Raw genomic sequence first — 72,089 nt, forward strand, 5'->3', positions numbered from 1 at the left:
TAAGAGTTCTTCCTCTACCCAATTTCCTCATGTAACTTTACATATAAATAATCCTCTTTTCCCTCGTACCTTGATAAATAGTAGTTGAACCTACGCAAGATCTGGTTGGTCTCCCTCGCTGGGTTCCCCTCGGTCTTGAAGCATAAAGTAGAGGGAAAGAAGAGAGAGCAGAAGAAAAGAAATCAGAAAATTAGAGGTGTGCTTTTTAGGAGTGGCAGAGTGCTCTATTTATAAACATCAGGCTTCGCTGGAATGGCCCGTTCCAAATTTGGAACGGCCCGTTCTGGGGTGCATTTAATACTCACAACGGTCATATTTTAGAATGGCCCGTTCTCAACTCTGGAACGGCCCGTTCTCAATTTGGGAATGCCCCGTTCCAATTTAGGAACGCCCTGTTCTCATCTAAAATTTGTAGACAATTTTTGTATTTTGGAACGGCCCGTTCCAGTTTGGGAACGGGCCGTTCTAGGATACAAAATCACTCTCGTTTTAGTCGTTTGAAACGGCCCGTTCCGATTTGGGAACGGCCCGTTCTGGGCTACTAAATCAACCCTATTAGGCCTTTGGGCCCTCAAACAATCTGTGAAAATCGAGCTGTTACACTTATTAATAGTATATTAAATGAAATATGCATATTAACTAGTAATGGTTGAATTACTATTATAGTACATTTGATTTTTTATTCCTGTCATTCTCATCATAATTGATCCACCATGAAAGTTTTCCCTTAGCTCCATCAATTAATTATTCCCATTGTTAACCAAATCAGAATCATGATTCCTTATCACATTTATCAAATCTGCATGAAAGAGAGTTTCATTCATCACTCTCAAACACTACGTGAATTAGTTTTGGTGAGTTTTCTCAATATATATCAATTTCATTAGAAATACACCTTGTGTTTTGTTAATGTTCTGAAATGCGGAAGCCATAAAATGTTTATGGGTATGCAGTTTATTTTTTGACAAATAATTTTTATTTAAGTTAAGAAAGTAAAATTAATGAGTTATCTTACTCTAAAAGAAGTGAAGCGTATAATGACCACAGTAAATACAGAATAAAAATGTCTTAAAAATTATGGACGTGAAAACAATAAATTACTTCTATATATTATAGATTATTTTGTGGTCCAATGTTGAATGCTAAAAGCTCCAATGTTTGATGTAGTTCAAATAAGAGGTCAGGGGTCTCAAAATTTTCAATCTCAAACCCTAGACATCAATTGCCACACTCAAATTTATGACTTTGATTTCTATTTGAGGATCGTGTGTGGAAGGGGGAAGTTATTCCGCTCTCAAACAAGAAACAAATGTGATTTATGGTAAATTATGTATCTATTTTATATGAAAATTATGAATCTCCCTTTACTACTACCTTGGGCAATTTTTATGTCTATTAATGTCAATTTTGATTATATAAACATTAGATATTTCATGTATAAATTAGAAATATCTTTAGACTAAGAAGACAAGCAAAGTTGGTTTACCATAATGCAAAAAAACCAAACAAAGTGAGTAGCCTATTCCATTCAAAAATCGCGGACAATTACCGTTAGAGAGATGTTTAAGTTAGAGAGAGTAAGGAGAAAGAGGGATAAGGAGGGATGGACCGTCCTCCAAAATCATAGAAAAGGGCACAGCGGAAGGACTCGGAGGATGGAGCATTATGGCTTGTCTAATGATAAGGGAAGGAATTAGGAGCAACTCACTTCCTTTTTCTTTACAAATTTTCCAAGATCTTATGGTGCGAAGGAGATGTGGCATGAGTTCAGTCGTCATGGAAATATCAAGGAAGTGTTTATCCCGACGAAGGTGGACAAACGCGGTGAGAGGTTCAACTTTGCTCTATTTTCGGAAGTGAAAGATGCGAGGATTATGGCTCTAACCTTGGATAAGATTTTTATACAAGGGGAAAAATTATGGTAAATTGTCCTCGTTTTCAGAAGGGCGTATGGGAACAAAAAACAAGTAGATGTATCAAGGAGGCACAGAACAAAGGCAAATGAGAGGAAACTAATTGCTTTTCAGCAGAATAGGTGGGATCCAGGCGTTAAAAAGAATGTAGGACAAAATGGAGGCAGAATTAAAAATATATGTCTTGTTGTGGGTTGTTTCTTCAAAGCGTGCCCAAAAGTGAAGGAGGGTTTGGAGCTTTCTTTTGTGGGGCATGTAAAGCGTAAGGGGGATGCATATATAACACAAAAGAAACTTCATCTCAAAGGGATCTTTGGGATTAGAGCAACTCCGATGGGTGCTTTGCTGGTTTTACTCGAAACAAAAGATCCTAAATTAGTCACAAAGTACATTACTGATAAAGTTGAATGGGTAAATGAATGGTTTGAGGAAGTGTTTCAATGGTCATCTCGGATTTTAGACAATGAATGCCTCGTTTGGTTGAAAATTTATGGGGTGCCAGCGCATGGTTGGTCAGAGGATTTTTTCATAATGCTAGGTTCTATCTATAGAAAATTCTTGTATGTGGATGACCCAACCAAGGACAGGGTATGCCTAGATTTAGCTCGTATGGCAATTCGTACTAACATTCAGGACATCTTAAGCCACACAGTGAGAGTAGAAATAGATGGGGATATATATCAAATATGTATTGTAGAGGGGGGATGGAAGAGAGTATCAATTGTAGTTCACGTAGAAATTAAAAACCTTTATCATTGGTGGGGTGTGAATCAAGTTTTGGTGATACGGAAGAGATGGAGGTTGGTCACAGAAGGTTGTCGGAGAAGTCTTGTTCCGTTAACAAGGACGATAACTTTAGTGATGACGTCATGGGTGATTTGCATTCAAATTTTGAAAAAGGAGAAGTAGGTTTCAACTTGGATGAAGTTAAAGCTGTAGATAGGCCCAATAGAGGAAAGGGTAAAGTTATCAATGGCAGATGATAAACACACCTCCACTCTCGTATAAGCACACCTCCTTTTTTAAAAAATATATATAAAATGTCTAAATTACCCTTAAAAAAAAAAAAATTCCTAAATTTATACTCCCTTTCTCCACACCTCCGGTACCCCCGCACCCCCCTTCCCCGCACCTCACACCCCCCTTCCCCGCACTCCAAATTCACAGAAACCTCTTCCTTGATCAAATTCACAGCCACAACACCAATTTTGACACTCTCACTGGCCACAAATTGGACGTAGGGGAACAATAGGAATCCAAACGCCGTGATGATCGCCACGAAAATCACAACGTCGGCCACCACTGATCGGGATCGCCGGCACGGCGGAGCCTGGAGGGAATTGGGGGTTTTCCGGTGCCTCGATTTCGAGCCGCCATGGGTTGGTCAACGGAGGAGTTGCAGAGAGAGATTGAGCTATGGAAATAGACCATTTCAATCACAAACCCAGAAACCCCCAAATTGAATCAATCCCAGATCAGAAACCATGTATATAACAACAACGATTAAAAAAAAATGGGGGGTGCGAGAATTGAAATGGGTTTGGGTTCGAAGGAAAGGCCTTCGCATTCCTAATCCGGTAGGGGGCCGGGCGGCTTTGTTTGCCCCAGCTTGGCTAATCGCATCCCCGCGCAACGATATTCTGCGCCCCTTACCGTTCTCGCTCAGTCTTCAGAGACTAGCGGAATCCTTCTGTTACCGGATTTCGGGACCAGACAGCTTTATTACCGGCTCGGCAGATATCAATGCTCCTGATGTCTGGATTGCTTGCTAATGCCCGGAAGAGAGAAGAAAGATCGTATTTTAGAAAACTAAGACTAGAAATTCTGCATCCACTTTCCGGGAAAGCATTATGGTGGGGTGTGGGATGTGGGAAAGAAGGGTGCGGGGAAGGGGTGTAAATTTAGAAATTTAATTTTTTTAAAGGATAATTTAGACATTTTATATATATTTTTTAAAAAAGGGAGTGTGCTTATACGAAGGTGGAGGTGTGTTTATCATCTACCGTTATCAATTTATGGGGATGTGGCCTGAAACAATCATTGGGCCAAAATTTTTCGAAGGGTGACCCTGGGCCTTCTTGTCAACCCATAACCAAAAAGGTACACAACCATCAAGATGTCGTTGATTCTGGATTGCTAGGCTTGGTCTCGCAACAGTGTCATCATAACTCAAGGATGGAGGATGTTGGTTCTCCTCCGCGGTCGGGATCTAAAGAAATTAACGATAGTCATGGTCTCCAACCTCAAGACGAATGACCCCTACATGTTAAAGGGGAAGAAAACCTTAGGCGTTCTTTGGCTACTAGATCCCTTGACAGTGGTTATCCCATTCAAATGGTTTTCTCCTTGAAAAGCTTCTTTCGCTCGACAGGTGATTCCCAAAAGACACCTATATTTCGCCATATGATAACTCCGATCTGTGTCTCTGGTTCAGAAATTGGAGGTTACTAGAGAAAGAAAGGCAACCAAGTACATTGAGTTACTGGTGAAGATGGACGAACATGATGCTGAGGCAGTATGATGAGGTTCTACTTCAAGAATCCTCAATGAATGCCTTCAAGTCCTTCTCGGTTCCTTGGAAGAATAGCAAGGAATTGAATCTCCAAGAAGAGCCAATGTAACCTAGCTTGAATCTAGCTAAGTCCGAATAGAAGAATAGTAACCTAGCTCTACAAAGAGAGGAGCTCAAGGAGGGTAGAGATAGGTTGAGAGAGACTTTCAGAGGGAGAGATTTCAAATGAAGAAAACTCATTCAATTAATCCAAAAGTACCTACAAGTCTCGGCCACATTGAATATATAGGGAAAATTAGGTTTAAGTGATCCATGGGTTAGCCTAAGGTTAAGTGAAACCATGGTATGGTTAACTTAACTTTAGGCGCCTAAAATTTGAATTCAAGATTCAAATTTTGGAGCCAAACCCGGATCCTCCCCATGTGCACCTCATTTGGAATGTGATTTGCTTTTCATTTGAATTGCATTTTGGTCACACCATGTGCATGTGTGCACATGGCCGAAATGCATTTCAAATGCAAGGCTAATTACATTCTAATGACAATTCACATGCAACCTTAATTAACCCTAAATTCTAATGACATTTAAATGCAAATCCTATACTATGAGGCCGGAAATACAAGGCCCAAACAAAATACAAAGCACTAAGTTCCAATCCTATACTAACCCTAATCTAGTGAACTTGAGACAAAGCCCAACAAAATAAAATAGTGGGCTTTCCTTGGGCTTGGGCCCACTCTTCATGTATCATCCTTGCCATAGCCCTAGTAGTGGGGCCCTTAGCCCATGGGCCTCCTCCATCACAGTAGTTAAGAGGGGAAGTCATGCGAGGTCTCCATGAAGATTTCAAGTCCGAACATCCGAGGGGCACACAACCGTTTGAAGAGGCAATAGTTGAAAAACATTCTTCATAATAAAAATTTTGATTGTTTGCTTATTCAAGAAACCAAGTGTGAGATTATGCATCATTGGGAAATTTTTTAAATTTGGGGGGTGCGAATTGTAATTAGGTGACAAAAAATGTTGAGGGTCTGTCTAGGGGTTTATTAATTGTATAGAGGTGTGTTCTAGGTTCTCTTTTGTTTATATTTGAAGGGGGAGGTTTCTTAGGTGTAGCTCTCAAGTTAGAAAACTCTGATAATATTGTTTTTATTGTTAATATTTATTCTTCTTGTTGTTGGGAGAAAAAACTAAAATTGTGGGCGGACTTGGAGATGTCTAAGAAGGGTTTTAGTGGGGATTTATGGTTGGCTGGTGGTGACTTCAATGTTGTTCTCTAAGTAAAGGAAGTTAGGGGAAGCTCAAATTACCATAACAGGCTGGAGAGACATAGATTTGTAGAATTCTTGGATAGAATGGGTTTAATTGATATTATGGTTCTTGGAAAAAAAATTCTCTTGAATAAGCCTGGATAGGGCTTCAACTAGTCGAATTGACAGGTTTATCATGTCGGAGAGCTTCATTGATAATTTTAAGGTGGCGGCTCAATGGATTGGACAAAGAGACATTTCTAACCATGCACTTATTTACATTCATTGTGAGGAGTTGAATTGGGGCAACAAGCCATTTCAATTCTTTGATTACTGGATGTCTCATCCGGATTTTAAGCAGACCATACAATGGTGCTGGAATGATTCTCAATGTCCATCTAACTAGAGGTTATGTGCGCTTGGGGAGAAATTAAAAAAGTTGAAGGGTTGTCTTAAAACCTGGTCTAGAGAGGTTTTTTCTCTCCAACAAAATAGAATTGAGGATCAGGCCTCTAAACTGGATGAAATTGACTCTCTTATTATGGAAGGAAATGTAGAGATGGCGCTAGAACGCAATCCTATTCTTAAATATTTTTGGAAAATGGTATCTAGAAATGAAAATTCTATCATCCAGAAATTGAAGGTGAAGTGGGCCAAAGAGGGTTATTTTAATTCTTCCTTTTTTCATAATTTTCATAAATTAAGAATGAGGAGGAATCATATTCCAGCGATGTTGTATGACGACAGATGGTTACATAGTGTAAAGGAGGTTAAGAGGGCAATTAGAGATCATTTTAAAAGCTCCTTTAAAGAGGAACAACATATTAGGCCTTTTTTGGAAGGAATTTCTTTTCCTTCTCTCTCGGTTAATGATCAAGAGGCCATCTCCTCACCTTTTACTATAGAGGAGATTACAGAGGCTGTGTGGAGTTGCACAGCAGGGAAAAGTCTGGGGCCGGATGGGTTTGGGTTTGGTTTTTTCAAACAGAATTGGGAGCTAGTGTAGGAGGACATATACCAAGTATTTATGGAGTTTTATTCAAATGTTGTTTTGCCTAAGACAGATTTTGCTTCTTTCTTAGCACTTATCCCTAAGGTGTTACATCCTATTTCTTTAACCGAATACAGACCCATTTCACTTATTACTAGTGTGCATAAGCTTATCTCAAAGGTTTAGGGTTTGTCATCTCAAGGGTACAAATAGCCTTCGTTCCTGGGAGACACCTCTTGGATGGGGTTCTAGTGGTCAATGAATTAATTGATTGGGTGAAGAGAAATAAAAAGAAATGTTTTTTTAAAAAGTTGATTTTCATGAAGCCTACATTTTGTAAATTAGGTTTTTTTAGATTACATATTAGATAAGTTGGGTTTTGGATTATTGTGGAGAAAATGGGTTAAGGCACTAGTTCAAATTAGTTCACTTTCTATGTTAACCAATGGGTCTCCAACAGAAGAATTTTATGTGGAGAAGGGTCTAAAATAAGGGGACCCTTTTACCCCTTTCTCATTCCTTTTAGTGGCGAAGGGCTTGGCAAGATTGATGAGGAAAGTTGAGGAGCAAAATTTGTTTAAGGGTGACACCGTTGCTGAGAATGTTAATTTTTCGTTATTGTAATATGTGGATGATGTTGTGGTGGTCAATGATATTTCTTTCCAGAATTTATGGACCTTAAAGGCGATTTTTAGGGGGTTCGAACTAGTCTTTGGCTTGAGGGTGAATTTTGATAAAAGTATTTTGTGTGGGGTTAATATGGATCCTAATTATATGCAAGCGGCTCAAATCTTCTTGCATTGTAAAACTGGTCCTCTTCCTTTTAAGTTCTTGGGCATTCCGATTGGGATTAACCCAAGAAAAAAAAAACGCTTGGGAAAGTATTATTAGAAAGTGTAAAGAGAGATTAGTTGGGTGGAAAGCTAGAAAGTTGTCTATTGCTGGAAGAGCTGTGATGATTAAATTTGTTCTTAACAACATACCAGTTATTATGTTTTCCTTCTATAAGGTTCCTCGTAAAGTTGTGAAGGAGTTGAATAAGATCTAGAGGAATTTTCTATGGCATGGGGGATTGGAATCTAACAAAATTAGTTGGATTAAATGGAGCAAGGTATGTCAGCCTAGATCTAAGGGTGATTTGGGGATTAAATGTTTAACTAATTTTAATGTTAGTCTTCTTTTGAAGTGGAAATGACATTTTTTTGGTAGATAAACATGCTTTATGGTATAATCTGCTGGAATATAGATATGGTAAGTTATAGTGTTAGCCTACATCAGTTTCAGCATCCTCTTCTCTTTGGTGGCGGGATATGATTTTGTTGGATAAAATTGGGGAAGGTTTCTTCTATCAGCACTTAAAGGTTGTGGTGGAGACTGGAAAAAATATTTCCTTTTGGTCCCATCCTTGGGCGAGTACCCATTCCTTGAAAAAGTTATTCCCTAGATTATTCTCTATTGCTGCAAATAAAAATTCAAGTATTGAATAGATGGGTGTTTTTTCTGAAACTAGGTGGAGATGGGTGTGGAAATGGTGTAGGCCTCTCTTTCAATGAGAGGAAGATTTGCTACAAAATATGTTTATGATTATCTCCGATTTCTATTCAAATGTGGGGGTAGAAGATGCCTGGAAATGAGGTCCTAGAAGTTTCTTCACTGTATCTGACGCCTACAATTTACTTATTTCTTTGGATCAACCCATTCTGGATGATGTGGTAGATCTTTTGATCAAGCTTTGGTCTTCCTTTGTGCCTCCTAGGATTATTTTCCTATCATGGCGCATGCTTCAAAATAGAATCCCCACGATAGATCAATTGATTGTTAGAGGTATGGTCTTTTCTGATCCACAACAATCGTGTCCATTTTGTTCTAATTCTTTGGAATCATCACAACACTTATTTTTGAAATGTGAATTTTTCATAAATGTTTGGCATAATGTTTTTATTTGGTCAGGGTTACATTTGGAGCTTCCATCCTCTTTGGGTCAAGTGTTTTTCCTCCTCAAGCGCGTGTTTTTAGGTAAATCAAAAAGAAAGTGGAGGGATATTGTTTGGCATGCAATAATTTGGGTTATTTGGACCAATAGAAATAAAATAGCTTTTAGAGACAAAACAGTGTTGCATTTTGATTTTCTTTATCAAATTAAAATTACTTCCTAGCATTGGTGAATGTATAGGAATAGTTGTAGGCCAAGTTTTTCTTTTGAATCTTAATGTATTGATCCATGGTTTTGTATTTTGGGGAGTTAGCCAGTGAATTGTTAGTGTATATCTTTTTAGATTTAGATAACTTTACTTTTGGTGGTCCATGTTCTATTTTATGTATAACTTTTGTATAACCTCTGTTTCTTAATTTTTATTAATATATGAGATGTGAGTAACATCGAGTAAAGCCTCAAAAACATATATGAATATATTGCGCTGTAAATAACGATCTTGAATTGTATGGCATAGATTCCAAGCTAATTTTGTCACTAAACTATTTGATAAAAAATGACATATATATAAATTCTAGTTAGCTATTAATATATATCTACCTAAAATTTTCATATTAGGAGGGGGGAAAATGTAAACGCAAAGTGTACGTTGTGTTAAACAAATTATCTAAATCATTTGAAATTAAATTTAAGCAGCTAATTTTTCTAAATCTGAAATCATCTAAGATTTTCAAATTAATTAGAGCTATATATTGTTAGTAATTAACATTCCTATTTTAAAGTCTTAAATAAGTTTTTTAGTTCGAATTTTATAAATAAAATAAAAAATGTGATTTAAGAAGAAAACTTAATTAAAAATAATCAACTAAAGTTTTTTTAAAAAATAATTATAATAAAGTTAATAAATATTTTATACCTTAATTTTAGGACCAAATCATGTTTTAGGTTAATTGTTTATCCTAGTGTCGAAATAAAACCAAAAGTAAAATGCAGTTTTTCTACCTTGTGTAAACATATAAATTCATCTATATATTTAATTACTACAATAAAATAATATTTGGTTTTGCTCCCGTTCGATATCCAATCAGATCTCACACATATATGTTTGGCAAGTTGGCAACAAGGTGGGTAATGACCAGTTTGACTCTATATATTCCATGGGAAACTTTTTCTCAACTTTATCTTCGACAGGATTTTAAATAAATCATACATTTTAGTCCATGCAATATATAAATATTAACAAATAAATTTTTTTAAAAGCTAAATTAATTTTACAGTATAAAGCATAATTTTAATTCATTATTTAATTATTATTATTATTATTATTATAACTAAATTATTTAATTATTATAATATCTAGTATTTTAAGTTTATGTAATACACACGATAATTTTATTTATTTTATAATAACTATATCATTTTGAAGATATATGTTATTTTATAATATAAAAAAATTACAATAAATAAATGTTTTTGAAAATATAAATTATATTTTATATTTAAAACAGATAATTCTTATTATGTTATAAATTTTATGATCACTAACAAATTAAACATAAAGATGAAAGTAATAGATTGGAGAAGGAAAAAAAGAAATTAGGAAATATCTAAAAAGAAACCCTTGTTTAAGATAAATATTTAATTTATATAGAGATTATTAATCTATATTTTAATAATTATTATAAAAATAAAAAGAATAAAACTCTGACATGTATATGGAGAGAAACACAAGTGAGAATATTTGGTTTGTTAGAATATGAAAATAAACAATAACAACCATTAGGTTAAATTAAAAATAATAGATTATTGAGATCAAAATCTAATAATACTTTTTATGAGATTACTAATATTATTATTATAATCATTGTTATCATCTTTATCATTATTATCGTTGTTTTTATTTGTCATCACTATTATTATAATTATAATTATCACTACAATAGTTGCTACCCTTGATCATCACGTGGTAATAATGACAATAGGAGAGTGAGGGGTCATGTGACACCCTTACTACCCCAACATGTATATTGTAATAAATCTTTCCATTACAGTAAAAGGGTTCACATGAGAAACTTCGAACAACCACATTAGCAGAAATATAAAACATAACACACAAGAGTTTTTTACAAATTGTTTTCAAAATAATATTACAGTACCAAATTCACACGAATATTTCGTCCTAAAAATCCTTTGCCCCGATGTCACAATATCAGAGCATTTCCCAAAATAAAACAGTTGGCATTCTAGATGCCACTTGTAGCCGGATCTTCTCCACCTAAAAATAACCACAATTCGTACGGTGAGAAAAGAAAGTATCTTTATGCAAAGTACATCCAAACACACCATATTAAAATCTCATCATATTTCTTTATTTAAATGTATTTACGATCATGTATCATAGTTTATCAATTCATCATAATCCACTTAGATTTTATAATTAACAAAATCATTTATACCTTTTCTCATTCACATCATTAAAACAATTATTTCACCATTCATAACTCATGTCAATCTCAACATCATTTCCACATCAATAATTCATGTCAATCTCAACAATTAACACTATGCCAAGACCTCGCCACATCTGACACAAGTGATACGGGTTAATTGCCTCACTCAACCCACACCAGACCAGGGTCATGCCCTCCCTGTAGCATCACTTACCCAGGGGCCATGCCATCCCTAATCATTTGGTGTGAGGAAACACAATCACATTACAATCAATACAATCTCTTGCAATTAACCCTATGCCAGGGCTGCCATAAGCGACATAAATGGTGGTGTTAACTGTCTTACTCATCCCACACCATGCTAGGGTCACGCCCTCCCTGTAGCACCACTTACCCAAGGGCCGTGCCGTCCCTAGTCATCGATGTGAGGCACCACAATCACAATCAAAATCACATTCATACATCCTTTCATCTTATAACTCAAATTCATATCACGTACGCAATTCCATATCACATAGATAACAGATAAGCTCAATAAAATAGGGTTTACATACCCCTCAAGCAATTCACATCAATATCATTAATTCTTAACAAGTAATATAACAATAACTTTCATTAATATAATAATCAATAGAATAATTAATATAAACAGTAAAACCCCTCATTATTCCAAAATCTAGCTCACCGCATTTTCCTTACAATTCATTCTTCTTCACAGATCATCATTCCTACACTTAGGCATATTTATAAACCTCAACACAGATAATTTTAATAGAACCAATAATCCTTCAAATCAAATAATTGTAAAATCAATCATAATCCTAAGGAATTCTTCCTCTACCCAATTCCCTCATGTACTATACATATAAATAATCCCCTTTTCCCCCGTACCTGGATAAATAGGAACTCAGGCAGAACCTCCTCCTCTTTTTCTTAAACCAGACCGGAACTAGAGTAGAACCTCCTCTATCTTCCTCCTCCTTTCTCTCCTTAGGCAGAACCTCCTCTACTGGATTCTTCTTCTTCTCTCTCCCCTTTTCCTTCCCCTCCTCTCTCTCTTTCTCCCTTTCTCTCTCTTCTTTCTCTCTCTAGGACCTCTTCTCCAAGTTATGAATTTCCAAATACCCTAGGGCCCTATTTATAGGCATTCTGATGCACCCGGAACGGCCCGTACTGAATTCGGAACGGCCCGTTCCGGAACCTTCGAATCTGTGCAAATTTTTGAACTGGAACGGCCCGTTCTAAAACCAGAACGGCCTGTTCCAAAACCCAGCAAAGCGACCCGTTCTCCTTCCGGAACGGCCCGTTCTGCAAGGAGAACGCCCCGTTCTTCAAGCAGAACGGCCCGTTCTCCTTTGGAGAACAGCCCGTTCCAGACCCGTTCCGAAACTTAAAATTTAGCCACTTTCTTTATTTCGGAACGGCCCGTTTCACTTTTGAAACGGCCCGTTCCGGGCACGAATTGGGCCTAAGGCCCAGCGAAAAAATGGGCTGTTACAATACTCCCCTCCTTTAAGAAATTTCGTCCCCGAAATTTTTTGTAAGGGTAGACTTCTCTCTTCTCACTTTCGAATCCTTATGCAATCTCACTACCTTACTGATATACAACTCTATCAATCTCATCAAAGGATTTCTAATGGTAAGACAAGTAAACTTGGCGAGTCTATCCACTAAAACACAAATAAAATCAATCTATAAAATCAATCTCTTAAACGTCTCTGACAAACCTACCACTAAGGTCTATCCACTCACATCTCAAATCCAAAATGGAGCATCCAAGTGTTACAAAATTCTTAAAGACTTCTAGTATGCTAATCACAAGTATACAATTGCTTTATTCCTCTTTTCATCTTTGGTCACTACACTTCCGCTGCGCTACTCTGATACATCGTAGTAGCTCTTAAATGAATGCTAAGAGTACTATTACGTCCTTTTTCTAAGATCTTCTTTCTTAATTCAAGGTTACTAAGCACCCGAATTTACTCTTTGCACTTCAAAACAATGTCGATTTCTATTTAAAAAATGGTTATCTATACTTCTACCAATCTTCTCCATTAGATTCCCTAATAAAAGATCTGACTCCTAGGCTTCTCTGATCTCACCCATTAATTCACTAGTCACTTTCAACGTAATCAATTCAATGCCCCTAAGGATAATCTCACACATCAAGCATAAGTCTCTAAATTCTTCAATCAAATCCAATCCTTAAATAATCAAAAAAATATTATATGAGTGATCATCATAATCAAAGCATCTGTCACAATATTGATATTACTTCTATGATCATCTCTAAAGATTAAGCACCTAAGCGTTAGTTCACTTCGTATGCATATGAAATCTCTAATTTCACCGCTCCATTTACACCCAAGTTACTCTTATTCATCACTTTATCCTATAGCCTCATATCTTGTTACCAAAATGAATCAAATAATTATGCTTCTCCAATTTCTTTCAACGATCCACTTGTTACTCAATTCCTATTTAATCTCACTACTAAAGGTAACTTTATAATCCTATCATAAGTCTCTAATTTGAGTCAAAAGGATTCATCTTTCTAATCATGAGGGAAGATAAATATAAAGATTTTCTACACAAAACTTCGGTCACCACAATAGCTTTATTCAATTAACAACTAAGTTTGAAATATTAATCCTCCAGAATTTAAACTATCTCCTTAGTCACGTAACTAACTCCTTCAGTCAACAAATAATTAAGGCTCTAACGATCAATAAATACCTCAAGCTTTGAATAGTGTCTCCAAAATCTTAGTATAAATATTAAAGCTGCTAACTCAAGGTTATGGATAAGAAAATTTCTCTCATGAATTTTCAATTGCCTAAAATTATACCCTATTATCTTTCCTTCTGGCCACAACACTTTTCCCGAACCTATCTATAGAAGCATAATTATATACCTCAAAAGTCTTACTAAAATTTATTAGTATTAAAACTAATTAATTTTTCCTTAAGAGTTTGAAAACCACCTTCTCATTTGTTATCCCATACAAAGGTAACTCTTTCCTAGTCAATCCAATCAATGTAATAGTAAGTCACACAGGGAAGTAAGCGACGAAATGATTTGGGTAGTTAAAATAAACATAGGTCCAGGAATTTCTGATATAGGTTAACGTTTCAAACTACTATTGAATTCATGGGTAGGCAAAAGATAACTTAGTGAAATGAAACATCTTAGTAGCTAGAGGAAAAGAAAGCAAAATCGATTCCTGTAGTAGAGGCGAGTGAAATGAGAGCAGCCTAAACACTCTCTTAAGCACAACTTCTACCTTAGGTAGCTCTATATTATACCTTCGCAAGAAATTACATGGCCTAAAATTTCTCACCTCATACAATCCAAATTCATATTTAGACAATCTAGTCTAAATCTATATTGAATATATCTTTACACTTAATTCTAATATGATGATCTCACATCCTAAGGTCAAAACCTCTTATTAACACAAACATCCACTAATCGATTCATAAGGTCATTTATTCTCATACCCACATACATGCATATCAAATCATATTAGAGTACTTCCTTCACATATATCATCCCTAAGCATGTATGAATTGATCACCATGAACCAATCATTTCATTTTAATCAACCTTTCAATGACCAAACCTCAAAACATTACCAAATCCATTTTTATCCTTGTAATGCCTAAAATCTCATAAACATCATGATAACATATATCTACCTTCAACAACTGTCAAAGTAAATGACACATAGAATTATACTCATCCAAATGATCTCAAACCTATCTCAAAAGAAAGCTAAATGAATAAGCTACAACTCTTATGAAGACATAAGATTTCCAAAAAAAATCATCTCCTTAGCTAAAGATTCAAAAATCACCACAAATAAATTCAGCGCTTACAACTAAATTTTTAATCACCAAGGCAGTCATAACTGAAGTGTTTCATCTTATTCCAGTTCTATTGGAAAGATAATCTCCCAAGCCACAACTTTCATGAAGACCACATAATTTAATTCTGTTAATACGATACTCATACTGGCACAACAACTGCAACGAAAATATCCCCTATACCCTACAATAATAGTGTACTAACATACCACAAAATACCTCAACCATTCCAAACTTTCTCCTTTCCACTTTAAAATCATATTCAAGCTTTCCTAAATCAAAACAGCTCACATATTCAGTACTAAAGACTTTAGAGAGTAAGATTCACATTCTACCCGAAACCATTAAAAGGTTAACAGGCAAGTACCAACACTCAAGGAAATTACCAACGTTCCAATCTCTCATCAAAATATCAAAACTCCTATTCTCAGGTACAACCTCCTTGGAATCAATCGCTACCTCTATAGATTCTAGAAATTCCATTAATCGTAATCTCTTAGTACACTCGACAAAATAATGTATCACCCAAGGTTATAATAGTTCTAGTTGGTTAGCAAAATACCTTATCTTTTACCACTACTAGTACCTATGCTCACAACACGAGCAATTCCACCCAACCACTACTTCTTATATAAGCAAGAAGTACCAAAACAATTAAGCAATCCTGAGAATAACAAGAGTAATCAAAAATAGCATCATCAATTTATATCACATCTATAAGATAAATCCTAAGAACACAATGCACACAAGTAAATAAACAAAATCAATCATCACATCAGCACATCAATAAGTTACATTCAAATCATCACATAACTCATCTACCAAACAAGCATAGTAGACTCATAACTCATGGCTGATAGAATCGATCTGCTCTGATACCACTAAATGTGACACCCTTACTACCCCACCATGTATATTGTAATAAATCTTTCAATTACAGTAAAAGGGTTCACATGAGAAACTTCGAACAACCACATTAGCAGAAATATAAAACATAACACACAAGAGTTTTTTACAAATTGTTTTCAAAATAATATTACAGTACCAAATTCACACGAATATTTCGTCCTAAAAATCCTTTGCCCCGATGTCACAATATCAGAGCATTTCCCAAAATAAAACAGTTGGCATTCTAGATGCCACTTGTAGCCGGATCTTCTCCACCTAAAAATAACCACAATTCGTACGGTGAGAAAAGAAAATATCTTTATGCAAAGTACATCCAAACACACCATATTAAAATCTCATCATATTTCTTTATTTAAATGTATTTACGATCATGTATCATAGTTTATCAATTCATCATAATCCACTTAGATTTTATAATTAACAAAATCATTTATACCTTTTCTCATTCACATCATTAAAACAATTATTTCACCATTCATAACTCATGTCAATCTCAACATCATTTCCACATCAATAATTCATGCCAATCTCAACAATTAACACTATGCCAAGACCTCGCCACATCTGACACAAGTGATACGGGTTAATTGCCTCACTCAACCCACACCAGACCAGGGTCATGCCCTCCCTGTAGCATCACTTACCCAGGGGCCATGCCATCCCTAATCATTTGGTGTGAGGAAACACAATCACATTACAATCAATACAATCTCTTGCAATTAACCCTATGCCAGGGCTGCCATAAGCGACATAAATGGTGGTGTTAACTGTCTTACTCATCCCACACCATGCTAGGGTCACGCCCTCCCTGTAGCACCACTTACCCAGGGGCCGTGCCGTCCCTAGTCATCGATGTGAGGCACCACAATCACAATCAAAATCACATTCATACATCCTTTCATCTTATAACTCAAATTCATATCACGTACGCAATTCCATATCACATAGATAACAGATAAGCTCAATAAAATAGGGTTTACATACCCCTCAAGCAATTCACATCAATATCATTAATTCTTAACAAGTAATATAACAATAACTTTCATTAATATAATAATCAATAGAATAATTAATATAAACAGTAAAACCCCTCATTATTCCAAAATCTAGCTCACCGCATTTTCCTTACAATTCATTCTTCTTCACAGATCATCATTCCTACACTTAGGCATATTTATAAACCTCAACACAGATAATTTTAATAGAACCAATAATTCTCCAAATCAAATAATTGTAAAATCAATCATAATCCTAAGGAATTCTTCCTCTACCCAATTCCCTCATGTACTATACATATAAATAATCCCCTTTTCCCCCGTACCTGGATAAATAGGAACTCAGGCAGAACCTCCTCCTCTTTTTCTTAAACCGGACCGGAACTAGAGTAGAACCTCCTCTATCTTCCTCCTCCTTTCTCTCCTTAGGCAGAACCTCCTCTACTGGATTCTTCTTCTTCTCTCTCCCCTTTTCCTTCCCCTCCTCTCTCTCTTTCTCCCTTTCTCTCTCTTCTTTCTCTCTCTAGGACCTCTTCTCCAAGTTATGAATTTCCAAATACCCTAGGGCCCTATTTATAGGCATTCTGATGCACCCGGAACGGCCCGTACTGAATTCAGAACGGCCCGTTCCGGAACCTTCGAATCTGTGCAAATTTTTGAACTGGAACGGCCCGTTCTAAAACCAGAACGGCCTGTTCCAAAACCCAGCAAAGCGACCCGTTCTCCTTCCGGAACGGCCCGTTCTGCAAGGAGAACGCCCCGTTCTTCAAGCAGAACGGCCCGTTCTCCTTTGGAGAACAGCCCGTTCCAGACCCGTTCCGAAACTTAAAATTTAGCCACTTTCTTTATTTCGGAACGGCCCGTTTCACTTTTGAAACGGCCCGTTCCGGGCACGAATTGGGCCTAAGGCCCAGCGAAAAAATGGGCTGTTACAGGTCACAACAGTAGTAGCAAGAGACGCATAAGAGGTCTTACATATCATTAAATTTTAATATCAATTGTCTATTATTTTTAAGGTTTAATATTTAATTGTTGGTTCTTTATAGTTGTACAAAACTTTACCTTTTTGTTCCTATGCTTAAAAATTATCCATTTTAGTCCATATATAAACACTTTCAGTTCTCTTTTGGCCCTTATCATTAAAATAAGTAAACATTTTCAGTTCTCTTTTGGCCCTTATCATTAAAATAAGTAAACGTTATTAACATTGGATAATGTGGACTAACATGTTAGTTTTTCTTTTTCTTTTTTTAATCGACAAGAACCAAAAAGGAGTTTGTTCAAGTAGACCATTCAATCTTTAGGAATTTTGTTGAGAACATGTGTCCTTAAGCATGAGGGTAGTTGGGATAGCTTTATACCCTTGATAGAATTCACCTATAATAATAGTTACCATTTCAGTATTAGGATGACATCCTACGAAACACTCTATGATAGGAGATATAAAACACCCTTATATTAGGAAGAATCGGGGGAGAGTTCCATGTTGGGACCTGAGGTAGTTTAGAAAACCATTGAGAAAGTAGGACTAATCCAAGATAGAATGAGGACAACCTAAAGTAAGTAGCCATGAAAAGAGGAGAAAAGACCTGGAGTTTAAAGAGGGACATCATGTATTCATAAAGGTAACTCCTTGGATTTAAGTTGGTAGAGCATTTAAGTCTCGCAAACTTACTCCACATTTCACTAATCCTTACCAAATCCTTAAGAAAATTGGTGACATAGCCTATCAAATAACTTTTCTATCGTCTCTTTCAAACTTGCGTAATGTCGTCCATGTTTCCCAACTTAGAAAATATATGTATGATCTTACTTTTTGACAACATTCAGTTGAAAGATAACTTCATCAATGAAAGTGTTCCTTTGAAGATTGAAGACAAGAGAGTGAAACAACTAATAGGTAAGAAAATTCCTTCAGTTAAAGTAGCTTGGGTAGGAAATACTGAAAAAAGTGTTACTTGGGAGTTGAAGAGTTAGATGCGAGAACAAGAAGTATATCCTTGTTTATTTGTTTGAGGTAGTTTCGGTGACAAAATTCCAAAAAGAAGAAGAAAATTGTAGCACCCTAAATTCTTTCATTAATAATATTATGTATTTATTATTTATTTTATAATTATTGAGTTGGTTATAATAAATTTTATTATATATATATATATATATATAATTGTTTTTTATCATTATTATTTGAGAAAAGGGAAATATAATTTGAATTAATTATTTTAACTATTTAGATTAAAGAAAAGTTAAGTTTTAAGAAAGAAATTATTAATTTTTTATTTATTTTAACGGCAAAGGCCGAAAAAAAATATCGAAAGTGTTTGTATAAGAATTAAAATAAATAATATTTTAAAAATGGAAACTGAAAGATAAAATTTGTATACTACAAGAATGAGTAATTAAACCATATAAGAAATCAGAGGATGTTTGTGAGATTAAACAAGGAATATCTTATTATATAAATCGAGTGAAATTTGTCTAATAATAGGATAAATAAAGGAAAATAGCATGAGTAATTAGATTGGATATTAAAGGGTGTTAATGTAATTTGACATTCACTGTGAATGTATTAGACTTGTTCACTAAAAGGTTCCATTTCCTTGAAGCTTCTTGAGAGATAATTGAGATGAGACACAGCATGTGAGTGAGAGTACAGCATTTCCAAACCTTTATCACTTCACCAGCCAATGGAAGTGAAAAGGTGGATCACTATTACTTACTGCTTATAAGTAGGATGGCCAATGGGGTCTTGATGACCATTACTTACTCGTCTTTGTTTTGTAGGATAAAAAATTGTCTTATATTTGTGTGAGTATATGTTAAATGATTATTTAAAATTTTTATAAATATTTGTGAATATATTTATAGATATTTATGAATATGTGTAAGTTTTAAAAAAAATTAAAAAGTATTATAAATAAATTGATGCATGTATTTGACATTAATTATATTAAAATATTGACGATAAAAAAATTTACACTAATTTTTAAATATGCATTTAATGTTAATTTTTAAAATATTAAAAATAATATAAAAAAATTCAAGATAAATATTTAAATAATTTTACTTAATCAATATATAGAAATATGAATATTATCATATCCATTACCATTATATTTATAAATAGATAAAAATATTTATTTAATATATATAAGTATCTATTTAAATTATTTATTTATTATTCATTTTATCCACATATCCATTCATCAGCATTTCGCCGTTGATTTCTTGACTGAGGTGACTAGTGGAACTAATTATGAAAAAACAAGTTCAGGAACAATTCAATGCCTCTTTTGTTCTTAGTTAGATCCATCACCAATCTCTTAAATTTGGAAAAGAAATATCTGTAAACATTAATCAGAGTTTACTCTTGAAGAGTTAAAATTTAATTTATTACTATATGACATTTATTTTTTAAAAAAAATTGGGTGCTGAGAATTATGATTCTCCTCAAAGCATTTTGTTTGAAGAAAGTATTTTGTAAGAGGAACTATGTTTATTTTCTTCTTTAATTTGAGATATTCAAAACCCATTTGTATAAAAAGTATAAAATGAGATGAAGACAAAATTAATTATATATCATATCAAATATGATATTAATTATTTAATATTTAATTAATGAAATAATTTACTTTTTATACCCCTTTGCTATATCATTCGTGAGAGACATCCATTTCAAGCTGTAGTAAAATTGAAATGCAGATCATCATTTATAAATGTTATGAAGATTTGAAAAATGAATTTTGTTAAAGCAGCACAACTTAATGGTGCCATCATACCTTATTAAACCATGATGACCAGATTCTGTTAAAGCACCAATAAGTTTTCGAATGTGAATATGTGATAGGTTGTGAATTTCATAGTGAAAATTAGAGGGAAAATCACCAAGTAGGAGCAAGGTCCATTTCCTGAATTACAAGAGAAATGCTATATATGTTTTGAAAGAAAAATCCGACCCATCTTTTGAACCATTCAACAATTTACACATGTCAATAATTTTAGATAAATATTTTTTAATTTTAATAATTTAAATTTTTAAACGTTCAGAGAAATTCTCGGTTGGTTAATTTTAGAAGAAGTATCATTTTTGGTATTATAAACATGGAAAATGGAAACAATATTGAAAATAGGACACAAAACTAGAATGTCAAGAAAATAAAAATGCTGGCATGTCCTACGGCTGCAGCCACCTCAAGTCAATCAAATGATCTCATTTTCCTTATAAACATGAAATGACATTTGTTAGCAAGAGCAGGCGGTTTTTTTTTTCAAGTTATCTTTATATATTTTTGGGATAAAATTTTTCTTGGAAAAAAGAGATTGGAAAAAAATAATTTCATGTTTATTATTTTCTCATATTTTTATTACAAGGCACTTTTGATTGAATTAATCAACCAATATGACTAATTGTATTAGTTGAATTTGTTGAATTTATTGAATTTAAAAAATAAAACTATGATTTATCAATTTCATCCCCTTTTTATCATTAAATTTTTATGAGTCGAAGATATTATCTTCATATTAAAACTTATACATTAATACTAACAAAAATGATAAATATTAATTAAAGAGAGTTTGAGAATTGAGAAAAAAATACACTTTCACAGTCTTTTAATAAGGACAAGCAAAGAAAAAATAATTTAATATTTTTAAAAATTATAAAATACCTTATAAAAGACATGTCTTATAATAAGAGTCGAAGGAAGTATAAGGAATAAAATAATAATTCCAAGGCATATTTCATCTCTGAGAAACAATATTTTAACGTTCAACCAAATTTTATTCTCGTACCTGGGAAATAATAATAATTGTTCCACTCCTAGGAAACAATATTCTCATATATGTGCAATCATATCACTTCTAATGCATAGAAATCTATTAGAACTCCGTAATTAAAAGTATTTAGAGGAAAGTAGCACTAGAATGAATGATCTCTTGAAAAGTCATGATGTTGCAAGTTGCAACTCTTCTTTTTTTTTTTCTTCCTTTTTTTTTATAAAAAAACCAAATTTTATTCATGGGAGAATAGGGTGGGAAAGATGATTTCCATGTGGTGGGAATCCACTACATTGAGTAAAAAATTCAAAAATACCCGTATTAGTTACCACCCACTAGGCCACTACACGACTACCCTTGCTCTGTCTCTCTGTATCTGTTATAACTTAGAAAACACTCGCATGTGTTTTTTGTTTGCATGCATATGCTTCAAACTTCAAAGGGTCTTCAAGGTACGTAAACAGAAAACAATGGCCCAAAGGCTCTGTCAGGAACAACATCATATCAAGTTTCAATTTTAGATCAACTTTCAATTGATACATATGGCTGATTTCCGGCTTACACAATGAAGTGTCCAATTCGGGTAATTTAATAATTATTTACAATGTAGTTATAATAATAGTTTATTTTTATTTTTATTTTTATGTATTATAATAAAAAAAAATATTGTATACAATAATAAAGGTATTGTGAATTAAACACGTTTTAAAGGTATTTCGGAAATGAAATTAGATAACTTGAAACAAACAACTTTCAATAATTATGTGCTTAACTTCCCCATCCATACCCCATTACCAAAGCAATTTTTCTTTTTTCGTGACTCAAATTGCTTCTTATTAGGTGAAGCAAAATAAAATTCCATGAATTCCATCAAATTTACAAACAAAGTATTGTTATAAGGGGCCATGTCTATATTGGAATAAAAATACTGTTATAAGTAAATTCTAGTAATTAATGGTAAATGCATATGGCAACTACCCGAGAAATCTTATTGTTAATCAGGTGCAATCTCTACAAATTTACACCGATAATCCACCACAATTCAAAAAGTAGTAGAGATGTCCAATGCCAAATAAAGTGAAGGCTTTTTCTTGAAGGCTGTAGTTGAATAGATTGTCAACATAGAAAACTTTGTTGAATAATGATGCAAGTCTCACATTGTGAAGAACAACAAGAAGACATCAATCATTTGTTTTTCAATTGTCCAGTATCTATGTGGGTCTACAAATATGTATATGGATGGGTTGGTTTTGATGTTGTTCTAACACATACTAGCATGGAACACTTTACTCAACATAGCGAGATGATTGGAGGCAAAAAAGGAAGAAAGGTTTGGTCTTTAATTTGGCATGCAATGGACATGGTCCAGGTGGTTGTTGCATAACAATTATTTTGTCTCAAGACCCTTTTGTTTGTACCGAGACAATGGATTGGATTTTATGAAGGTGCAATCTTGGTCTTAGATAACTTTGCTTTCACTGGTAGATACTCCTTGTCCTTTTCAAAATGGTGGAAAAATCCTCTCGCATGTATTTCTATTGTTAGCTCTGTAAAATAACTCCCCACATATCAATCATTCAAGTTAACTTGCAAATATTAAATCCCTAAACTGCTTAATCAAAAATGAATTTTTCTCCATCATAGAAGACATGTGAAGTGATTTATTACTTGAAACATCTACTATCTTATTTCCCTTCCTAGGATGGCATTCAATTGTAATATCAAAACAATTTAAAAATTCAATCCAACAGCTGCATCGTGTTTAATTCCTTTTGCTTAAACAAATATTGTAAAATCTTATCATCTCTATGAACCTCGAACACAACTCCATGAAGACAATGTGATCAAATCTTTAAAGCAATTACAACTTCTATATTTAGGTCATTATGGCTATATTTCTTGAAATAGTCAGTTTTTAATTGATACATTAAGAACTTCCGCTTGAAAATTGATGTCATATGAAGAACAAAAATACCATCCTACTAAATGAAATCAGCTACATATATCACATGACATCATTGGGTTTGGTTTAAGAAACCCTTATTATAATATTACATGGAGAACAAATAATTATTTTTCTGTGGCTGTTGTAGCTGAATCTCACGGCTAAGGAAAGATCGAAGAGAAAAGGAGTACAGTGTCCCAATGAAGGGGTGAAAACAAGTCAGAGTAATTGTTTTTATGCTCAGTTGTTGCCCATACTTTGTCAATATCATATTTTTTGGCCAACAGTGTTTTTTCTAAAGCCCAGGTCAATATCTGATGTAATCAGCAATGTCAAATTACATATTTACAACAGAAAAACAATGTTGTTTCTTTTGTCTCCGTCTTTTATTTTCTTTTTGCGTCATATTTTGAGGCCGTTGTTTTGCATTATAAGCAGTCCAATATACCAATGCAATGCTGCAGCTTTAGTGAATAATGACACAATTTTTTGGCCAGGTTTCAACTCCTAATGCCTTTCTTTAATGAAGTATTGGTTTTTCACCAACACTAACCTTCGTAAGTTATGCATACCAATTGGTGCTGTGGTCATGATTGTTTATCCTCAGATCCAGATTCATCAGATGTGATCAGTTGCTCCAGCGTCTTTCTGACGATATGCTTGTTCCAGCTTCTTTCTAAGATATGCTTGTTTAAGCTTCTCACGATGAGCAGCCAACTGCTCCTGCCTTCGAAGTTTAATTTCAGAAGCCTTATCTCTTGCTCGATTAGCTTCTTCATGAACTTCCCTAAAAATCAAAACCAATGAGGTTTAGATCAGCCAAAGACTCTCAATAATAATGAGATAATTAACCCAGAAAAATCATGTAAATATTAAAACACAGCAAAAGTCAACATCTCCCTTGCCCACAAAACAATAAAATGTAGACATCCTTAGTAGCTCCTCTGTCTATCTGAAAAAGACAAATGGGCCATTTCCTACTCTATTCAGAAGGTAAACCTATCAGGAATTGATGATACTTACACTTCTAGTAATGTACTAACATACTATAACACTAAATTATAATTATAATATTGTCACTTTAATATAGTTAATCCAATAATTAAACCTGAACCATCAGACAGTCGACAACTCCCAAGCCAGAAAAAAAAAAAAAAAAAATCTCAAACAGTACAATTTCTGCTTGAGATGATTATATAATTGTTGAATGGCAAACTGATTTCGGTAGCTATCTGAATCAATTGTATATCCCAAAATCATGGTAAAAAAATTTAAAAAGTGAAAGTAATTATTTGTTGTTTGGCTTTCAACATGTAGTTGTAATTGATTCTGGGAAAATTGAATCTGATCCAAACACACAATCAACAAGCCTGCAGAGAAATTTTACCATAAATACTCAACCAGCTAGCATAAAATAACTTAGTTTCACACAGAAACATAATTTGTTGGTTTACCCAGAGAACCATGATTTGGTTAATGAGTATAGTTATCAATCTCAGTTAGCCACATGTAACGACCAACTTTGAAAACACAATAGTAGAATGCAAGATGACCACTATTTGAAATGTTATAATACTCAAAGAGCAAAACAAAATACCCAAGTTCAAGAAATTCATGATAAACAATAGGTCACAGACACAGTTTACACATCACCATCAATCTAGGACCAATAAGAACATAGTAATGAAGTCAAAAAATGAATGATGGTGAAATTACCAGAAAAATAACACAAGAAATTAGATAAAATTAGCATAATGTGATCTGGGAAGTCTAAAGGAAGAAGAACGAACAGAACATAGGAAAAGAGAACTCTTATAAAGTGCATAGAAAAAAGGGTCAAGACATAGGTGACTTTTAGTTGAATATTTTACCAAAAATCCCCAACCAACAGTGTTCCAGGGGGTAAAAAACGGGTTTTTGAAGGCTATACCATGGTAGCAACACTATAGCCTGCAAACAATGGCTGCTACTAAAACACACACTATTATATCATGGCGGTGCATCAAAGTTAGCAATGACATGGGTAGTTGATGAATCTTGGATTCAACAAAGACAGCATAAGAGACAGAGAATGAGTGTGTAGAACTATCTGGATTTTGGAGGAAGGGAAAGAGCAAGGAATGGATGCCTACTAGGAACACCCATTTGCACTATGCAAATGTTGACAATGATGATTGTGAATGGTAACCAAGTTTTCGTAATCACAATTTTGGTCATAACATTAAGATTTTTCAGTTGTTCGTGACTGCATTAGTCAGCAATTTCCCACAATATCAAGAAACGCAATTTAAAACCTCGACAGTAATGATAAATATTCAATTTCTTAATAGCACTGTTGTAGTTTACTTGATCTAGCTTTGATGGATGCGAGAATCCAAGAAACAGAAACCCATGAGCCAAACCCATAGCCTACCAACTAAATAATATCCCTCACGTAAACCGTACAGAATACTTGTCCTGTTCTGTTGTCCAAGTGACGTACCATATAACCAAACCCATACGAACATCAGAGATTATTAAGAACTGCTAGCAATGATTTAACTTCCACACCCCAAATTCTAACTCCCACTATTATCTTAGGACTTAGGAACTTCACATTGAAGTCATCCAAACTATCTAGCATAAAAACATTGCCTTTTCATCACATAACAAATGTGCAACACCAAAACATAAACCCCATACCTAATATTGCGCTTATGCTCAGCACTGTCAACCGCTCCAGCCACTCTCCCAGGCCCAACAGGCTTCAAGCTAAACATCAAAGAATCATCACCATCATCATTACCACCACCACCATCTTCATTTTCCCTCAACACATCCCTCATCGACGGCGGCGGCAGTGGCGGTGGAGGCGGCAACTCATCATGCTCAATTCCCTTGCGGAAAAAGTCCACACAATACTTCTCTTGATCCTCTTCATCCGACAACTCTCCCTTCACCAACTTATCATACAACTCAGCCTTCCTCTCCAGCGCCGCATAGCTGGCCGATCCATCACTCACCGCTTTCAACTCAAGCTTGTCCCTGACACCAAAAATCATTCAAATAATCAACAACCCGCTAATAAAAAGAAATTATTTCATTCCTCCTTCCAATTGTAGAAATGAAAAAGTTTATCCAAACACGAGTTAACAGAGATAATAAAAACATGAAGAGAGGGTAATAATGATACTATACTTGTGAGCGCGTGCATCGACGCCGCGGTTTTTGGCGGAGAAGGTGTCTTTGGTGGCGATTTTGTTCTTGGCGCGTTGGTACTCGACGTCGGGGCCTGATAATTCTCTTGATTTTTTGGAATCTTCCTGAGACTTGTAGAGTTCGGCCTTCAATTCGAGGAGTGAGGATGCTCCGACGCCGGCGATGGCGCGGTGCTTCTTGGGCATTATCGAGGATTCCGTTAGCCATCCCAGGGATTCCGTCACCACCCTCTTCTTCGCTGTGTCCCCCTCACCCGCCATGGTTTTTCTGCAAACGAATTCGATTGTTAGGGTTTTCTGCGTTGTGCCCTAACCCAGTTGTGTTCTACCATACCAGGTTGGATTTATTGATTTCATATGGTCTGCTTCTCCATTTGCTTCATAATTTTTATTTTAATTAAATTTAATTTAAAGTGATTTTGTTTTTAGTTGATCAAATTTATGATTATTATTTTTAGTTTACGTAATTTTTAAAATTTTATTTTAATTTCTTGCATTATTTGATGATATATTTGAAAAAGTGATACATTCAAACAATTATGTATTATTATTTAGATTTAATGTGATATTTTTATTGAGATATTAGTAGATAAATTTTGTATAATAGTATTTATATAATATTAGGCATTTTTCAACAAAATTTGAATTTAAGGATTATAATTAAAAAAATTTAAATTTAAAAGATTAAAAAAATTAAACTTAAATTTGAGAGACTAAAAATAAATTTACTTTAAATTTTAGAAGTTAAAAACATTTTAGTTTTTAAAGTTATATTATCATTTAAAATATAAATATATTTTTAGTCTCTCAAATTTAATATTAATTTTTTAAAAATATTTATTAGATTATAATTTTAATGAATTTTAAGAGATTTTTTTATTATAAAAAAGTTTTATGATATTTAATCGTGACTTTTTTTAATATAAAAATATTTTGTGATATCAAATTAAGACAATCATGATTTTTTTATAAACACATCAAAAATTTGTAGTATCCAATCAAGACAATCATGATTATTTTAATATTTAGTCAAAATTTAGTGGTATTCAATTAAGTTTTTTTTAGTTAAAAAAAGTCTATTGATATTAAAAAAAATTGAAATTTCAATGGATTATTTTAATAATAGATTTTGTGAGATTTTTTAGTATAATTTATATTTCACTCATATAACAATCTCATCAAAACATGATATTTTGTATATTTTATTTTCCTTTTATTTTTACTATTTCTTTGAATGTTCTATTTCACCTTTCTTGTTTCTCTCTCTTTATCATCTCTTGCTTTCTTATCTTGTATTCTTTTTTTTTTTTCTCTCACACTTTTCTTGTCTCTCTCCTCTTCTCTTCCTATCTTAATTTCTTCTTTCTCTCCTTTAATTCTCCATCTCATTTCCTATTTCTTTTTTTATTCACCTCTCTCATTTATCATCTCCACGATTTTACACGTCATGTTAATGATCCTCAAAATAAAAATAAAATGTTCAATTTACGATATACGTCTTTAAGAAATGTGATTGAGAGAATAATTAATATTTTTAAATTATGATTCACAATTTTTAAGTCAATGCTTCAAATTTTATTTAAGACACAAATTGAACTTGTATTAACATATGTAGCGTTACATAACTTTCTTCGTCTTTAATATTAACAGTTAATGAAGACCATAATTTTGAACGTATTATACTTGAGCACGAGAAGAAATATGTCAATGTAGAGTCGGCTAGTATAACTTTAAATATGTGAATAAATGATAGCTAGAAAGGCAATAAAGTCTATTATTTGTCAAAAGATAGAAAAAATTGTATTGATTTTATTTTTTTATTATTTATGTTATATTTTTTTTATTAATTTTTGTAGTATTAATTGTATTTTACAAATTCATGTTTTCATGTAAAATTTGTAAAATCCTTTAAAATTTTATGATATAAATCCATTAAAATTTGAACTATGAAGTCTTGATTAAAATTCATGTTTTAAAAGTCCTTTAAAAAAAATTAAAAGTCATCACATTCCTTCAAAATCTTTTAAAATCTATTAAAATTTACAAGATTTTTTCATGTTAAAATATTCTTTCAAATTTCAATCCAATATATCTCCTTAGAATAAAGTGCAATAATAATTATTAATTAAAAAATTAATAATTGATATTATATCTAACTTTAAATTTTATTTTATAAAACATTAATTTTATTACAAGTTTTAATCATTAATTTTATAATTAATAATTATGATTGTATTTTATTCTTTAAAACGTACTCTCTAACTTTGAAAAAATTAAATCTTTGTAATTTTGAATTTAAAAACTTACTAATTTAGTTAATCTTGAAATAGATAACTAATTTTACATTACTAATTTATATTTATCTTGAAATTACTTTCTTTTTTTTTATTTGAACTTTTGAAGTTAATTTCTGGTTTTTTTTTTTTTTGTAAAGATAGGAAAGATTATAAAAATGGTCGTAATGAGAATTGAACATAGGTCTTTTAACTACCTCAACCCCTCCCCACCCAATTAGTAGGCTAATCCTAATGATCTAATTTCTAGTTAGTTAATATAACGTGCCGATTGATTTTTTTAAAAGAAAATATAGTTAAAAATGGTACACTTACTCAAATAATCTATCCTATATATATATAGAAACTACCTTGAATTAGCTCGATTTTCAAATTACTACTTTTTGAATATTTTTTTATTTAAATTACTTGATTTTTTTTTTTCAAATTAGTATCTGACGTTAATTTTCTCTGTTAAATGATAATATGAGAAACGGATTGCCACATCATCACCCAACAGTATATGCCAAGTTAGCACACATGGCCACCTCATTCTCCACGTAAATTGCCATGTCATATTTAAAAAAGTTAAAAATTAGTTTTCCCAAACTCCCCTTATTCTCCTCCGCAGCCACGGGCAGTTGCCGACCTCCTCGAGAGCAACGCCAAAGCCACCTCGCAGGGCCTCCTGATTTTCCTCTTTGTGAAGCTCCACAGGCAGCGACCAACAAGACAACAACCAAAGCAGCGAGATTCCACGGGGATCAAGTTTTTATGCAACCGTTAGTTACAGTAATTTTCTCTCTTTGGTTATTATTATTATTTTTATATGCTTGGTTGTTTCTTCTTCTCTTTTTATTTTTCTCAATATCCTACTATCCACAGCGATCGAGTTTTCTGATATGGATTTTGGGCCACAATTGAAGCCCGGGCCAGGTCCAAAGCGATGGCGAGGTTGTTCCCATTAGGCGGAGGACGAGGTAGCAGCAACCAACCAGACAAAAACCAAGGCAGCGAGATTCCACAAGCGGAGACCCTATTCTGGTACAGCAAAAACGACGACGCATCATCCTACTGAGGGCTTGAGCTATGGAACCAGCAGCAGCATCATCATCATCACCACGTGATGCATCCGCATGCGCCTCCCCTCTTGCAGCGAGATCTTTACTCGTCGGGGGTGGGCGCTGGCTGCGGAGCTTTACGAAGAGGAAAATCAGGAGACGCTGGCTGCGGCGAAGGAGGTCCTGTGCGGTGGCTTCAGCGTTGCTCTTGAAGAGGTCGACAAGCGCAGCGGGACTTTGAGCATGGCGCTGCCGCGACTGGAGGAGGCGCTGCGCGGCTGCGAAGGAGAATGATGGGGGTTTGGAAAATTAATTTTTAAAATTACGTGAAGAATGAATGTGTGCTGACTTGACATATGTTGTTGAGTGATGAGGTGACAATTCGTTTGTCACGTCATTATTTAACTAAGAAAATTAATGTCGGGTACTAAATTAAAAAAATATATATTAGTCAAGTAATTTAAAAAAAAAAATTAAGTAATAATTTGAAAATTAAATTAATTCGATATAGTTTAAAATTTTATATATATATATATATATATATATATTAGTACAAATATCTATTAAAATCACTTTTAAACCTTTTATTTATTTCAATTTTCAATTCATATTTATTATCATTTTTAAAATTTAAATTTAATAAAAAAAATATCAATAATTTAATAGTATAATGTAAATTATTTTATTTATAGAAAATATAATTTATATATTTAAAATATTTATTTATATAAATTTTAAATTAATATAATTTATATTTTAAAATATAACATTTATTTATATAATGTACAATTTATTATAAATTTTAATTACATAATTTTTTAAAAACTTTATTTATATATAACAAACATTTAGTATGAGCATTGTATATTTTAAAATATTATTTTTATAATAAATTAGATGATAATTTTATTTTCTATATTTTCTGTATATTCATATTTTAATAAAATGTTACTAATACATAACTTTTTTGAATTTTTGAAAATTGCATCTTCAATAAGTTTATACACGCGTGTGGATCTGTCTAGTAAAAAATTACTGGCGTAATGGAGGAAAGATTAATAAATGAAGTTGTATTATTTGGTGTTTATATTTGTAGATAATTTTATCTTTATAATTATCGTTTTATAAATTATAATTTTTTTTTATTTTTTATGTAAATTTTACTCGATAACTATTTATATTTTTAATAGCACTCATTATTATATACTTTTTATTATTTATTAATTCTATAAAAAAAATTCATGAAGTTACAATTGAAACTTTGTCCTTATATGGTCAAAAATTCAATTGAAAAAATGTACCGACCTCACAAGTTAATACATTTATATAGTTCAATTACTATGCAACAAAAATGGTAGGTCAAAAAATGATTTTAAATCTTTGAAGTTATAAGTTTTGTTGATAACAAAAGTAAACTTTTTTTTAGATTCAGATAATTCAATAAGATGAATGAGTACAAAATGAATGCACTAAAATGATCATTATCTTAAAATAAAAAGTCTAACAGACGAAACACTTCATTTGTAAGACATTTATTTTGAATTCATATCATTTAAGATATTTGATAACTAAATCAATCTTTGTGTATATGAATTCTTAACACATCAAAGTAAAAGAGCTTCCTCAGTACTCACAATAACAAAAGAGAAGGAAGACATGTTTTTTATCAGAAAAAGACAAGTAAATCCCTTGAATTATGGAAATCCTAAAAAAAGTTGTTTTAAACTGACACACACATGGCTCCACCTGTTTTGTACCTAAAATGTGATAAGTAACTTCTTTAATCAGACAACAAGTGACAATTTGGTGAAACAAATTTATTACAAGCAATTAATATACCAACATACACTTCTCTTTGTAAGAAAAAAAATTGAAAACAAACGAAGCAAGTCTGTGAGAGAAGCTCAAGGATTTGTAACAGTCATCTTTGTGAAGCATCTATATAAAGAAGCTTGAAGATTAAAAAAGAAGTGATGAAGAATAATAGATATTCATTGTAAATATACATTTATTCTTTCTGTGCATCAACTTTGTACTTAATACTATTGTATCACGTCTTAAAACTAAAATGAGCAAAATAGTTGTCTTATCCAACTTTAACTTTGTGTTATTACTTTGAGTTTGGAGAGACTTGTCTATAAAAGAATACTTGTATGAGCTTGGAGAGGCTTGTCTGTAAAGAGACTTGTCTATAAAAGAATATTTGAGTGTTTGAAACTTGGAGAGGCTTTGTGTTAAAGAATACTTTGACAGTTTCTTGAAAAGGCAAGTCAAAAAATACTTCTTAAGTTAAGACAAAACTGACTTGTAAAGGAATACTTGTATCTTTATAAAAGATAGTAGACATAGTGTTGGTGGTTCAGAAGAACCAATATAAAAATACTTTGTGTTCTTCTGACTTACTTTTTCATTTGCATTCCTACAGTTGTGCTATTGTAACGACCCGGCTGGTCACTACACACTACACCGTACACCTGAAACCGGACAGAAAAGAACAAGTGTATACATATAGTGTCTAGAATATACATATATACATGTCCAGATCTGACTAGATTCAAAATGTACAAGAATTCATCCAGAACTACTACACCGAGTAGCTGAAACAAACAAGCATCAACAAGGATTAGCTCCGCCTGCCGGCTGTAGACTCACCACTAGCCACCAACCTATCCCTGCTCTGCTCCCATACATAGTATGATCATCGCAGTCCGAACCACATGGAAACACAAAGGGTAAGCTAGTGAAAGGAAATAACATATATAGATAAATATGTAATTAAATAATAAGAAAAATATAGTTATAGTTATCCGCACATCAACCAGCTTAACAATATCAACTCCATATACCACAACACTCAGCAATAACAGCCCACATCTCACATCATCAGTATACCATTCATCGAATTTACAGCATAATCAGAAATAAGCACACAATGCGTCGTCACACATATCAACTAGGAGATCTCCTTCCACACCTCAGCCTTTCGGCCTACACACCTCAGCCTTTTGGCCCACACAGCCATTCGGCCTACACACCTCAACCTTTTGGCCCACACAGCCATTCGGCCTACACATCCAATATCAACACACAGTACAACACAACATATCAATCTCACATCAGTATACAATTGATGCAGCTCAACATAGCACCTTACAACAATATCAGCTTACAGCGCGGCTAAACATCTTACAACACAGCAATACTAGCATACAACAACTAGCAGCTTATAGCTCAGCTAAACATCTAAACACAGCTCACAGCACAGTCTAAACATCCTTAATCAGCAATAACATATAACAATACGACATATTCATCAATTTCAGCTCAACCTCATAATCTCACATTATCAACTAGTCAGTACAACAACAATATTTAACAACTACAGCTCAGCTCAGCAGTCTATAGTACAACAATATTTTAATTCAACATGAAAATCATCCATGTCAGCCCAACTCAGCACGACAACATATATCTATTACATCGTAGTATTGCCTCATTAATAACATACATGACATACAACATATTATACACATAATACAACTCATCCACCTTGTTTATAACTCATCTATCTTTTCAAATTACCCACCCAAACAACACCAATCAACCTAAGTACTTAGAACAACTTTCAACCTAACCAAATCACTAAATGTGAAATGACAACCTTCACAGAAAACATCACATTAGGAGTTATACTACTCCTACCACACTCATCCTTATCTCATATGAAAGATAAGAAGGTTTCCCACAACTCTCATGAAGACACTAAGTCCAAATTCTTTCATCTACCTTGTTAAAAAGTCTAAAAACCGCAACAGCTACAACAAATGCTGGCGGCTTGACCCCTCCTCACTGAAACAGCCATATCTGGAGTTCTAAAACTCCTCTTTGAGTGATTCCAGCGCCATTGGAAATCTAACATCCAGGGCTACAACTTTCATGAAGACTACAAGGTCTAATTCTGAAAGTACAAAGGCGCTCAGCGCCTCCAAAGCGCTCAGCGCTTTGCCTCCAGAAATTCTCCTCTAGCTCTCTGCCCCCAATGCGCTTAGCGGTTTGGTTCCAGAAACCCTCCCCTGTCACGAAACTCCCAAGGGGCTCAGCCGTTCAAAACGGCTCAGCCGTTAGTGACAGCAACCACAAACCCTCCACCATTTTTGAACAACAAATCCTGCAAAAACAAGAAATCCAAGCACATGCAATCCACCCACAACACCCCATTTTCATCCAACAACCCAAAAATCAATTCTTTCTCAACATGCAACCATAAAACAACCAAGAGACCCAAGATTTCTCAAAACCCACTACAACCCCAATTTTTTCCAATCTCAACGATTCAACAACAATAATCAAACATCCACCAATTTCAACAGTTAAAGAGCTTTCAACACTCATTCACAACCAAAAATCAATCATGAAAACTAACTTCCCTTACCTCGGTGAAGAATCCAAGCTCCGGGAAGAAGACAATGGAGAAGGAGAAGAAATGGAGAAGGAATTCGGCTTCCAGCTAGCTCCACACGGCTTGCGTTCGAGAATCTCCGTCTCTAGGAGTCCACAACTTCAACAATGGAGAAAAAGAGGGAGTTGAGAAAATGGGAGAGTGAAGAGAATGAGTGAGGGAAAGTGAAGGAGGAAAAATGGGAGAAAGGGGGTCTCACAACCTCCCCAACAACAAGAGTTTTCGTCTCCGAAAACAGACTTACTTGGGAAATGAAAAAGGATATCGCTCCCTGCACTACTGCTCAACCTCCCAAGTAACCTCACCAGTAGCTACATCCCACAACACCTTCACCAGAGCAATGGACTTGCCCCTCAGCTCTTTCAGCTTATGATCAACTACAGCTACTGGAAACTTCTCAAATGTCAGATTCTCTTTCACATGCACATCATCTAGTTCAACCACATGACCAGGGTCATGGACATACTTCTTCAACATGAAATACATCGTGTAGGTTTGAAAAAGACGGGGCAAAGCCAACCGATAAGCAACCGGACCCACACGCAGTATGATCTGATGGGGACCAACAAACCTCGGTGTCAACTTCCTTACCTTCAGCGCTCTACCCACACCAGAAGTCGGGGTCACCTTCAGAGACACATGTTTCCCTTCAGCAAACTCCAAAGGCTTTCACCTTTTGTCAGCATAAGATTTCTGCCTATACTAAGCCACCTTCATCTTCTCCTAAATCATCTTCACCTTCTCAGTAGTTTGTGGGATCAGCTCCGGTCCCACAGCCACTGATTCACCATCCTGATACCAGCATAGAGGAGTCCTACATCTTCTGCCATACAAGGCTTCAAACGGCGCCATCTCAATACTAGCATGAAAGCTATTAGTGTACGTGAACTCAACCAGCGGCAGGACCTCCTCTCAGCTTCCCAAGTGGTCTAACATACAAGCCCTCAACAAATCTTCCAACACAACTTTCTTCAGTTCAGCATCATGAGGTAGGCAAATTCTGCCCTTGAACCTCAAGATTCCATCTTCTCCCAACTCAAAACCCACAGCCTTCTCGGTACCCAACAAACCAAGAAGCTTCACCAGCTCAACGTCTTGCAACTTCTTGAGTCCAACCTGCCTCAATAACTCATTAGTTATGGTAATCATCCCACAACTAATGTGATCCTGAGCTAACTCCACACTAAGATTCAGATCTCTGAATTCTTCAACCAGCTCCAACTCTCTCACCATCATACCAAACTTGTGGATGGATTTCCTACTCAGCGCATCCGCCACAACATTGGCCTTACCAGAATGATACATCAACTAGAAGTCATAATCCTTCAGAAACTCCATCCACCGCCTCTACCTCATGTTCAGTTTCTTCTGATCAAACGAGTACTTCAGATTCTTGTGATTACTGAAGACACTGAACTGAGCACCATAAAGATAATGTTTTCATATCTTCAAGGCAAACACCACAGCTGCTAACTCCAAATCATGAGTGGGATAATTCCTCTCATGATTCTTCAGTTTCCTTGAAGCATATGCCACTACTCCCTGTTTTGCATCAGCACGCACCCAAGACCCTGGTGAGAGGCATCACAGTACACCTCAAAGGGTTCACCAGAATCCGGCAACACCAACACAGGAGGAGTAGTCAACCTTCTCTTCAACTCCTCAAAACTCTACTCACAGGCATCTGTCCAAATGAACGACTGCTCCTTCCTCGTCAATTGGGTCAGAGGCGCTACTATCCTGGAGAATCCCTCAACGATCGAACCGCCGATAGTAACCCGCCAGACCCACAAAATTTTGTATATCAGTGACAGTTCTCGGGCGCTCCCATTGCAACACCGACTCCACCTTAGCCAGATTGACAGCAATTCCCTCAGCTGAGATCACATGGCCCAAGAACTTCACCTCACTCAACCAGAACTCACATTTTGAAAGCTTAGCGTACAGCTGCTTCGCTTTCAAAATCTCCAGCACTAACCTCAAGTGCTCTCCATGCTCCTCCGGGGTCCTTGAATAAATCAAGATATCATCAACGAACATCACAACGAATTTATCCAAGAACGGCCGGAAGATCCTGTTCATGCAATTCATGAACACTGCATGGGCATTGGTCACATCAAACGGCATCACAACATATTCATAGTGACCATACCTAGTCCTGAAAGCAGTCTTCGGTATGTCACCCTCCTTCACCCTAATTTGGTGATAGCCTGACCTCAAGTCAATCTTCGAGAAAACGAATGCTCCCCTCAGTTGATCCATCAAGTCATCTATCCGAGAAAGTGGATATTTGTTCTTAATGGTCAACTTATTCAACTGCTGGAAATCAACACACAGTCGACTACCCCCTTCTTTCTTCTTCACCATCAACACAGGAGCACTCCACAGCGATACACTCGGTCGCACCAACTGCTTCTCCAACAGGTCCTCCAACTGACCTTTCAATCCAACCAACTCAGCTGGAGCCATCCTATAGGGAGCCACTGACACTGGCCCCACACCTGGAACCCATCAATGCTAAACTCCATCTCCCTAGTAGGAGGCAACTCAAGCACCTCATCAGGGAACACCTCAGCAAAATCCCTCGCCACATCAATCTCAACAATGACCTTCTCGGTCGCCACACTCATAGCAGCAAGGAAAAGATAGCACTCTGCTCCATCCCTCAACAACGATTCAGCTTGACCAGCTGAATCAACAACTCCTCCTATGACAGTAAGAATATGGTGAGTGTCTCTCCACCAGTGCTCAGCCTCCCCAACCAGCATATAGATAGCATATGCCAGCCTCCTCCCCTAAGAACATCCCAACACAGCGAAGGTCTTCTCCAGCTCACAGATCCAGTGGTTAGCTACCTTTAGGTCTGCATCTCCCTTGAACTGTGGAGGACGGCATTTCTGGAACTCAGCTAGATCTCGGCTCTCCTGCGGCCCCATGGGTCTTGCTGCACCAGCTGCAGCTCTATCAGCGTCCACCCTAGAAAAATACGCATTTTTCTACTGCATAGCCATAGCCATCATTTCTATGGCACGGGCTATCAACTCATTGATTATAGTCATTGTCTACAGAAGTAACAACATCTTCAGTATACAATAACTAAACCAAGCAACCATCAACAACACAACAATCAACAACACAACAAGACTCCACAACAATCAACACAGCAAACAACACAACAAAACATCACAACTCAGAGTTCAACACAGCAAACAACACAACAAAACTACACACTACACCGTACACCTGAAACCGGACAGAAAAGAACAAGTGTATACATATAGTGTCTAGAATATACATATATACATGTCCAGATCTGACTAGATTCAAAATGTACAAGAATTCATCCAGAACTACTACACCGAGTAGCTGAAACAAACAAGCATCAACAAGGATTAGCTCCGCCTGCCGGCTGTAGACTCACCAGTAGCCACCAACCTATCCCTGCTCTGCTCCCATACATAGTATGATCATCGCAGTCCGAACCACATGGAAACACAAAGGGTAAGCTAGTGAAAGGAAATAACATACATAGATAAATATGTAATTAAATAATAAGAAAAATATAGCTATAGTTATCCGCACATCAACCAGCTTAACAATATCAACTCCATATACCACAACACTCAGCAATAACAGCCCACATCTCACATCATCAGTATATCATTCATCGAATTTACAGCATAATCAGAAATAAGCACACAATGCGTCGTCACGCATATCAACTAGGAGATCTCCTTCCACACCTCAGCCTTTCGGCCTACACACCTCAGCCTTTTGGCCCACACAGCCATTCGGCCTACACACCTCAGCCTTTTGGCCCACACAGCCATTCGGCCTACACACCTTAGCCTTTTGGCCCACACAGCCATTCGGCCTACACATCCAATATCAACACATAGTACAACACAACATATCAATCTCACAACAGTATACAACTGATGCAGCTCAACATAGCAACTTACAACAATATCAGCTTACAGCGCGGCTAAATAGCTTACAGCTCAACAGTATTGGCATCCAGCATGGCTAAACATCTTACAACACAGCAATACTAGCATACAACAACTAGCAGCTTATAGCTCAGCTAAACATCTAAACACAGCTCACAGCACAGTCTAAACATCCTTAATCAGCAATAACATATAACAATACGACATATTCATCAATTTCAGCTCAACCTCATAATCTCACATTATCAACTAGTCAGTACAACAACAATATTTAACAACTACAGCTCAGCTCAGCAGTCTATAGTACAACAATATTTTATTTCAACATGAAAATCATCCATGTCAGCTCAACTCAGCACGACAACATATATCTATTACATCGTAGTATTGCCTCATTAATAACATACATGACATACAACATATTCTACACATAATACAACTCATCCACCTTGTTTATAACTCATCTATCTTGTCAAATTACCCACCCAAACAACACCAATCAACCTAAGTACTTAGAACAACTTTCAACCTAACCAAATCACTAAATGTGAAATGACAACCTTCACAGAAAACATCACATTAGGAGTTATACTACTCCTACCACACTCATCCTTATCTCATATGAAAGATAAGAAGGTTTCCCACAACTCTCATGAAGACACTAAGTCCAAATTCTTTCATCTACCTTGTTAAAAAGTCTAAAAACAGCAACAGCTACAACAAATGCTAGCGGCTTGACCCCTCATCACTAAAACAGCCATATCTGGAGTTCTAAAACTCCTCTTTGAGTGATTCCAGCGCCATTGGAAATCTAACATCCAGGGCTACAACTTTCATGAAGACTACAAGTTCTAATTATGAATGTACAAAGGCGCTCAGCGCCTCCAAAGCGCTCAGCGCCTCCAAAGCGCTCAGCGCCTCCAAAGCGCTCAGCGCCTCCAAAGCGCTCAGCGCCTCCAAAGCGCTCAGCGCTTTGCCTCCAGAAATTCTCCTCTAGCTCTCTGCCCCCAATGCGCTCAGCGCTTTAAAACCGCTCAGCGGTTTGGTTCCAGAAACCCTCCCCTGTCACAAAACTCCCAAGGGGCTCAGCCGTTCAAAACGGCTCAGCCGTTAGTGACAGCAACCACAAACCCTCCACCATTTTTGAACAACAAATCCTGCAAAAACAAGAAATTCAAGCACATGCAATCCACCCACAACACCCCATTTTCATCCAACAACCCAAAAATCAATTCTTTCTCAACATGCAACCATAAAACAACCAAGAGACCCAAGATTTCTCAAAACCCACTACAACCCCAATTTTTTCCAATCTCAACGATTCAACAACAATCATCAAACATCCACCAATTTCAACAGTTAAAGAGCTTTCAACACTCATTCACAACCAAAAATCAATCATGAAAACTAACTTCCCTTACCTCGGTGAAGAATCCAAGCTTCGGGAAGAAGACAATGGAGAAGGAGAAGAAATGGAGAAGGAATTCGGCTTCCAGCTAGCTCCACACGGCTTGCGTTCAAGAATCTCCGTCTCTAGGAGTCCACAACTTCAGCAATGGAGAAAAATAGGGAGTTGAGAAAATGGGAGAGTGAAGAGAATGAGTGAGGGAAAGTGAAGGAGGAAAAATGGGAGAAAGGGGGTCTCACAGCTATTACTTCACTGTTTCGAAAAAAAGTGAGTTTTTAATTGATGTTATTCAACTCCCTTCTAATATTTTTCTTTTCTCCAAAAATACTAGACAATATTCAACTATCTTAAGGTTATCATGCAATAGTCACTTGATCATTCATGCAATAGATATATGTATAGGGTAAAAAACTTAAAAATAATTCTTGTTCATCAACTGGAAAACATAAATCCCCTCAATGGGGTTACATATATACACTACACATAACTACACCATTGTATACAAAATAATCCATAATTGTTGGTCAAGCATTTATACAACGATCATGCTACATCGGAGTAACATCATCAAAAATGAATCATCACTATCATGACTCTCCACTAGCCAACCAAGCAAACATGTTAATATTTTCCTGCTTGTATATTAAGTGTGGTCATTGTAGTTCCAACCACAAAGAAAAGAAAGAATAAAATTGTGAAAGAAAACAATGTATCAACAAATAAGAAGTCACGAGTATAGCAACTAAAACAACATGTTAGCCTTCCAAATTGAAAGCATAACAACGACATCAACAATCAGTTATAACTTAACAATAGGAACAACTGAAAATCAACCAAAAAGTTATCAACTAAACAACTATAACATAAACGGTTCAACAAAATACTTAGCTCTAGTAAAGGTTCAACATAAATCATTCACTGATGATTTAAAACAACAACTAAATAAAATCAACTAACAATGGATCATCGTATAAACACCTCAATATAGATAAACAATTTTCACAACTCCTAACTCTCCAAAGCAATAACTAACAACTAAGTAATTATTAAACAACCAATAATAATTGTTAAACAACTTAACAATGAATCATCATATAAACAATTAAGTATAGATGATAAACAACTTTCAAACATATCTTAATACCTTCACAACTTCAAACACGATGGAGCAATAACTAATGATGGAGCAATTATTAAACCACCAATATAATTGCTAAACAACTTAACAACGAATGTGTCATCACACATAGCATCTAATGGAGATCTCCTATAACAATGATGGGAAATATAAGTGACTTGACTCTACTTAATTACAACGACTAGTATAAATAATAAACAATAGATGACATAGTGGCTAAAAACAATGGCTAGTATAAAACTAGAAACAATGACTAACATAAGCTAGATTGGTTTCTCAAATTTTGCCACTTAATTAGGAAAGTCTAGTACAAATGTTAGGATAGAACAAATTGAGTGTGAGCCTATCACGGTCTTAACATGCATAAACTAAGTCTGCTATGGGATTAGTTTATCGACTACCCTCCTAGTACTATGCACCCTTTCAGTAATCGATTAAAGATTTTAACCCTCAATTTCATACTTTACTCAATAAGTCACTTCAATTACAATATGGATCAACCAAACTTTCATATTATTCCACATAAATCTTAGAAGAGACACCTTAAAAACACCTTCTCATTCAAGAGCCAACTCACTCATCGAAGAGTTTTCAAATTTGGCATCTCTAAGCACCACAACTGATATCCACACCACGGGATATAAAAACTTTTGAAAACCAATTTCTCTAAGCACCACAACTAATATGTACACAATGGGATATAAAACTTTTGAAAAAAATATTTCCTCTCCTCTAATCTTTATGTATCTTAACACCACATGTATAGACTACTTAATCGATTCTAATCAAAATCAACTTACAACTTATCAACTTAATCATCTTCAACCTATATACAACTTACTATCAACATCAAAATAACTTAGATCACCATCATACATCAACATATGTTACGAATTAGATTCAATTATCATCTTTCAAGTATTTTAAAACATCAAGAGCAACTTACATCCACAACTTAAACACCATGAAATAAGTCAACTCAATTTATACAACACTTGGAATATTATTCAATTCAACTTAAACAATTCAACATGCTTCATGTCAACCTCCTACAACATGATTTATCAATCATAAGCAACATAATATAACATTGTTCCATAATTATTCAATTTGCAACAACATGATAGGTAAAAGCATAAATATATTGAATGTCCCAAGAATCGTCTAGCCAACGTAATTTGGTTCAGCCAATTTGACTTCAAAATGGCCTCTACCTTATTTTCGTCCAACAATAAAAATTTAGCCTAGTCAATTTCCCTTCAAAATACTCTTTGGCCCAACCAACTTGACTTGAAATACTTTTCAAGTAAATTTGTCCAAATTTCACCTAGTCAAGGAAATTTGGCTCAGCCAAATTAATTTCATAATAGTCTCAACCCCAATTTTGTTTGGCCATAAAAATTTGGCTCAATGAAATTGTGTTGACCCTACATGCAAAAACACCATTTTTGGAAACTCTTACCTCATCAACTCATCTACAAGTTCAAAAATTAAAATCCAAATCATAGAAATGATTCTAAACAACTTAGATAACACAAATCTAACCTTAGATTCAACATGCAACATAATTACATAAAGAAATCATCAATTTTTTTATTTTGGTTCATCAACCCCAAAACTCCAACTTCACCATCTTCAGCAACTACTTCAAAAAATTAAATTAAGCCACCAATGGACAAATTAACAACAATTACAACATGCAACAACTTCAAAGAATCAAACAACAAGTTTTCTTTATCCCAAATCGATCCCGAATCAAGGAAAGGAAAGGAAGAGAAGACAAATCTTATGACTCTCTATATGATGACTTCTCTTCAAGATTCTCAATTCCCCAACTTTAATCTTGGTTTTTACCACGCCAACTATTGATCAGGGAAGAAAAAGGGTCTTCTGGTGGAATCATATCGAAGATCAAACTCCATTAGCTACATAGCACTTCTCTCTAGTTTCTCTTTAAAATTCTAGAGATATAGACTTATGAAACTCATTTATCTGAAATTGTCTTATATACATCAGTCCTTCTTTGACCAATTTTCACACACTTAAGCCATATATATCTTTTATAACTTAAGTTTAGAATTATCTTAACTCAAACTTTTATCTCACATAAAGTTAAAAACAATTAAACAATGTAAAACATAATTCTTAAATGTGTTTATCACTAATATACATAATTAAGAAAATATGATGTTAAAAAAAACATCCAAGAGAAATTACAAACTTTGATCTTTTATTAATTTTTCTTTTTCCGTTATGTTTTTTTTTCCTTTAATTGTAATTTTTCTCGTCTTTTCCTTTCGTTTTAGCTCTTGTAACAAAACAAAAAACATTTTGAGAGGACGGATTTAGAGAAAATAATAAATAAATAAAAATCAACGACATGATCCAACGGCATAATTTGGACTAAGTCGTGCTTTAGCTCTAACGGCATGATTCCGACCACATTGTTCTACGACCAATAAGATAGAAATCACTGGACCCACGTAAAAGCTCACGATGCAAATGGAGTCATATCTTAAAGCTTAATTATTCTATTCAAGCTTGTAAATATTTTAAAATAGTTAAACACACCAAGAAATTTCATGTAATTTCCACTAAACATGGAGATCTCATCGTCCAATGGATATGTCACAATCTGCACCATAAGACCCACATAAATTTCAAGAATTAAGAAACAATAATTTTTTATTTTTTTTAAATGAAGATTAGAGAATGTATTGATAACCCTCCTCGTCAATATAAACACTCATGTTTTGTGGTAGGAAAAAGCTAAATTGTTGATATCTCATTCGTTTACTACCCACAAGAGAACAGCGCATCAAGTATTCAACAATCATGGTGCAAGAAAAAGTTGACAATAATCAAGGACTGATCACATCTATAACTATCTATACAAAGAGAATCTTGACTTCTTTACATATAATGAATGAAAAAATAGCCAATACATCTTGGGACCCAAGAAAAGCCAAAAAAATTACAAAAGAAAAAAACTTAAAAACACATCAAAATCAAAATGAAGAACAAAACTAAGATACAATTTATTAGGTAACTTTAGTATGTTGACATTTGAGTTTCTCCTCAGTAATCTATGTTGACATTGAATGCAAATTCTTATTTAGCAGATTACTAAGGTAAAACTCTGATCCGAGAACACCACTAAAAGCACCTAAAACACTGCATCAAAGTTTTGTCCCAAAATGAATTTACTTTAACTAGAACAAAAGGCATCCTTGTTAGCTGGTAGTGGTGTTAGATGAGATTGTAACCATGACTGAAAGAGGAATGTTGACAACATGACCTTGATTCCCAAACAGCCCAATTCTCCCAAAGCTGGGAACAGAGCTGTTAAGGGTTGCATTCAAGAGCACAGACAAGACCTGTCTCTCACCATTGGCAATGCAGAAGTGAGTTGGAGACACTTTCACTGAAACCCCAGAAGGAGCAGTCCAACCAACACTGTAAGATTCATTTTGGGCAATGTTTCGGACTGTCCTCAGCACTGTTCTAGATTGGTTTAGCTTTGATATGGTGATAGAGGGCAAGTTCAGATCAGGACCGTAGACTGTAGAGTTATAAAGTCCGCAATTTTGACCCGTGTAGTTTAGCACCACAGGAGCTGAACCATTGATACCACATAGAAATGACATGTAATCATCATAACCTACAAAGAAACATTTCCATATTAAGAAACCAGCATCATTAATCATTAGTCACTAATCAACTAGTTTACATAAAAATTGAGTAAATACATGTGAACAGGTATCAACTCCACTTACTCATTCAAGAGAACCGCTAGCAACACACTCTCTAACACATTCCTCTTTAATACACTCACTTTGATTTGTTAGAATTTATTAAAAATTACAAAATCACGTGAGTGTCATTAAAAAGGATATGAGACCTACAAAATTCAATATTTTCCAACAAATTTCAACTAAATAGAGATAGTGTGTTTAAAAGAGTGTATCAAAGTGTGTTACTAACAAATCTCATTCATGCAATTATTGCACAATTTGACAACCGAAATAAATTCAACAACTTCAAATGGAAAAGGAACTTGGAATAAAATATTCCAAATGTTAAAGTCTTGTTAATTTTATAGGACTAGAAATAGAACCAACAGAGATAATAGCCATAGATAATGTAGTATGTTTTATCCAATTATCAATATAATCTTCTGAGGTTGTTGGGAAACGTATGAACTTTGTAGATCATACTGGATACATGCTGGAAAAAGTAAATAAATTTATGTGACTAGTTCATGCTATTAAAATCTTGTCTACTTACCAAGGTATGTTGTATTTTGATTAACAGATTATAATAACTTTTCAAATAAGTTGTTTTTTTCCAATAATAATGACTAACGTGAGATTATTTATTAGTTTTAGATTTTCACCAACAAGATAAAAATATACATTGTGTTACATAAATAATTAATAAAAAATGTTCAAAATAATAACTACATTGTCCTGACTCTGCCATGATCATGGAGTTTCATAAACATAATACCTATCTAACTTAAACCACAATCATTGCTGACTTTTTATACCATTTTGTATATATATTGAAACATGGGAGTTTTTATTTAAGCATAATGATTGAAATGCTTAAATGACTTACCAGAATCAAAAATCAAACCAGGATTCAGTGCTCCACTTGCATTCACGAAACCACTTCCCATGTCAAAAGGGGTCGCGGGAGACTGGTTTAGCTCTGGAGAGGCATATGATCGCTGAGCCATTATTGGCCCACCACTCTTGTCATACAGAGAAGCTGTAGTAGAAAGTGCAGATCCAATGGCTGCAGGACTGAAATTGGGAAACTTTTGCCTAATTAGTGCAGCAAGACCAGCAACATGTGGTGCAGCCATGCTTGTGCCAGACATCAATGCAAAATTCTCACCTGTTGGCAGCGAAGATAAGATAATTCCATTTGACATTCATTATCAACACGCATTACAGACAAAACAACATAACATAGATCATTACTTGAAAGAGTGTTCTGTTTAAATATGATACATTAATACATATAGCAAAAGAACTCCTTAAACTTGACTATGTTTTGTTTCCTAGTAAAACCTTTAATGTATTCACAAACCTAGGAATTCAACAGAATCGGTGCCAGCAGAACTCCAAGCAGCCCATATTAAATTTCCAGGAGCTAACAAGTTGGGTTTCAAAATGTCAGCTTGGTGAGGAAGACTGTCCTCAGGATCTGGTCCTCTGGCAGAGTAATACATAACCTTTGGGGCAACACTGCTGTAGTTCGCTTTTAGTCCACCACAGATTCCGGCTACAGCCCCAAATTTAACAATTTTCTTTGAAACTGCATCTATTTCCAACGAAGAATTGTAGTATTGCATTAAAACCTGACCAGTTCAGAATAAAAGGGAAACTGTCAGGGTATTATTCCTCATGCACATGCAAGATAGAGACATAACACATAAGTTGACTAACATATTGGCCAAATCCATAACATCGTGTTTGCAAAGACAACAGATGTCCTTTATGGTGAAATGCAAGCCAAAGAAAAAAAGGCCAATACACATGAGCATGACATCAAGGAAGCACAAAGCCACAAACACTTCAAAATAGTAGTCCTGTGTGTGTCATATCCATGTCAGACACATTCATACCAGACTATTTGAACACTTCAAGCAGTAAATCATCATTATTTATTTTATTAATTAAACTTTTATGCCAATACAAATGAGAATGTCACTAGATAAATTATAGCATTTAATTATGAATTTGTTTGGATACAAGCTTAGACGCAATTTTTGAGAACTACTCAACTGGAAAATACCCTTTGTTTTCAGTAGAAAAGGGTATTTTCCAATAGAAAAACTCTCAAGTGTACTTCTAACTTGTATCCAAACAAACTCTATGTCTACAATGACTCATGCTCACTCACTTTTAAGGTTTTTGTTTCGTGTTCATTTTATACTAATTTATTTGCTGTATCATAGCCATATTGTGTCCAACAATAAGTTTTAAAATTTATTGTATTTCCATATTCTTGTTATGTCATCTCCATTTCCTATGCTCTCTAGTTAGTCACATGTATATGAGGGGGGAAATGGATAACGCAAAGCACCTTGGAATCATTTGTGGAAGCAATTATTATGCTAGGCATTTTCATTGGAACGGGGCTAAGCTGATAACCAATCACAAAGGGATCCATATAGAAGACAACACCAGCTGCACTAAGGTTTCTGGCTGTTTCTGAGGCCCGTTTGATGGTGGAGAGTCCCAGCACAAATCGAATTGAATAGCTACACATCAAGAGGTTCCCCTTGATCAAATCCTTATTGAACTTACTTGCATCTTGGCACTCACCAACATACATATCATCAGCAACCGTTGTGTCATTGCTCAAAGCATGATGTGCATGAATCAGTTTATAAAGTTTGCTTTCATCTGTGCCAGCTGAGGAAAATAATAATAAAAAAATGAAAAAACATGTCATAAATCAACCCCAGAAGAAATAATAATTTCATCATTAAAAATTGATTAATTTTATAACTAATGGAGGATCTTCAATCCAACTTTATTAAGCAGAAATCTAGAAACTAGAAAGCAACAAGAACTGATTGTCCACCATATAGTGAGTGACAACAGATCTTAGATTTTTTTTCTTGCTTGTGGCTCATGTCTAGCGAAAGATAATAAATTAAAAGTACTTTCTAATTGACATTACAAAAGAAAAAAAAAAAAAAAAACTATTTTAGAGCTAAACTAGTAGTCATGCAGTGTAAGCAGTTTGACCGTAATTCAAGCCCCATAAAATCCCAATAACACATTGAATAGCCAACCTCCTTGGTCCTAACCAACCTTGATTTACACTATCAGTGTATCTAGCAATAATCTCCAAACTAGTGACGAAGCACACACAAAAACAAAAAATACTCCAAAAGATTAACTTTATGTTTTTCCACTGCATTTTATAAGTTAAATAAAAATTGACACCACACCCTCATTGAACCAGAGAGAAAATCAAATCATCAAAGTCCTTAACATCACCCCCTCAGGCAAGTTAGTCAAAAATAAATTCTTATATTGTTAACCAGGAATAGATAAGCAGAAACTTACGTGCAAGACCTGCCCCGGGTATGGTCACATTATTTCCAAGAAATATGGAGTTGCTATAAACTCGGTCATGAGAAGCAGCACCAACAGTATAGATCCATGGACTGAAGGAGAACATGCTTGTTGGTGATGGTCCAGTATTTCCTGCTGCTTGCACTACAAAAATACCAGCCTTCACAGCTGACAGCAATGCCATGTCTATTGGATTGAAGAACGTTGCAACACCGGGAGGACGTCTATTAGGAGTAATTGACAAGCTTATTATGTCAACCCCATCCTGAGCTGCCTGCAATAATCATACTACCATTACAGGAAAAGCAAAATTGGATGCAAATTTAGATAAATAGATTGTAAAGGCAACATGCAAGGAAAATAGGAAATCTTATTACTTACAATAACTTGACACAAAAAAATATGAGGCAAGCCATGCATAAACAGAAGAAAAAATAAAATTGAAAACCAAATGACATGGATCCTAAGAGGTGAATTAAGAATCTGAGACAGTGAAAAGTGTTCTTCACTACTACTCATGTAGGGTTCAATTGGAATTTGAGGCCAATAAACAAGCCCTTGAAAAATGATAACAGTCATATACTTGATCAAGGAATCACACTATCCTTCACTAACATATGCTAGAGGAAGGAAAACCTAAAATCAAAGACAGTTAAGGGGAAAAAATGATCTGCTCAATTTAAATTACAGTATAACTGGCATTTAAATTATTTGCACAACAATGTATCACTTGTCTAAATAAATTACAAATGTACCTGGTCAATAGCTGCAACAACATCTGCGGCAAATCCTCCAAAGCTCTTGTATAATGCCTTGTAAACAGCAATGCTGTAAAAGATTGAAAGGCATAAAATTTAAAAAAAAAAACAAAAGAAAACTAATCAAGGTTACATGAAATAATTAAAAAACAAAACTAGATCAGACACACGATTTCTTTAGTTTTCTATAAACATTCAAAAATAACCTACTAAAAAGGCCTACCTGTCTGTTGTTAGAAAACCAAGTTATGTGGAGTTGAATACTTAATACTATGGAGACAACACATTCTGTAGGATAGGGGAATGTGACGCATTGTATGTCAAATTGACAATCGATGGACTATGAGTTAATGTAGAGGGGTGAAGAGAAATGGGAGAAGGCCACATCCTTCAACAGATATCTATTTAGGTTCAGAAGCTTGGCTCTATAATTGAAGGAGCTTTGGTTCTGTTTTCAGCACAAGACAAGATAAACGGACCTGTGCATTTATTCACACTTTGTGCCCAAAGAGCTGTTGCATGATAGGCCAACATTAAAGATGTAACAGAAAATCATTATCGTGTTTTCACTTAATAGCATAAGCTTTTAAAATAGTTAAAATGACATGTTAAGATGTCCTGCATTAGCTTGGAATATGACCAAAGTATTCCTTATATGGTTTTGCAATCCTTCATCCTTTAGCTATCTTAATTGCTGAGATATGCCTAATGGACTGCTCTATGGCCTTTTCTATATCTTTAAAATTGTTTAGTAGTGATTTCAAGAACAAGAGTGTGAAAAAAAATCAGAGGATCATATGGGGACTAATTCTAGATTTCACTCTATTCCCCACTTTTGAGTTATAACAATTTTGGACCAGAACGACACAAACCATGTCAATGAAAAAAAAAAAACATTTCATTTATATAAAAAAAAATAGTATAACATCTATGGGACAATACCTACAAGCTACCAACATGCCCAGTTAAGCACTGCAGTGCAAAAAGTAATATGCACAATTTAGTACTTTTGCATGATCTGTCCCATAATCATGACACTCCAGCAGCCAGTAATTTACATATCATCATGGTAAGTTTAAAAAAAATATGGGATGAAGCAGAAAAATGCATAACTCCATGATGTCATGCATATCTATAGATCCAACAGATTACTACAAGTGTAAAAATAAAACATAGTTCCAGATTATTTACTGTGAACGAGGAGCCATCCCACTAGCATTCCCAAAGTGATGCCCAGCAACAATAACTGGAATCCCATGGTTTCCTGCTGCAACAGACGCTGTATGCCTGTGTATTTTAGTTACATCAGAACAGACATTTAGTTAGAAGTTAAAACTTAAGAGATAAGCAAAGTAACTAACAATGTTGAGATTAAAAGCAATTTGACGACAGTCTAATATGAAAACTTGAGTTCATTTTCAAGTGATATCTATAATCACTATGGGCTATTGCAATTCCAATCTTCAGAACATTCTCAGGAAAACACATTAATGACTAATGAGCTCAAGACAATACTTAATTTGTCATTGTTGAAAGAGAGAGAAAACATAAAAAAAAAAAACAAAATGAAGGTACAGTAAAATAAATTGATTGATAAATTTGCTGTAGTAGTAGTAGTAGACCAGTAGTTGTAGAAAAAGGCTGACAGCTTAGACTGTCATCATGGAGTGGCCATAGTAAAGTAGAGACTATCAAACAAAGCATATATCCCCATAAAGCAACCAATTAGTAGTTGGATGAAATGGAGTGCACGACCATGTAGCTACTACAACCAAACATAGCACCATAAGGAAAATCCAAAAACTCACGTGCCATGGCCATCACCATCAAAGGGAGAAGCATAGTCCTGAGTTGAGTTAAATATTCCTCTGGTTATGGCAGAAGCTGCAAAATGACGAGCCCCGACAAGCTTCCTATTGCAAGAACCAGATGGAAAGTCGCGAGTAACCTCACAGATGCCAGAAAAATGAGGAGGAACAGGATATGGATGTTCAGAATTATTATCACCAAAACTAGGATGTGTTGGATCTATGCCAGTATCAATAAATCCAATAACAACACCTTCTCCAGCGGTTTCAAACCCGCCATCTTGAAACCATGCTCCCTGTGGCAGACCCAAAAACTGTGGCGTATGTGTAGTCGCAGTCCTGACAGAAAAATCCAAAACCACATTGGACACTTCACCGCTCCTTGATAGCTTCTCTGCCTTCATGATTCAGCAATTTCAAAAGCTAAGAATGCGTTTACTTGCAGCAAATTAAACAAAAAAAAAAGTAGTGCTTAAACATGAAGAACACAGGTCAAGTCAAATCATTAACAGAAAGGAACAACAACACACATACATAATGCATCAAATTTTTCTTAAATAAGAGCATAACCATGAAGATGAAAACTATTATCATACCTGTTGTTGGGTAACCAGCACTGCAAATCCGTTTATCAGGTAATGGTAGCTATAGAGCTTCAGATATTTCTCTCCTTTTAACACTTTCTTCAACAAAGAATCGTGAACTCGGGAAATGTAAGAGCCATATCTCTTATCTGTCTTTGTAGTGTTGTCATACCTTCAAAACAAAAGGTAAAATTAAATAAATAGGACCACATCTGTCAAATTAATGAACCCGATTTCACAAAAATCCTCAAAATTGGGGGGCGGTAGTACTGAGAATTGAGAACATGATTATCAAATATAATGATAGTTTCAAACAAAAAACCTATCATCTATAGATGATAAGCAATCATTTAACCAATACTTTTCATCTTACCAAAAACACAGCTTCCACAAGAAGCCTCAATGATTTGGGGCCAAAATAATATTGTAAAGTTAAACATCTATAACTTAAAAAAGCACACAGCACACCATACAAAGCTATAAAGAACAACACTAAGAAAAATAAGCAAAGTATTTCTATAAAACAACAATGAAAAGCAAGACACCAAACAGCACCCCCAGCCCCAAAGAAAACCTTCAAAGTTCAAACCAAGCTTGTGTTTGCGTGAGTGTGAGGGGATACCCTTTTGGTTTGTGAAATTGAGTTCTGCCAGGAGTAGGAGCAGCATCATCTTTGAAGCCATTGACCTCTCTTCTCAACTCACCATAGTAATGAGAAACAGGAGCATGTCTCAGAGTAACAACATACACAGCAGTAGTTGCATCATCTGAATCACCTTGACACAAGCAAGGTAGCAACACCCCCAACGAAAACACCACCAAATGTACCACATTTATGTTCCCCATCATGGTTTCTAGGGACACAAAAGCACAAAACCTGAAGACCCAGTTGGATCCAAAGCCACCCCTTCAAGAATGAACAACAGCAATTCTTCACCAACCCACATGCTCCATTCTCAAGTCCAAGACTTTCCCTTTCAGTAGTTTCAGCTGGGTGAAGGAAATGAAACACCCCAAGTGAGAGACAGTGATAAAGCAAGGACCTTTTCTGTGAGAGAGAGAGTGTTTCAGTATTAATAGCTGGAGACTGAACGAGTAAGAGAATCTGCAACTGCAAGCAAAGCCTTTTCTTCTTGGGGTGTGTGAATTTGAACGTTTTGTTTATTCAAAGAAAAAAAAACCAATAGAAAATGCTGTGTGGGAATAGAATGAGAAAATGAACGTTTTATTTGGTTTTATTCGGTTTTGGACATTTTCTTTAGGTCGATGGCTGTCAATATGTATGTACATTGGAGTTTCCTGTGACATGTGTAATGACAACAACCTTGTACTTTTTTCTTCTTTTTACTTTAATTTTTTATTTTGCTGTCTTCTTCTTCTTCTTTTTTAAAGATTTTAAATACACTTTTGATAAATTTAAATATTTTTTATTTTGGCAAAGTAAAGTTTCGTTTGAGAAAATTCAAGAATAATTTACTGTCGTAATTTAATGGAAAATTAATTTTATTAATAATTACCACAGAAAGAATATACAAAAATAAATAAATAATCTGTTTTGTTTTTGTTTTTGGTAAGTAGCAAGTACTCTTGTACTCTTTTGCTTTATACATCTAACTTGTATCTAACCAACCACATCTTACTTTTATTTTATTTTATTTTATTATGCAAAAGAGGGAATATTGTAGGGAGATTTATCAAATTTCACTTATGCCAAGGAAACAATTTGACAAATATTTCTGAAGCTGCTATACAATGCCATCTGTAACATGAAAAAATATGGTCCCAACAAAATTATGGATACCATCATGAGTCGTTTAATATTTATTAAGATTGTGTGTACTGTATATTCAAATGATGCAGGAAAGAAGCAAATGTATCCTTCATAAACAAGATGATAGAATGTCAACATTAAAAAATGAGTAAGAGAAGATAAATATGTACGTGAATTTGTGCTAAAAAGAAGTTTCTGATACTGTATAAAGTCATAGATAATAAAACCATATCCATCTATATGTAAAAATGAATAAATAATAATATAAAAAAAACATTTTGTAATTCAAATTTTGTAAATTTTTACGATAATGATAATAATAATATGATTTAAACATAGAATTTCATGGTAACTATTCAAATCCCTCATTTATCCTAGTGGGTTGTGTGAATATTGCCTACATAATATTTTTCTTCTTAAAAATCTAATTCATCAACCATTTTTCTATAAGAGTCTACTTTCAGCTCGTTACATTAAAAAAAACAAAAAGGAGTTAAGTAAATAAAAACATTAAATAAAAGTGCAGCAGTATTTATTATAAAAGAATCACAAATATATGTAATACAACTTATGTAAGACTTATATATATATATATATATATATATATATATATATATATAATTTCAAACTAATTAAAAAATAATTAAATGTATTTAATTTTTACGAATTTATTTATTAAAATATACATTTTTTCTCTCATTTTCGTTTATATCAAATATTCATTTTCTACCCCAAACCAAACATAAAATAAATGTTTACGAGGTAAAAAAACGTTCTTACTTTCTGATCCTACATATGGGGAACTTTTTACTTCAAATTCGATCGATAATTTATCATTTGAAAGAGCTTTGAGCAAACATGATTCCACTAATTGAGTTGCACAGTTGGGTTGATCAGAATTGTCGGTTCCAAATTAAATTACAATAAACGGTACGCGTGTGATGAAATTGAATAGGAGGAGCCATTTTAGGATGGAGAATTAAATTTAAAACGTGGTCATAAATTTCTTTTCCATGAATAATTCATTTTCTATATATGATCAACTTACAATAGAACATGAACTTCAAAAAGAAAATAATGATTCCAAAGTAACAACTATTGATCATATAAGATTTATTAATCATACTAGGGTAAATCACGAGATATTTGTAGTTATAATATTATATATATATATATATATATATATATATATATATATATATTGTACATTTCTCTTTCTTATAATACTAATGTACTATCTCATTATTTGTCTATACCAAAAAAAAATTCTAATTATTTGTCCCTCTATGTCTTTTGATTGCTACATTCATGGTATCCATGTGGTTTATATTGTTAACTTCCCATACTTTTAAGAGTTAATGTTCCATACATTATCAGTGTAAAGTTTTTTATACTGGTAACCAATCATATTTTTTAAAGTTGCTTATTTTATTATTATTTTATTAAATAAGCAACTGACATGATACTATTAAAAGATATGATTGGTTGTCAGTGTAAAAAAAATTTACACTAACAATATATAGGTGATTAACTCTACTTATAATTCATTAAATTACTATGTCTCTAAATTATTTACAAATTTTAAATAAACTCATAAATTATATGCTATTTTTAATTGAGTCGTTAAGCTAAAAAAGTCAGAAAGTTTTGACAAATTGAAATTTAAAAACTGTCATAAAATAATAATTTAATTTAGAATAATATATACATATATAATCAAGGACCAAATTAAAAATATATATTTTAATAATAGTAAAGAAAAGATAGTCCCTAGAAGTGAGATTTAATAATATCAATAAAAATCTCATACTTTTTCTTAAACAACAAAATAATATATTAATGTTAGGAGTGTACACAAAAAAATAAAAAAGAATAATATAAAGTGTTTTTTATTTTGATTCGTCTCAATCACAAAGATTACATCCAATTTTTTTATCAATCCGATCAAGCTTCATTATTTTTTACAAAGATATACAAATATTCTTACACAAGTCACTTTTGGCTTAATTTTAAGTATTCTTTGACTTCTCTTCAAGCAACTATCCGAATATTCTTTTGAACACAAAGTCCCTTCAAACTTCAAACAACCAAGTATTTTTTGAACACAATGTCTCCTTAGGCTTCAATTAACCAAGTATTCTTTGAATACAAAGCCTCTTCAGGCTTCAATTAACCAATTATTTTTTTACAGTCAAGTCTCTTCAAGTTCAAACAACCAAGTATATACTTTGAGCATGAAGCCTTTTCAAACTCCAATCAACTAAGTATTTCTTACAGTCAAGTCTCTCCAGGCTTAAAGCAATAACACTAAGTTAAAATTAGGTAAGATAACAATGTTGTTTCGTATTGCTATCAAGATGTGTTACAACCAAGTAAATACAAAGCTTATTGACAGAAAATAAAATTTACAATGTGTTCTCTATAATTATTTTTAATCTTCTTTTTAAAATATAAGACTTCTTTTTATAGATGTTTCTTGAAGATGACTATTACAAATCCTTAAGTATCTCTCACAAGTTTGTTTCGTTTGTCCGCATCTATGTTCCTTATGGAAAAAAGTGTTCGTTGATGTGTTAAATGTATTTTACCAAATTGTCATTTCTTATCTGATCAAGGAAGCTACTCATCATCACCTTTTAGTACCAAACGAGTGGAGGCATGCATACATCGCACCAAAGCGACTTTTTCTAAGACATTCTACTATTTATGGGATTTGCTTATTCTTTTTTTACACAAAGATATCTTTTGTTCCTTTCATTATTTATGAGCATTGAAGAAGCTTTTTCTATTCAATTTGTTAAGGAATCACATCAAAAAGATCGATTTAGTTATCAAACTTCATAAATGATAGAAAATCAAAGCGTATATTTTACGGATAAAGTATTTCGTTTGTGAAAAATTCATTTATAGATAATTATTTGTCTTATGATTTGTTCGTCTTAAGAAAATTTGTCTCTAAAAAAACATAATTTCATCTTTTAACATAATAGTAACTTATTTAGAAATTATCAAATAGTTATAATTGAAACTAAATAAATGCATGTTAGGATTAATAATGATCAATGTTTTTGGAATGTATTCAATGTTCAACTTTTTGTTAAAATTAATTAAAAATTATATAATTTTGTAAGTCATATTTATTATTTAATAATTTTTTATAAATTATAATTTTTAATATATTTTAACTAATAATCTTTTATACGTATATATAAAATTGATAAATGGGTTGATAACTTTCTTTTTTGTCTCTACACCTTTTTAAATAGTTTTACCTTTAAATCTTTAAATAATAAAGATAATATTAAAAATTAATCACTCAAATAAGTTAATTACACCTAACTACTCAAATTCTTAATTTATTACATAATCTTAATTTTATTTTAATTTAAAATTTTTAAATAAAATATAAATGTATAAAGTGTGTCAACCCCTAATACGAATAATAGAATGTTACAAAAATCAAAAGTGTGTCAAAAAGTGTTACCAACACTTCCTTGTGAGAAATGTAAACAATATATCTTTTGAACATATTATTATGCGATAAAATTTATGAAAATCATAAAATTTTCTAGATTTCATTTTTTTATTTGATTAATTTAACTCATAATTTTGTAATTTAATTTTTTTATAGTTTTAAACCATTAATAAAGAAAGTGTTAAAAATAGCATATCAAATAATGTATTGTTAGTACTCCTCTATAATATATTATTATATAAATTAATTAATTATATATTTTTACTAATTATCTTTAATTTATTTGAATTAATGATTGTTACTTAAATCTAAACATATTTCATCAATACACGAGAAATTTGTTAGTATTAAACAAAAGCTGAATCTTTCAAGTCTTTTGCGTCATCTTGTTTGGATAATATTTTTATAAACATTTATTAAAGAAGATAATTAGAAGAAAAATGGAATTAATTTATTGATAAATTTAAAAATATATAAATTAACTTGTGTATAAGTTAAATTTAATTTTTTTAAAAATATTTTATTTTTTTCTTCATCCCTCTTTCGTATTTTCTTCTTCATTTTTCTTTGTTGTTTCTTTTCTCCTAGTAGCGTTTATAAAGAAATTTGTTTAAACAAATTTGTATACACCATGTTACAAAAGATTATTAGCAAGGAAAATTAAAATGGTATACTTATATATATATATATATATATATATATATGAGGAATGTTATAATAACACCGGTATAACTTTTACTAAGTATTATACCGTTCAATAATTTTATATTAAATGTAAATTTTGTAAATCCAACCGTTAGATTGAAAGTTCATATCACTTTATATGTTTATATCAAGTTTTGTTAAAATTGAACAACAACTTGAAGGTAATTAAAATATTCATATTTTAGTATATTGTGAAATGTATATATTACGTCAATTTTATTTTATAAGAATGAATTATTAAATCATCTTGGATTAATATAAAATTTTGTATATATGATCTAAGAGTAAAAAACTTTCAATCTAACTGTTATATTTACAAAATTCACATTTAATATAAAGTTATTGAGGGGTATAATACTTAGTAAAAGTTACATCGGTGTTATTATAACCCTCCTCATTTATTATAATTTTCATTATATATAATAAATAGTTAGCATGTGTATTACACAAGTTAAAATACTAGTATATATTTATAGTAAAAACCAATTAAATAAAATTATTTTATATCATAAAAAAATATTTTTAATATTTTTAAAGTGTGAGTTTGGGTACCTTACTACCCATTCCCACCTATTATTAAACAGATACCCATTTAATTATCTATTTGCTATCCATGATAGGGTTTTATCCACATGTACGAGTTTTTTTTTTTTTTGTCATTCTTAATATCATCATGATTCATCATTGTACAACAACATATAATATCATTATTATAAACATTTCCTAGCCCACCTAGGACATATGGTTTCATCTTACATCATCAAGAACAATATATTAAGAAAACAAAGTTTTCACTCAATGAGTCCTAGTTGGTTGAGCAACCCATAACTTATGGGGTCTTCTCGCTAGGTGAATGTCCCTCGCTCAACGACCGCAACAAATTGTGGCTCCATCCATTGAGTGAGTTCATCTCGCTCAGCGTCCCTATCTCTTTATGAGTCACTCTCGCTCAACAAGTCTTCATCATCTTCAACACACGCATGCATTCTCATTGAGAGATTTATGCATCGCTTAGGGAGAATACAACAACTAAGATTTTTGGCCTTCATACTTTGAAGACTTACTCAACAAGACTTATCTCATTGAGCGAGAATGCTATACACCACCAAGCTACATGACACTTTCAGACTCCCAACATCATACAAGATTCTTCCAACACATTCAAATCATCAAAAAACAACAAGAAAATTAACATATATTTGGATTTTGGATTCAACTCCTCCAAAATCCAATTTCTCAACATGAACAACAAACATTATATCTCAACATTTAAGCCACTAATGGGCAAAACAACAACATATCACAATATAAAACAACTTAAGAAATCAATTAATAGACTTTCTTTTTCTCAACTGCTTCCTCAAAGCAAGAAGAAGAAGAATAAAACAACTCCCAAAACTCTCAAGGTCAACTTCTCTCTACAAATTTAAGTTCATTGGCTAGAATTTCAACTTATTCAACTTGATATCAATTTCAGGAGATCATCTAGATGATTTTGGTGAAGTCAGAAGAAGAAACAATCTTCCTTAACTCTAGAGTTTATCTCTCTAAAATTTCTATCTAAAATTTACTCAACTTACAAAGTTCATATTTTATGAAAATCTTATATATATTTTATTGTTTGTTGGTCAACTTTAACCTCAATGTAATGATTTCTAAATAATTTAAATCTCAAAATTTCATTTACTCATAGCAACAACAACACAAAACACAACAAAGAAACATATTCCATCATAAATCAACATAACACATATCATCATGAAATAAAAGCATAAAATACACCATGTTAGATAAAAAGTCAATTTTTCTCTTCTATTTCTTTCTATCCCTTACTCAAACATAAAAAAAAAAAAAAAATTATCGTCATTTGTGTTTTCATCCAACTAATCATAAAAATTTTATATTTTCTGTCTATCATTTTTTTAAAATTATTTTCTTTGCATTTAACTAAATATAACAGTGATTTTTGTACAGTTTCGTGCTTCCACTCATATTTTTAGGATATGATAAATATAAGTATTTTTGTAAATGCTATTTGAATTTCAAATTTTTCCATCCATTGAATTAGGGCATCACCTCTTTACCTAATTCTTAACTTACCAAAAAAGAAAAAATTACTTTGCATGACATAACTTCATTCTTCTATCCCGATTTTCAACGCTAATTCAAGCTAGAACAATATAAATAAAAATATACCATGCTAACAAGACGAATCATAGTTCATAAATATAAGCAGGTTTATTTTCTTCAATGCATTGCCTTAGAACTATTAAATGTTATTTTTCTTTTGCAGGAAGAAGCTGCAAGAAAACTCTTTTTTTTTAATCTGAAATATACAACCTAGAGATAAACCTATTCATTTTGGGTTCATCAAGTGCAATAATTATTTTATCTATTGGGATCAAATTTGATATTTAGAGCAATAATTTAAATATATGGTATCATATAAATAATTATGTAATAAATAATAATGAAACACAGTTAATAAAAAAATCACATATTCTTAGTGTTTAATTAATTTTAAAAGAAAAATCAGTGAAGATTCATAATTGATGTAAAAAAAAATTTATTTCAACTAAATATTGTCAAACCATTAGTGAAATATTAATTTATCTTAAAACATAGAAATTATTAAAGTAAATTTTATCTTTTTTTCGTAAAGTTTTCTTCATATACATAGTTAAGAAATTGTATTTCCACCAAAATGTTTAAAGAACTTAATTATTTTCTCACTGGATTGGTATAATTGAAGTAATTATCATTTTTATATGAACAAATAGACTAGTTTATAGAATTGCAGACAATGAGTCATATATAACTCAATTTAAATGTAATTATCAAACTACATAAAAGAAGTTAACTTTGTTCTTTAAAGCTTTTTTTTTCAAAATAAATAGAATAATTAGTGTGCATTTTTATTAGATTAGTTAATTACAATAAATGCAAGGTGACCACAGACTAAAATGTCTTATTGTAACGTAATAAATCACAATTTGAATCTTGATTGAAAGAGTTTTCTCATTTAATACTCAATTTTAACTCAAAAAAAGAAAAACTCTAGTGTCTAATTATATTTGGAACAAGATTCTCTTCAAATACAATATCTTATGAGAAACTAATAAAGAAAATAATGCATAGCTATTATTATTCTTACTTTCAAGAGAGGAAATTATCACGTTTGACTAAATGCAACTTGTGGCACCCACCACATGTCAAGTAATTTGTGGCGGCTGCTAGGTAACACGTAGCATATTCTTTTAAGAACAACCACTAAACATATGCATTAATGCAACGGTCATCTAATAGTCAACGACATATTGTCTTGAATAAGAATTTCAACTATTTAGAATATGAATGTACATACGGAATTTTATTATATATTAAAATTATACTTTGAAGTCAATTATATTTTATATTTGTGATAAATAATTTATATTATAATATTATGTTATTTTAATTATAATAATTATTTTAAAATATTAAATTTATTTTTAAAATAAATTAAAATTTAAATAGACAAATAATTAAAAAAATTCTTAAGAACATTGTCATAAGAAAAAGAGTTAATCATCTATACATTATTAGTGTAAAATTTTTTACACTGACAACTAATCATATCTTTTAATAGTGTCATGTCAGTTGCTTATTTAATGATTAATTATTAATATAAAAAAACTCTAATAATATATAGGTAATTAAAGAAAAATGTCTAAAATTATTCTCGTTAAAATAAATTCCTTGAGACGCTCTCCTGTTTAAGACAACTATAACTATAAGAATAAATTTATTTTGAATATGTACTTTCATAAAATTTCACACTCGCTAATAATGTTTGAACTACATTCTTGTAATTTGTGTCCCTAGTTCTTTTCAGAATTAACTTTTTCTACATATCTAATAAATGAGAACCATACCTTCATTAATTGGATTAGCTTTCAAAATTCAATTAATAATTATGTGTTATTATTTTATTTTAACTATTAGAAAGATAAAATCATATAATTTTGTTAAATTGATTGGTTAATTAATTACTCCTCTTCAAATTCTCATTTTAGAAAAATTAGTGTTCTATATTTGCCTTTAATTTATTTTTAATTAATACTTTGTTTTAATTAATATGCCTTTTTGTATATATGGTAAAAAGAGAGATACATGAAAATATTTGTTGATTATCTTCTTATCACTATATATATTTTCTCATCAAATATATATTACATGGAAAAAAAGGCTTTTAAAATCGGTTATTTTTAACTTTTAAAATCGATTCCGTAATCGATTTTAAAAGAGCCGATTTTAAAAGTTAACTTTTAAGATCGGTTGTTTTATAACCGATCTTAAAAGTGCTGGCTCTGAAAAAAAAATTAAACTGGAACGGGCCGTTCCAAAATTGGAACGGGCCGTTCCAGATTATTTAAAAGACTACTTGAAGAACGGACATCAGAACGGCCAGTTCTCCTTGCAGTACGGGTCGTTCTACAAGGAGAACGTGCCGTTTTCCTTGAAGAACAAGCCGTTCCAGATTCAAAATTTACCCAAAATGAACCTATAACGAAAATAGAGACAAGAGAAGAGCATGAGAAAACGAAAAGAGACACAAGAAGAGCATGAGAAGACGAAAACGAAAACGACAACGAAATTTACCTTATTAGAGACTTTAGAAAATGAGAGCGCGAGAGAGTAAAAAAAGGAATGGAGGGAAAGATGAAAGAGAATGAGAATGGAGAGAAATATAAAAGGTTTCTAACAATACTTTTAAAATTAGTAATTTAAGAACCGATTTTGTATACTACATACAAAATCGGTTATGAAATAATCGATTTTAAAAATAGCACTTTTAAAATTGGTCATAAAATAATCAATCTTAAAAGTACTTTTAAGATCGGTTAAATTTTAACTGATCTTAAAAGTGTTCATATTATTTACAAAATTGCCACCGCGTCACTTTTAAGATCGGTTACCTTGTAACCGATCTTAAAACTCTGATTTTAAATTCAATTTTTGCACTAGTACTACATTTAACTTCTTTAGTAACATTTGTTTACTTACATTTATTAAAATGTTATTATAAATTAAGTTAATAAGTTATTGCAACATTTTTTCCCTAGAAAATATTATTGTAGATCAAGTAACATTTTATTATCTCAATATTGTTCTTTCTAGTTGTTTTCCAAATTAAAGTCTACATCGAATAAAAGGATGATACATAAAGAGTATATTTCTCTAATCTCTAATTGTTTTCTCAAATTAAAAAATTTTACATCGAGTAAAAGAATTACATATAAAGAATATATATATATATATATATATATATATATATATATATATATATATATATATATATATATATAATCAAAGAGTGAAACTTAATATAAATGAAGTTTGATATTTGATCTACATTTGATGGTGACTAATTTAGAATATCTTCAACCTTAAAGGACTTGTTGACAAGAGCTATAAAGTATAAGTGACTACACTATCTATATTAAAACTAATTATAATTTTATAAAGTTTACAAAAACTTACCAACATTATTAAAATGTTAATCACAAAATACCACTTTGGTAACATTCTTAAAATGTTGCTATTGATATGTAAAAATGTTGCTAAAAGTCTTAAGTAACATAGGTTTTATCTTACATTCGATAAAATGTCGCAAAAGTATATTAAAAATATTTACTCATAATTTGACAACATTTTCTAATATTTTTAAAATCACTTTTTTTATTGTGTATGCTGATTAATATAACAGGCTCACATGAAAAAGTGTAACTCAATAAGAGGCACTGAAAAAGATCGACAATCCTCCCATTATCCAAAGGCACTAAAAGGATCAAAAAGCCCTCCTAATATCTGATTCTACAAGAGGCATTAGAAAGAGTTGAGAATCCTTCCAATGTCCAAAGAGACATTAGAAAGGATCAAGAGTTTTCTTAGTGTCCAACTCAACAAAAGACACTAGAAAGGATCAAGAGTTTTTCCATTGTCCAAAGACACACTAGAAAGGATCAAGAGTTCTCCTAATGTTCAACTCTACAAGAGGAACTAGAAAGGATCAAGAGTTTTCCCAATGTCTAACTTTACAAGAGGCATTGGAAAGGGTCAAGAGTCCTCCCAATATCCAAAAAGGCATCGACAAGGATCAAGACCCCTCCCAATATTTGACTTAATGAGAGGCACTAGAAAAGGGAGTTAAACTTCTTTAAAGATATGTTCAAGTATGTATGATCCCTTCTCCTTGAAAATTGGAAAATATAGTGAGTAGAGTGACATTCCATAGTTAGATAGTGTTTTTCTTGAGGATGTGTGTAGCGTATAGTATAAAAAATTAACCCCAATATTATACGTTTATATATATAAATAAATATATATTTATATTAATAGATTAAGCAAGTAAGTGAGGTTAAGGAAACCTCACTAAGTAAATACACATAAAATATAACATAAATAAATAAACATAATAGCATATAATTTAAAAAAAAATAATAAAGTTCTCCTCCCCCTTACCTTAGAATGTAGAATTATCACAAGTTAAATACGAAGAAAATTTTTACTATGCTTCTCTAATCATTTCTTTCTCCGTTTTCAATCTTACTCTCGTGCTCTCTTTCTTCTATTTTTTTTTGCTCACTCCGCTCCCGTCACTCCGCTCCCCGTCTTAGTCCCTCCTTAGGCCTATTTATAGGCATATTTTTATTATATTTATATATATATATATATATATATATATATATATTTATTCACGTAACTATATGGTTGATGAATTTTGGAATTCCATTACTTAGAGATAAGGGTCATCATTAATGTGATAAAAATTTTCCGTAAGGTTCGTACATGGCTATAGTAGATTTTTATCTACTGCAATTTTTTTTAATATATATATATATATATATATATATATATATATTTTATTTTTTTTTAAAAAATATTTTTTAATCCATTCATAATATATTTATATATATATATATATATAAATTATTATAATCACTTATATTAAACATTTGAAATTTTAACAATTATATATATATATATATACAAATATTATTTTAAAAATTAAAATTGGATAGCAAATATTTCTATTTTTATTGCTGAAGAAAAAAAAATTATAAAGTATCAAAATAAAATATCCATCTTTATCTATTTTAAATGTGATAAAATAAAAATTTAAAATCATTATTCTAAGAATAAAATAATAACAAGAAAATTCATAATATTATATTAGAATTTAGGAATATTACAATTCTCCTCCACTTACAAAAATTTCGTCCTCGAAATTTTTATTGCTTAAAATAAGTAAGGATAATTTTCTTTCATTTTTTCTTCCAATTCCCATGTAGCATCTCCAGTAACATCACTCCAGATGACCTTTACCAGTTAAATTTGTTTGTCCTTCAACTACTTAATTCTCCTGTTTGCAATCTACACAGGCATTGTTTCAAATGTAAGATTATCCTTTAACTGTACTGTATCAAACATTATTACATGAGAAGAATGAGAAACATATTTTCTTAATTGAGACACATGAAAGACATTGTGAAGATTAGAAAGAAAAGGAGGTAGAGAAATCTGGTAAGCTACAGGACCTATTTTTCTTGAATTTGGTAAGGACCAATAAATCGAGGTGTGAGTTTCTTTGATTTCATTACCCTACCTATTCTAGTTGTTGGTGTAACTTTCAAAAATAGATGATCACCTTCCTGAAATTCAAGAGGTCATATTCTCTTATCAGCATAACTTTTCTATCTACTTTGAGTCGTTCTCAATTTTTCCTGAATCATTTTAATTTTCTCCATGGTTTGTTGTACCATTTCAGGACTCAAGATTAAATTTTCTCTTGTTTCAAACCAACACAAAGGAGTTTTACATTTTCTTCCATATAGAGCTTCGTAGGGTGTCATACCTATGCTAGAATGGAAATTATTGTTATAAGTGAATTCAATCAGAGGCAAATATTGATCCCAACTACCAGAATCCTCTAGCAAACAAGCTCTCAATAAGTATTCTAAGGATTGTATGGTCCTTTTTGATTGTCCATCTGTTTGAGGATGATATGCAGAGCTAAGGCAAAGCTTAGTTCCCAATGTTTGATGTAAACTTCCCCAAAATTTAGAAGTATACCTAGGATCTCTATCAGATATTATGCTAGATGGTACACCATGCAACCGTACAATCTCTGTCATGTACAGTTCAGTCAATTTTTCTAGTGAATACCTAATGTTGATGGATAAAAAATGAGCAGATTTTGTTAGTCTATCCACAAGAACCCATATGGAATCAAACTTATGTGTTGTTCGTGGTAAACCAACTACAAAATCCATTGCTATACTGTCCCATTTCCATTTAGGTATATCTAAGGGTTGTAACATTCCTACTGGCTTTTGGTGTTCTATCTTGGCCTTCTGACAAATCAAACATGTAGCTATATATTGTGCTACCTCCTTTTTCATTTTAGGCCATCAAAACATTCTCTTAAGATCCTGATACATTTTTGTTGCCCTAGGGTGTATGCTCAACTTGCTTTTATGTGCCTCACTTAAAATTATTTTCTTAATTTCGGAATCATTAGGCACACATATCCTATCATTAAATCTCAAAACTCCCTTTTGATCTATATTAAACTTTTCACCACCCTTTTGTCCTAACAATCTCTTTTTCTTTTGAATGAATTCATCAACTACTTGAACCTCACAAATTTGTCCATGTAAGTCACTAGTAATCTACACTACATGCAATTGTATTCTATCTTGACTTACTACAGTTGACAAACTCATATCTCTAAATTTTTCCATCAAATTCATCTCATGAATCATTAATGAAGAAATATGTAAAGATTTTCTACTCAATGCGTCAGCCACAACATTGGCTTTTCCTGGATGATAATGTAATTCAAAATCAATCTTTCAAAAATTTCATCCACCTTCTTTGTCTCATATTTAGTTCCTTTTGATCAAACAAATATCTTAAACTCTTATGATCACTAAAAACATCAAACTTACCACCATACACATAATGTCTCCATATCTTGAGTGCAAAAATAATGGCAGTTAGTTCTAGATCATGGGTTGAGTAATTCTTTTCATGAGCTCTCAGTTGTCTAGAAGCATATGCTACTACCCTTCTATCTTGCATAAGAACACACCCTAATCCCATTTTTCAGGCATCACAAAATATGACAAATTGTCCATTAGGATTAGGTAAAGCTAAGACTGGTGTAGTGGTTAATCTTTTCTTAAGCTCTTGAAAACTATTCTCACATTTTTCTGTCCACTCAAAGGATTGTCGTTTCTTAGTGAGTTGAGTTAAAGACATGACTATTTCAGAAAGTTCCTCAATGAATCTCCTATAATATCCTGCCAAACCCAAAAAAACTACAGATTTCTGTCACCTTCTTTGGAGGTTTTCATAGCAGAACTTCTTCCACTTTAGATGGATCCACAAACACTCCGTCTTTGGAAATCACATGTCCTAAAAACTTAACCTCTTCTAATCAAAATTTACACTTAGAAAGTTTGGCATACAATTGTTTATCTTTCAGGGTTTGAGGACAATTTGAAGGTGTTCTTCATGATCCTCATGAGTTCGAGAATATATGAGGCTATCATCTATAAAGACCACCACGAAATGGTCTAAATACAGATGAAAACTCCTATTCATATAATCCATGAACATTGTAGGTGCATTGGTTACTCCAAAAGGCATCACTTGATATTTATAATGACCATACCTTGTTCTAAATGCAATTTTCTATATGTCTTCTGCTTTCACTTTGATTTGATGGTATCCTGATCTTAAATCTATCTTAGAAAACAGAGTTGCTCCTCTCAATTGATCCATCAAATCATATATCCTAGGAAAATGGTATTTGTTCTTTATGATGTACTTGTTTAATTGTCGATAGTCTACACACAACCTAAAGCTTCCTTCTTTCTTTTTAACTAACAAAACAAGAGCCCCCAAAGGTGATACACTACGACATATAAATTGTTTTTCAAGTAACTTTTCTAATTGTTTCTTCAACTCAGCTAATTCAGAAGGTGACATCCTATAAGGTGCCATTGAAATTGGTCCAGTTCCAGGCATTAAATCAATTGAAAATTCAATCTCTCTGTCAGGTGGCAAACCAGGAATATCATTAGGAAAAAATTCAGGAAAATTTTGAACAACAGCTATGTTTTTCAAGTCGAATCCTCTTTAGCTTCCATAGAAGATAAGATTAAATATCCTTGAACTTTACCCCATGAAAACTTGCTTATTGGTTTGGATAATGAAATCGATAGGTCCTTAGAATTAGAAAACATTACAGACTTTTCTGCATAATTGAGAAGAACATGATTGGAAGATAACCAGTCCATACCTAAAATCACGTCTAATTGTGATAAAGGTAGACAAATCAAATTTACAAGAAATTTTCTATCATTAATGAAAAGAGGACAATCCAAACAAACTTTATTGGCAACAACAGATTTGTTTGTAGGGGTTAAAACAATTAGATTAGTCTCTAAAGAAGAAACTGACAATTGAAAGTGTTGAACGCAATCATTGGAGATAAAAGAATGAGTTGCGCCTGAATCATACAGTACATTCAAAGTTTTTTCTTTAATGAAACATTTACCTTGTATTAGATCATTGTTTTGAGCAGCTTTAATTTGGTCATGGAATAAACTCTCCCAGTTGTAGGAGGTCTCGATTTGGGTCCAGAAGTATTCGCGTGTGCCTTTGGTTGTCCACACTCAGAAAATACATGACTAGGCTTTCCACATTTGAAACAAACAGGTCTTTTGAGATGAAAGTCCTTAGTATAATGACCTTGTCCACACTTAAGACACTTAACTTGATTATTCATGGGTCTACTGGAATTTCCTGCAAATTGAGAAGATTGGGGTTTCCATTGAGGTCTATCATAAGGTTTTCCTTCATTATTCATTTTCTTGTTAAACTGAGGACCAAAAGATTTTGGTCTATTATTCTTATTATGATCAAAACCTTCCAAAAATTGAAACTTCTGTATTAATGTGGGAAAATCAGAGATTTCTAATATCCCTACTGCCTTTCTTAATTCTGGTCTAAGACCATCTTCAAATTTTATACACTTCATTCTCTCATTAGGATGATAAAAGAAAGCAGAATATTTTCCCAATTCCTCAAACTTAGAAGCATACTCTCCCACTTCATGTTCCCTTGTTTTAATTGCATAAATTTTATTTCTTTAACCCTCTTAACATCATTAGGAAAATAATTTTCAAAAAATTTATCTCTAAACACTTCCCATGTAATAATTATTCCTCCTCCTTCTAATAACCTTCTAGTACTATCCCACCAATATTCCGTTTCTCTTACTAACATAAATACTGCATAGTTCACTTTTTGGTTATCAGGATAGTTCATAGCTCGGAATATCTTTTCTATTTCTTTAATCCATAATTCAGTTTTTTCAAGGTTATATCCTCCATCAAAATGGGAAGGTTTATTTCTCTTAAATTCAACCAATCCTTGTGACTCCCCTATTCCTTTCATGTCTTTGATTTCTCAACAAGGTTGCAGCCATGTCTTTAATAGCTTTCACAGCCTCTATCAGTTCTGTGTTTCTTCTTCCTGCCATCTGAAATTTTTATAGATTAGTTAATCATACTAGAAACATGGTTAGCACAGTTCCCCAAGTTACACATGGAATGTTGCTCTGATACCATTAAAATGTAGCGTCTAATAGTATAAAAAATTAACTCCAATATTATACGTTTATATATATAAATAAATATATATATATATATATATATATTTATATTTATAGATTAAGCAAATAAGTGAGGTTAGGGAAACCTTACTAAGTAAATACACATAAAATATAACATAAATATATAAACATAATAGCATATAATTTTTTTTTAAAAAAAATAAAGTTCTCCTCCTCTTACCTTAGAATGTAGAATTATCACAAATTAACTACGAAAAAAAAATTTACTATGCTTCTCTAATCCTTTCTTTCTTCTTTTTCAATCTTACTCTCGTTCTCTCTTTCTTCTATTTTTTTTTGCTCACTCCCCTCCCCGTCTTGGTTCCTCCTTGGACCTATTTATAGGCAAATTTTTCAATTATATATATATATATATATATATATATATATATATATATATATATATATATATATTCATGTAACTATATGGTTGATGAATTTTGGAATTCCATTACTTAGAGATAAGGGTCATCATTAATGTGATAAGAATTTTTCGTAAGGTTCGTACATGGTTGTAGTAGATTCTTATTTACTACAGTTTTTTATAATATATATATTATTTTTTTTTTATTTTTTTTAATCCATTCATAATATATTTATATATATATATATATATATATATATATATATATATATAAATTAATATAATCACTTATATTAAACATTTGAAATTTTAACAATTATACATACATATATATATATATATATATATATTATTTTAAAAATTAAAATTGGATAGCTAATATTTCTATTTTTATTGGTGAAGAAAAGAAATTTATAAAGTATCAAAATAAAATATCCATCTTTATCTATTTTAAATGTGATAAAATAAAAATTTAAAATCATAATTCTAAGAATAAAATAATAACAAGAAAATTCATAATATTATATTAGAGTTTAGGAATATTACAATGTGTCTAGTTACTTTTTTTTTTTTTAATAAAAAAGTAGTTGTTAGACTTTGTGTGTCACCTTTAGAAGTGTTGAAGTTGATATTGAAGGAAGGTAGAAAAGTATGAAACTAAAGTATGGATTACTATTGGGTAGGCTAGTGAACATGACAAGTAAGTACCTTCTGTTAAGGTAGGATGAATCGACTAGTTGGAAGGAATGTTTTTAGAATTATAAGTTGAAAGTTTTGGTGAGTGCATGAATATTAGATACCTTTTGATAAAAGATAGTCAAGCATGATACACATCAGATAATTAAAGTTTCTTATTAAGAGTTATGATTTTGAACCTTGAATAGGAAAATGCTTAATGTGTCTACCTTGACGACTATAGAGTTGAACATTTAGGATGAGTTTAGGAACCTTAGTTGACATGTAAGTAACCCTTAAAGCATCCTAAGTGGGATATGCTAAAAAAAGGCTAAAAGTTTTATAGATGAGATTAGTAAAGGCAAAAGGTTAGAGACTTGTTGTTAGCTTCAATTTAGAGTTGAATCAAGGTAGAATAATGGTATTGAGGTGGCATATAGGTGACATTATAAGACTCCAAGATAACCAAAGTGCACAATGAAAACATAGAATACCCTTGAGCTAATTAAAACCTAGATAAAACCTTGTATAAGGACTTGAAATGGTGCAACAAACTGCTAAAAAGGTTAATTTAACTAAAAAAGGACTAGAGACTACCCTTAGAAGGCAATAAATATACAATAACATGAGGATAAAAGAGTTATTGTCTGTTAAGGGAGATCATGCATTCTTTAAGGCAACTACTTGAATTGGAATTGGTTAACGTTACTCCATATTTCATTGATTCATACCTATGCTTACAAAGAGTCATCAAAGTTGCCTATCAAATAACCTTGTTTTTTTCTCTACTAAAAATTCTTAGTGTTGTTCCATGTCACCTTACTAAAAAAATGTGTTGATGTGCCTTCTTCTATCCATCTTTTCCTTTACAAATAAAATTGAGGATGAAATTTCTTAAGGGGGCAGAACAGTAGCACTCTAAGTTTTAATTCTAAAATTATTAAAAAATGGTTTGTAATTAATTAATGGTTTTTATAAATATAATTAGAGGCTTTTAAAATGATGATTATGAGTGCTTTATTTAATTATTAAAAGTTTCTGAAATTATTTTGTTATATGATTTAATTGGAGAAAATGTGTTTTTATTATAATTGTTTATGTGTATTTGGTTTTACTTATATTTATTTATTTTAAATAAAGAAAAAAGAGTTTTTGTTTTAAAAAGGGAGTATTGAAATTCACTGTCACTTTACACTTCTTCATTTTATCTATGCTTTTTTCTTTGAAACTCCAAGAGCTCAAAGAGGAGAACGCAAGGAGTACATCTCGGAGACCCCGTTCATCATCAAGTGTCTATAGAGGTTAGAGGAAAGTGAGAGTTCTATCTCTAAGGTGTAGCGTATCTATTGGGTAGTATGATTGACCCATAATCCCGTTATTTGTCTTATGTGCTCTATAAGGGAAATCCAAAACTTGTGCTTGTAGATGACTAATGCATGTTGTATGATTGGTTTGTCCACTGTGGTTAATCTTTGACTTATATATGTTATGAGTTACAAATTATTTGGGTTAATTGTGAATCTATGAAATCCTGTAGTTCTTGTAAGAAACATATGATGAAAATTGATGAAACAGAGAGGTTTTAGTGAAATTGATGTATGTATTTGATTAATTGATGGTATAAAAGTGTAGTTTAGGTGTTAATTATTTTTTAATCAATTGGATTGAGAGAAGCGAGTTTGGGTGTGAGTTGTGCTTTGTCTTGAAAATTTTCGTATGAACATACATCAATGTTTATGTGATTTCTCGTTGTATGATTAACCAAATAGAGTTCCATCTTTTGGGTTGAAAATTAAACATTTAGGATTATAGTTTAGACTCAATAATCACATAAAATATTAAGATATGACCGAATTATGTGAATTAGAAAATGAACCTCACATTCTATGTGTGAAATGTAACCTTCATACATTGTAAGCCTTGTGAGGTGACTTAAATGATCAAATTAGCTTTTAATTTTTTCACAAGAATTAGTGAATTGGATGTTATGTTTACAATGACATTAAATTAACCCAAAAATAATATATAGAACTCAAGTTAGGATCAAATTAGTGGATGGAGGTCAAGTTGTCAAATTTAGGCTTAAATATTGTAGTTT

The 72,089-nt window shown here is 32.7% G+C and overlaps 2 protein-coding genes and 1 long non-coding RNA gene across 3 annotated transcripts; 1 reads left to right on the forward strand and 2 right to left on the reverse strand.

Annotated features, from left to right (window-relative positions):
• Positions 1 to 5,121: 5,121 nt before the first annotated feature.
• On the forward strand, positions 5,122 to 8,969 carry LOC145949655 (uncharacterized). Its single transcript, XR_014428026.1, has 2 exons — positions 5,122 to 8,490; positions 8,617 to 8,969. It is a non-coding gene; the product is annotated as an uncharacterized LOC145949655 (long non-coding RNA).
• A 14,606-nt stretch (positions 8,970 to 23,575) lies between these two features.
• Positions 23,576 to 27,071, reverse strand: LOC109805440 (uncharacterized protein At4g18257). Its single transcript, XM_020367506.2, has 3 exons — positions 26,715 to 27,071; positions 26,220 to 26,561; positions 23,576 to 24,324 (listed from the first exon to the last, which is right to left on the reverse strand). The coding sequence occupies exons 1-3, from the start codon at positions 26,993 to 26,995 to the stop codon at positions 24,156 to 24,158; spliced, it is 792 nt and encodes a 263-aa protein (XP_020223095.1). The 5' UTR covers positions 26,996 to 27,071; the 3' UTR covers positions 23,576 to 24,155.
• Positions 27,072 to 43,874: 16,803 nt separating this feature from the next.
• On the reverse strand, positions 43,875 to 52,517 carry LOC109805901 (subtilisin-like protease SBT2.2). The gene is made up of 10 exons (XM_020368185.3): positions 51,896 to 52,517; positions 51,286 to 51,445; positions 50,690 to 51,087; positions 50,073 to 50,168; positions 48,879 to 48,951; positions 48,115 to 48,397; positions 47,120 to 47,451; positions 46,121 to 46,391; positions 45,644 to 45,925; positions 43,875 to 44,684 (listed from the first exon to the last, which is right to left on the reverse strand). Exons 1-10 carry the CDS (start codon positions 52,120 to 52,122, stop codon positions 44,257 to 44,259), a joined length of 2,550 nt encoding a protein of 849 aa, XP_020223774.1. The 5' UTR covers positions 52,123 to 52,517; the 3' UTR covers positions 43,875 to 44,256.
• Between the last annotated feature and the right edge of the window lie 19,572 nt (positions 52,518 to 72,089).

The sequence above is a fragment of the Cajanus cajan genome, chromosome 1, assembly GCF_000230855.2.
Source record: "Cajanus cajan strain Asha chromosome 1, NIPB_CcT2T_4, whole genome shotgun sequence".
NCBI lineage: Eukaryota > Viridiplantae > Streptophyta > Magnoliopsida > Fabales > Fabaceae > Cajanus > Cajanus cajan.

Coding starts and splice junctions, on each gene's coding strand:
- LOC109805440 (XM_020367506.2), bottom strand. CDS start 26,995: ATGGCGGGTGAGGGGGACACAGCGAAGAAGAGGGTGGTGACGGAATCC. Junction 26,562..26,714: donor GTCGATGCACGCGCTCACAA/GTATAGTATCAT, acceptor TTTTGGTGTCAG/GGACAAGCTTGAGTTGAAAG. Junction 24,325..26,219: donor GAGCATAAGCGCAATATTAG/GTATGGGGTTTA, acceptor TTTGATTTTTAG/GGAAGTTCATGAAGAAGCTA.
- LOC109805901 (XM_020368185.3), bottom strand. CDS start 52,122: ATGATGGGGAACATAAATGTGGTACATTTGGTGGTGTTTTCGTTGGGG. Junction 46,392..47,119: donor CTTCCACAAATGATTCCAAG/GTGCTTTGCGTT, acceptor TGAACTGGTCAG/GTTTTAATGCAATACTACAA. Junction 45,926..46,120: donor CGATTCTGTTGAATTCCTAG/GTTTGTGAATAC, acceptor CGCTGCCAACAG/GTGAGAATTTTGCATTGATG.